Source organism: Lampris incognitus, chromosome 2, assembly GCF_029633865.1.
Source record: "Lampris incognitus isolate fLamInc1 chromosome 2, fLamInc1.hap2, whole genome shotgun sequence".
NCBI classification, from domain to species: Eukaryota; Metazoa; Chordata; class Actinopteri; order Lampriformes; family Lampridae; genus Lampris; species Lampris incognitus.
In genome coordinates, this window is record NC_079212.1 from 17852410 (window position 1) to 17924498 (window position 72089).

A 72089-nucleotide genomic window follows, 5' to 3' on the forward strand; every position below is an offset into this window, starting at 1 on the left:
TAATGGGCTAATGATTTTGATTTCCATTGATCATTCTTAGGTTATTTTGCTCTAAACACATTCCTCTGTCTAATAAATAAAGATTTTCAGCTGAAATATTTCATTCATCAAGGTCTATATTGTGTTTTTAGGTGTTCCCTTTATTTTTTTGAGCAGTGTACTATGAAGTTCTAACATTCCAATAGGTGGTAGTAATGCAACATTTCGGATGTCAATCGCCAATAAAAACCAAAAAGAAGATGATCATTCAGGGATGATGTCCTGCTCCTCCTCACTTGATAAAAGAAAAAGAGATTTGGGGTACATTCCATTTTAAAAAGGTAGAGGAAAAGAAAAAGAGTTCCACTACCTCCAAAAGTAAACTACATAAGCTATACACGATCGCTTCCGGCGTGGGAAGATGGCAGCCCGAATTCACGTTCGCAGCAGCCTCACCCAGTACTGGTGTCAGAAGACGGTGGTGCGAACTCACATTTGCAGCAGCCTCACCCCGTACCATCAATAGTGTTTTTGTCCACGTCTAAGTTTTTGTCTTCGTTTGTTGGCTGGGAGAGCTGGTGCTGGATCAGCTGTGAGAGCTTGGTCTGCTGCACTGTGGGCCCAGGGACCCGCAGCCTTGCCCAGAGCTGCACTCGAGGAGGTAACACAGGACATGAAAGCGGGACAGGCTAAGCTAACTGCTAGCCAATGCACACCGGCAGTTCTGATAACACCAAAGGGGGTCTGGTGGCGGCCTCACCTGGTGTTGACTGTGGCGTTTGTGACGTTGTCGTGTGGAGAGGTGTGTCAAGGGTGTCTGGCTGGGAGAGCTGGCGCTGGATCAGCTGGGAAGGCTTGGTCTGCTTCGTACAGTTGCCACAGGGACCACGGCCCCTACCTGGAGCTGCACCCAAGAAGGAAACACGGGGCAGGCTAGGCTAACTGCTAGCTCATGCAGACCGGCAGTTCCAGGACAGTGACTCTTTTTTTTTGGATATATCTGTTAGATTGAATATGTGTGTTCTTGTAGTTCTCGAATGTGTTTTTGTCTGTATGTTGCACTGCTTTGGGCTGGAGGAAACGGCATTCCATTTCATGTGCACAAGTACATGAGGTAAAATGACAAAGTGTTCCTGATCTATCCTGATAGCCTTTGTTCAGTGATGCTCCTCCACACGTTGTCCTTGAGTTCATTGTCTTTATAGTGTTTGTATCCTTTGTGATAAAAAACACAAACAATCATAAGGTCCATCATTGTCATTAGGAGTTGTGACATGATGCCCATTCTATACAACGTGATTGGTTGAGGCTACAGTCACACATGCGCGAATGACCACCACCTGCCAAGGAGAAATTCATATTTTGTCACGTTGAATGTGGGCACTGCAGGATGTGACGCACATGGAAATCAGTTTGCCGGTTTATAGTCCGTTAGAGTAACTGTGGTTGTTGTTCACACGACTGGTAGTTGGTTTTGCAACAGGAAAATGTACACTGAAGTCGAAAGAAAGATAAATAAATGTTTGTACTTAATTGTCTCACTTGTACATGTTATCAAAGTTTTTGGATAAATACGGAGGAAGAACATTGGTGTAAAAGTTATATTTGTATAACGCAAAATACGAACTGATGTTATTAATAAATTTTCCATTGATTTACGTCAAATACCCAACTCACTGCCAGCCAGGCAGCATTTCTCTTATGGGACAGTTTGTAATTTTCACAGGCTATGTCGTACAATACAGGCTGGTTAGCCACAGCAACAATTTAAGTCTCCTCTATCCTTTCTCACTCAGGAAACTAGTCAATTACAGCCAAGGGGGGTCAACCCCCAACCCCCACACTTCTTTGCTATAGGTTGAGGCTGCGGATTTGCCGGTCAAAGTTCACCACAGTTGAAGTCCATGTGAAGCAAAGATGCAAATTTCTTTCACCACTGGAAGCGAATGTTTTATTCGTCCCTTAGCTCATGTAGCTGAGTCAATATGTTGTGTTCATGTTATTTTATATTTTTTTCTCTTGGTGAAAATTCTCAGAACGGGTGTGTAATATTTTCTGTTATAGTCTGTATATCACCAACTTTATGTTTTATGAATTAATATGTAGTTCCAGTGAACCCGTTGTAGCAAGAGGGACTTCAATTAGCGATACACAAGAGACACAGGAGTGACGTGGCTGCGAATTCGCGGCAAAAGTTGAGCAACTCTTGTAAATGGGGGAGTGAGGGACAGCCTGCCACTGTGTGTGATTACTGACTTTGCCCTGTGCTACTTTATTTAGAATAAATGTGCAGATCCTGATTCCTGGTGTGACTGGTGTTCGTCAGTCGGTGAGCAACCATCTAACAGCTGCTACACTCGCATAGAAAAGAAGAGAATGGGAAGCTAATATTCGCCAACGTTAATTGAATGCAGGTAAATGACTATTACCTGCCCAGGCGAAATTCATATGTTGTAGTGCTGAATGTGGGCAGTGCAGGGTGTGACACACGGAAATCAGTGTTCTGGTTTGTGGTCCATTTCTGCGGTTATTGGTTTTGCGTCAGGAAACTGTACACTGAAGTCCAGAGAAAGATAAATACATCTTTTCACTTAAATGCCTTACTTGTACACGTTATTTCATAGTTTTATGGACAAAGGCGGAGGAAGAACACTGGTGTATAAGTTATATTTGTATACCGTGCAATATGAACGGATGTTATTAATAAATTTTCAGTGTATTTACGTTCAACGCCGGCATCTCTCTTGTGGGGCAGTTTGTATTTGCTGTTGGTTAGACGCAGCAACAATCACAAGTCTCCTCCATCCTTGTTCACTAAGAAAACTACAGCCAAGTGGGGGTCAACCACACACGCTTACTTGCTATTGGTTGGGGCTGCGAATTCGCCGGTTTAAGTTCACAAAATGTTTACTCCACGCGAAGTTAAGGCGTGCGTTTCTTTCGCCACTGGAAGCGAAAGTTTTATTCACCCCCTTCGCGCGCGAGGAATGGCGGGCGCACATTCGCAAATGTTAATTCCACAAATATGTTACCGTAGCCCGGTGCCTCTATTAGCGGCGCGAAAGCTCAGAAAAATCGACCAAGTTCCGGAAAGAAAGAAAGAATGCGTTGCTTTATCGCCGCAAAACAGTCGCGTTCTGTGTGAAAGTACTCATGACAAAAACAACGGTAAAAAAATAAATAAATGAATAAATACTGACGTGCGAATTAATCCGCACGAAAAAGAAAACGTCCCCGGTGTGTAAAGGCCTGACCCGAACATGCACGCAACACAGGCTTGAGCGTGTGTGATGTTTTGCATAAAACAATTTAGGCCAAGCCTCATAACCGAAGTCTCTTGTCTCGCGTTACAAAAGCGGCCCTGCATAAAGCCAACACGCAGCATCTCCTAAGTTTAGTGCACCTAAGTCAATATTACATGACATGAACGAGGCGGACCACTTAACATAACTACACGCTTAGCAAAGCACGAACGAAACAGGGAGCCTGCTTCTCCTCCTGCTACGACTTATGTAGACAACTGCTGACCCACATTTCTGGGTGATAGGTTGTTAAGTGTGCAGCCAGGCTCGGTAATACCTTGATGATGTCCATGCATCGCTCCTTGTTACTTTAATGGAGTCTTAAGCAGACGACATTGTTCTCTGCAGCCAAGTTAGCTGTGAACCTTCGGAGAGCAATGGGCTGTTTCGACCGGAGCCTTCCTTAGCTGGCACAAACTCCGCACGTTTAATGGATGCTATTACAATATTTTAACCAGAACACGTTAATAAAATGTAAACCATACCTTGGATACTAACGTTAGGTTAACTTTCCAATAACGAACCGATTCGTTGGACTAGCTAGTTCTGCCTCCTTCCATTTTCTCTGGCCAGTTTCACGGATAGTATCGCGGGAACGGGATGTGAGGCTGTGGTTCCTGTTCAGACTTTGACTGATCTACAATCTGTTTCCTTGCTTAAAATGTCCTCACTGCAAGCCATACATTTTCTTAGGATGGCGAAATCATGGCCCACCCTACTCGGCTCTTGATTGGCTTAGCCCGATCTCATTCCTCGTACTAGCCAATCGGAGGCAGAGTAGGATGGGTCATGGCTTTGCCAGTCTCGGAGAAGGAATTTTGGCTCACTCCCAAAAGGACCAAAAACGAGACGTTCTATTGACCCAATGACGCCGTTTTAGATTTCGATTTCTCATTAACATCTGGCATTTGAATTAATTAGGGTTGAATTTGTGATATCAAAATAATAATTACCAGTATTAACAAGAGAATTTCTGATAGCCACAAGTGGTATTTTAACAAGTCAAACTTTCCCTGAAACGAATGAGAAAGTCCTAATTTTCACTAGTAATTTTTTTATATCAATATTTAAATTTCTATCAACAAATAGCCTTTTCATTAGTTAAACCTTGATTTCCAATACCAACAATAAGAAATATAGCTAGTTAAAAGGGAATTATAACTAGTTGTAATTTAGTTTCTGACATCATAAATTGATATTTTAACTGGTGAAAATTATATTTGTACTTCATGGTCGAGCAACATAAGATTCATGTCAGGATATATGGCAGTGTGATGAGCAACGTGACCGGATCAGTTTTATTTTTTCTTCACCAATCCATTTACTCTATGTACAATATGTAAACAAGAATATGACAAAAAATAAAACATGCTCACAGGAAATATACAGTCAACATCAGTTTTCATTCACCCCCCATTTATAGTCTGACTTCTTTAACAATAGTTTTGAATAACCGGCTGAATAAAGACTTTGTTCACTGCTGACATTCATGTGAAGTAATCATTTTCAGTTAATTTTTATACCCCCAAAATTTGTTTTCAGACACATAGAAATGTGATTTATGAAACATAATATAAAAAACATACAGCACTATAAATATTGTTCATGTATCTTCTTACAAAAAAGCTTTGTACAGTTTAAACTTTTAGTTTTATAAATCACAGATAATTAAAATTTATGTATACACTGTGGAACTACAATAGAAAACATTTATATGAGCCAGAAAATGCAGAGACATAGATGAAGACATGGAAATGGAACTGTTATTCAAAATGTCTGATGGCACTGCACAAATTGTATATACTCAAGAGTTGGCTGTTTAAAAACTGTTTTGGGGTAACAACTGACAAAATAAAACAACCATGAACGACCTCAGAGCAGCATCAAAGATGTTACATGGCAATGTTTGATGAATTGATACAATTTCCCTCACATCAGAAACAAGCTGGTAACCAAGCTACAAAATTCAGCTTCAGAATAATTATGGAAATAATGACTCACATTTTATATTTCAAGACAGACTACAATCACAAAGTGAACCCACAGGCTCATGGAAATTGAACATGAGAGATTATTCAAATGTCTAACTACCAGGTAGACGTACAGAAAATATGGGATGGGAAATCAAAATGTTTTTTCACTGAGGTGCAGGCCTTGAAGCTTAAGGCATGCCTGACATTTTGATGTCATAAGCCCATGCGCTGGCCTTGCAAGATGGTGGAAACTTTTGTTAGTGTAGTGGTTAGGTAACAGTGACACCAGTACTGTCCTTGGTCTTATCCACAAATGTTGGGGAGGAGTTTTTGTCTGGTATGGATCCTGTTCCAGAGGGGTGGGTCTGTGTGGCGGGAGAGTGGCCTGATTGTTTCGCTGAAGGTTCTGCACTGGGCTCTGTTTCTGGCTCTTGCTGTGAGGCTGTGGCTATGAAAGAAAAAAAAAACATAAAATGAGGACAGAGGAAAAGGCTGTAGTATGTGCATATTTCTGGATGTATATGTGCTTGGGGGATGGGTTACCTGATTGTGTACAGGATTTCATGTGTTCTGGCCAATGGGCTTGCTGACAGGGGTAGTCACAGTAACTGGTGTTCCAGCAGCAGTAGAAGATGGCCTCTTTCCTGCAATTGGCACACCACTGTTTCTTTTTAGTTTCATCTACCGCCTGCTGCTTCTCTGTCTCCATCTGTTTCTTCACCTCGGCCACCAATCGTTCCCTCTCCTGTTCCAGACTCTGTCTCATCTCTGCCATTGTCAGCTCTGCGAAAATACAATCAAAAACAAACGTCTTCAGAATCAGAATCAACTTTATTGGCCTGGTGTACTTATGCATACAAGGGATTTGACTCTGATTTACAGCAGCTTCTAGTACTTGCATATATCGCTCACACAAAAAAAAACAACTTTACTCCTACTACTACTACTTTTGGCTGCTCCCCCGTTAGGGGTCGCCACAGCGGATATCATTCATTTCCATTTCTTCCTGTCTTCTGCATCTTCCTCTGTCATGACAGCTACCTGCATGTCCTCCCTCACCACATCCATAAACCTCCTCTTTGGCCTTCCTCTTTCCCTCTTCCCTGGCAGCTCCATATTCAGCATCCTTCTCCCAATATACCCAGTATCTCTCCTCCACACATGTCCAAGACATCTCAATCTTGCCTCTCTTGCTTTGAAAAAAATCTTTACAATGTTTGCAAAAATTCTCATAAAATGTGATTTCTAATGGTTACTTTCGTTTTCATGACAGCTGAAGGAACACAAAATTCCAGAGTTCTGTCCTTTAGAAGCAGCAAACCTACCCAGGTTGTGTTTCATCTCTGATAACTCTTGCTGATGCAACCACTGGAGCTTCTCAATCTCTATCCGTAACCGTCGAATCTATAGCACAACAACAAAATGTTTATAACCAAGTATAAATTGTATAAAGTTTTTACAGAACATTAATATGCAAATTAAGTGTGGCAGAATACCTACCTCTGCAATGGTATTTCCAGATGTGCTTTTGGAAAGGTCATTGTAGATTTCTGTCATTGTCCCTTTTATCGTGTCCATTATCTGAAAAGGTTAACCCAGAGCATGCAATATAAGACTCGAGGTCCATAGTTATAATAATCAACTTTAATTTGTCAAGAACAAGGGTGCTACTGGGATACACTAAAAATTCAATTTGGTCATTTTGGTTTTAGGATACCTGAATCTGTCTTTAAATGTACACTTACAATCTGTCATCAAAAAAATTAATTATTGACTGTTCTCATCTGGGAATAAGTTATGGATGTTTTCTCATCATAGAGCACTGTTTCTCGACAGACCTCCAGTTTCTAACTTACTTTGTTTGTATACTTGGCAATATCTGCAGCCACATCAGCTGATACTGTGGGGATCTGCAGATCTCCTGTCATGAAAGAAGAGGAACTGCCAGAGCTGATTGATGTAACTGGTGAGGATGTACTCTGCGGTGAATCTTTGTGCTGTACTGCTGGAGATGGTAAAAGAGAAAAAAAATTACCCGAATGTAAATCTGTTTTTTTTATTCAAATTAAGAAGATTAATATTAATGCTGGCATACATATACCTTTGGCTGCTTGTCTGGTCTGGTAGCGTGTACTTGAGGAGGAATTTTGCTGTTGGGATTGCACTTGCTGAGGGCTGCGTGTCTGCACTTGCACCTGTGCCTGGGCCTGGGTCTGTACAGCTGGCTGGTCTCCATGTTGCGGCCTCTGAACCTTCTGCATTTGCCACTTCTGAGAGGACGCCTGAAACTTGTTGGTTGGATTCCAAACTACTGCCTGTTGCACTGCCTGAGCTGTCTCCTTAGGCAGTAGAGGGCGCTGTTTCTTCACAGCTGTTGGTGCTGAGGCTGCCGTAGAGGTGCAACTGGAGACGGAGGAAGGGGCAGAAACACTGCTAGTTTGAGCTGTACTAGTCTGTCCAGCAGTCGAACCGGAAATCAAGTTGAGAGCAGCTGGCACGGGGGGTGTCAAGGGGTCTTTGTTGGAAGTGGAGGTGGCTTCCCGTGCTGGCGAGGCTGCTATGGCAGATGAAGGGAATTTATGTATCGGTGGATGCAAGTACAATGTGAGATGATATTACATCCACCAATGTCAATGTCATTATGGTACTGATTCAACCCAAACACAACCAAGAGAAGCAAAGCTACATGTAAATATATCAAAGGTCTTACCTTCCAGCTTGGTAGAAGTAGACTCTTTGAAAGTTTTGCCAGCAGTAGCTCCTGGCTCTCTTCTGGGTCTTTTACGATCGCGGCTTCCATGCTCATCCCCCAGGTCAATCACCAGCTCTCTTTCAGAATCAGAGTCTTGTTCAGCAAAGGCTGAAGGGGCAGTTGCTCTCCCTTCCTCTTGGGCTTTGGGCTTGTCTGTAGGGGCCTGAGAGGGCGGTGTCTTGGGCTTGTCCTGAAGTTCTCTATCCGGGCCATTGCTGCCCTGCTTTTCTTTGAGCAGGGGTTCAGGGGTTGCTTTATCCCCTGTCTCTGTAACTCCTTCCTTATTCTCTCCTTGCAGGGTTGCTTTGGGCCTCTTCCTCTCAGCTTTGTCCTTGTCATCATGGGTAGAGCTCTTTGGCCTGTGCTCTTCATCACTCAGATCATCACTGTCACTTGAGTCAGATTTCTCAGAATCTTCAGAGTCACTGTGTTCAACACCCCTGTACACATCCTCAGAAATCTCATCTATTCCTGTAAAGAGAAACATAAATAATATTCCCCACTTAGGTCAAGATTTAGCATTTTTGTTGGGGTGAATAAAAATAAAGACTTTGGCCTTCTGGTCTATAGAGAAGGGTACCGAAAACCGGTATTAAATGGGCACCGATGCTAAATTATTAAAGACCGCAATATTGATAAACTCCAATGTTAATGGTTCTGCTATAAGTATTGGAGAAATGAAGAAAATAAATGTCCTATTTATTCAGGCTACATACATGTTATCTTGCACCTTTTATCTCACCAACTCCATTTCTAATTTGCAGTAAGATTAAGACGTTCATCTAGGAAGATGCATTTTCACTATTCCCAATCCAGAAGAGAGATCTCTCTCTCAGAGCCTGTCCTATGCACGAGCCAAGGGTCGGGACAAGCTCTCTCTCCTTCTCTCTCTCCCTCACACACACACACACACACACACCCTGCTCTTAGTGACGATAGCAGAGAGAACTCAGTGGTCAAAAGTCTGGTTATACTTCACTAGAGTCGATGCTGACAAGCTCATTGACACAAGTGCAACAAGTCTTTTTGCATGTAAGGACAGAAACATAAGCAATCTTTTGAAACATATAACGAAAGTGCATCAAATACAAGTGGAGAAATGCGCAGTTTTCGACTGCCTAGCTCGTAGTTCATCTCTCATTGCCCCATCCACCTCAGGTATGTTATGTGTGCTAGCAGACTGGAGCCCACATTATACCAACATGGGTTAGTGATTGAAGGTAACACTCTGTCCAAACATGAGAAAATAAAGCAAAATTAATTAATTCTGTTCTTAATTCGTTTCATTTTTTCCCTTAAAAAAATAACATAAAGAGCTGATAAGAGTACCGTTAAAGTACTGGATCGACAAGCAGTATGTCTTTATGCATGTTCAATAATCCAGGTAAGAAAACGGCGATAAGCAGTATGGGTAGGAGTAGCAGCACTGTTAAAATCTTAATGATATCCATCCCTACTGGTCTGCCCACTTTCAATAATCAATAACACTTAGCCACCACTGATGCCGAAGTCACAGCATTCATACAGACAACTGTTACACTGTTCATCATTATTTAACATAATAAATTGCTGTAGATTATTTTAGCGTGAAAAAAATTGTCATGGTGACATCCATTGTTTAACCATGTTAGTGCCTAATTGCAATTAACAGTGATGCCAATTAAGAATTCTGATTTTCAGACTACTCTCAGACCAAATAAACCACTGAAGATCACAAAATGGAGTTATCACTTGATTCAGATGAGCATTTTTATACCTATTTTGCATCAGTGGACAAAAATGTCATATACATGATATAATGTAATTAAAATGGCATGTCATGAGATGTGTGCCAAAGTATAATCTGATTGCACAGAACATGTGTTTTCATTAATGGTGTACATACCAAGTTGGGCCTTGCAGCTTTCGATAGTCTTGTCCAGACTCCTGATAGTTCTCTTTGGGGTAGGGGGGACAGGTGTTCCTTGTTGCTGTTGTTGCTGTTGCTGTTGCACTGTCTCACTCAACTCCTTCAGATCCATCTCAGCCTTCACCCGATCTAAGAGAGTTACCGTGCAACTTCAATACATCACATCTTGCACATAAATGTCAACCATTTGTGACAATATGAACACAGTAAAATCTACACTGAAATGAGATGAAACAGACCCAAATTGAGATTAAGGATGCTTCCTGTCCCAGCTGCCCTCTCCTGCTTAGGCAGCAGTCCGGGGTTAAAGGGCTTGGGGCTGCCTGTCATGCTGCCTGCAGGACCCATCTTCATAGAAGCAGGAGATGCTGTAGCCAAACAACACAATTTAAAGTTATTTACAGTATATTGGTTTCCACATACAGCTGAAATGTTTAAAAAGGAAAATAAAATATTGTTGCCCTCATGCCAACACACCCAGGGTGATATAAAACGTAAGCACTTATTTACCACTATACTCCATAGACTCCTCTCCAGTGCTGTAGTGAAAGGGTGGATTCCTGGGGGGCTTTTCCAACCCATCCTGCTCCACATCTGACCCTGTGTGAACAGAGGAGTTGGTACTCATGGGAGACCGAGGCATGTCCGTCATAGAGATCCTCCGACTCATTCCACTTGGCACGGAATTCTTGCTAAGCAGCATCTTGGGTGATGCAGTAATATCAAAGTTAAAGCGAAGTTTTTCAGGTTTCTCCGTTTTCACTGTCCCAGCACTGGGGTTGGATGGGTCCAGTAGCATCTGCAGCTGGTTGTTGGGTGTGTAGGGGGTACGGAAAGGTGCATAGTTGAAGATCCCAAATTTCTTGCGAATGTTCTCCACATAGACCTCCATCTCTTGCATGGCACTGTTGAAAATGCTCTTGGTCTTCTTCACAGAGAAGGGGATTTCTTTGGACATGAGGTAGCAGTTATTAATGGGAACCCAGGCCCTGGGGGAATGAAAAAGGAAAAACAAAAATAGTCAGTTCACGTAACAATCCTGAAGATTTGCCATTTGCTTAACTTACTTGCATCTACAGTACATGACAATTACAAAGGTGTTTGAGGATTTCAAAACCCAATGTTGTTATGTCAGCACTTTCCCCACTTCCCAACAAAAAATATATGGCTGAACTTGGGTTTTAGCTATTGAGGTTGTAGTATCTGTTGGTAAAAGTGTTTTTATGAGCTTGTTATACCATATGTGCTTGCTAGCCACAACAACTTAGCTTTATTATTGAACTCACCACCATCTGCCTTCATCTGCATTTGGCTGGATATGCTTAAGACAAAACATTATGCATCATGCATTTGGACTGTGGGAGGAAACCTGAGCACCCGGAGGAAACCCACGCAGACACCGGGAGAATATGCAAACTCCATACAGAGGACAACCCCCAAGGTTGGACTAACCTGGGGTTCGAACCCAGGACCTTCTTGCTGTAAGGTGACCGCGCTAACCACTTCCTCCACCGTGTCCCCCCCCATTTAGTTTGTACCAATTTGTCATACTTCCATTTGGGCAGTACAGGGCCCCAACCACACTGTAACATCTCATGGACCAAGTGTTTCACCCTCATTGCAAGTTTGCAGTTGCTTACCTGGATGATGTCATCATCCACAGTGAATGCTGGAAGCAGCAAATGAGGCAGGTGGGGGCTGTGCGCAGGTGGGGGCTGTGCTTAAAACCCTGTGACAGGGCTCATGGCCAATCCAAAGCTTGACAGAGGGAGGTACAGTATCGGGGGTACCACTTCAGCAGCAGGCAGTTACATCCACAAGTAGCTAACACAGCAGTAATTGCGACCTGCCAAAGGCCCCTAGCAAAAGAGGGGGCTGACAGGGGGCTGGCCCGATACTGCCAGTTTGTTTCAACCATCTCTGACTTCACCAGAAAGGGTGCCATAGATCCAGTCCAGCAGATCAAGCAGTTTTTGCAAGTGTTTAAAAATGTGAAATAGGTTTTTCATGTGCAGCCACAGCTGTTCACTCCAAACCTTTCTCTCAAGACTGAAGCATTGAACAAAGGTCTGGCTGCCACTTTGGTCTCAGCAGAAAACTCTCCAAGTGTGTGGCCAAGTAGAGTATAGTGGAGAAGGAGAGCCTGGCCAGCTGCTGGGCAGTCTACAACTTCTGCTATTTCCTCCTGGGGCATCCATTCATCCTCTGTTTTGGACCACGATCCACTCTAATGTGTGGACAGAGCCACTGGAATGTGTGGATCATCTATTGCTATCTGGCTTTGCAGTCATATAAAATTAAGGTGATCCAAAGGCCAGGGGTGCAAATGGAGATGGCAGAATTCCTGCCCCCTTGGAAGGGGAGGAGGTGGGGGTAGACTATCAGCCGCATGGTTACTTGGCCTAAGTAAGCAGAGTATGTGGATAGGGAGTGTGGTTTGCGAGTCTGCTCGAGATAGTGAGCCTGGAGTGGCTTTTTTTGCGTCAACAACACACGTTCAAGGGGTTGGTAAACAGTCACATCTGTGGTACATCTGTCATTAACCTATGTATGTTTTTCCTTGCACTCGGACTGGGACAAGAACGGCAAGTACACATGAGGGCATGAAGAGCTAACTGGAAAGTCAAGCAGCAGAACAATTTTTGAATGACAATAGAAGAAAAAAGTGTTCAGTGAAGTATATGTTTCTGTTTAGTAACAAAACTGGTACATTCTTGTCATTCCCATGTGTGCACCTATCTATCACACAAACAAAATTGTTAAAAGAAATATTTGGCATTTAAATGAAAAAACTACATATCCATTATCCAAGCCGCTTTTCCTAATTGGGGTCGCGGGATGCTGGAGCTTATCCCAGCAGTAATTCGGCAGCAGGTGGTGAGACACCCTAGACAGGCCGCCAGACCATCACAGGGCCAACACATTCACACCTAGGGACAATTTAGTACGGCCGATTCACCTGACCTACATGTCTTTGGACTGTGGGAGGAAACCAGAGCACCCGGAGGAAACCCATGCAGACACGAGGAGAACATGCAGAGAACATCTTTAAGAACTACTATCCTGTTATTTGTTCTTAGCTCTTATTGTATTCACTCATTAAAAAAAAAATCTTTCTTGCACTTTTACTTTAGCACTGGTTTTGCTCTTAGATGCTTGTTTAGATGCACTTATGACCTCTGATGACTAGTAGTTCTCCTGATTTCCTACGTTAAATGCACTTATTGTAAGTCGCTTTGGATAAAAGCGTCGGCTAAATGACTGTAATGTAATGTAATGCAATGCAAACTCCACACAGAGGACGACCCGGGATGACCCCCAAGGCTGGACAGCCCCGGGGCTCGAGCCCAGGACCTTCCCGCTGTGAGGTGACCACGCTAACCACTACGCCACCGCGCCGCCCCTAAAGGGCCCGAGCCAGATTCGAACCCAGGCCGCTGCAGTCGGGACTCAGCCTTATGTGGTACGTGCTCTACCAGGTGAGTCACCTGGTAAAACTACATAACTAGTCTTAATACTGGTGAACATATCAACATGTAAAGAGCAATTCTTTGCTAATACACTCGAAATCTAGGCTCACCTGTCATGTTGTCCAAAGAAGCGCGCATCTACCTGTCCATCTTTCTCCCGTAGAGCTTTGGCTGGCCAGAAGGGAAAGCCCTTTAGTTTAGCCCAGACCAGTGGGTGGGGTTGACTCTATTGGAACCAAAATCAATTGATGCCATTTCTGCATGTTCCAAAGTTTTACAATGGAATTTGATAAAAAGATGTTCTTTGTTAAGTAAGGAGATCAAGGAGCAATTATGTCAAGAAACTTTTACAATAAGGAGAGACCTTGAGTCCATGACAAATGATAATGAAGAAACTTACGCATGGCTCACAAAACCAGTTGTCCCTTTTTTGGCATGAAGACAGGTAGCACTCTGGACATACCTCAATCTCATTCATCTGAAACAAATATCAAATGAAATTAAGATTCTCACAATACGATGAGGTAAAACCATTCCCCACTGTCCAGTTTAAAAGGCCACCTTACCTCATGCTCACAAATCTTGACAATGACTTTTGCTGTTGCTGTTAGTTTGTGATTACCTAGAGCAAAGCCACAAGAAATGTTAAACATTTACATTTTTTCTTGTACAGAGTAGAATGATATTTGATATATGTATAATAATAATCTGATGTATATGGAGATTTGTTCCCTGAGTTTGATGTGTGGATTTGTTGATCACTTCAGATTATTGGCAGTGGATTATCTGTATGTTATATCCTGCTTGTTTACATTCATTCATTCATTATCCAAACCGCTTATCCTTACTCTGGGTCACGGGGATGCTGGAGCCTATCCCAACAGTCACTGGGTGGCCGGCAGGCGGGGAGACACCCTGGACAGGCCCCCAGACAATCACAGCGCCAACACACACACACTCACACCTAGGGACAATTTAGTACGGCCGATTCACCTGACCTATGTCTTTGGACAATGGGAGGAAGCCGGAGCACCCGGAGAAAACTGACGCAGACACGGGGAGAACATGCAAACTCCACATAGAGGACAACCTGGGACAACCCCCAAGGTTGGCCTACTCCGGGGCGTGAACCCAGGAACTTCTTGCTACATGTTTGTTTACATGTTCGAAATAAATCATCATTCATTCATTCATTCATGTATGAGTGGCCTACCTCCATTATAAATGATACAGTTGTGCAAGATCCATTTCATATCAGCAAGAAAGGCTTCAGTGCAGCCATACATTTTCTTTTTGATATTCTGTTAGGAAGACGGAAAAATAAAATGACATAAGGTACATTAATGCGATATCCATCAACTTCCCAGTATTTAAGTTATCATACCATGTATTATACCTTTTCTAGAGTGCACAGGTCCATGGGGTGGAAGATATACTCAGCATAATCAGGATGCTGTTCCAAAGAAACAGGCTTCTGAAAAGGCTCTGTCTACTCGGTTTAAAAACAAACAGAGGTATTAGCAAAAATCCATGTATATTTACCAGGCAATTGCTTTGATTTTTGCTTTCACAAGTACCCGACATACCCTCATATGACTTACCCCAGGCTGTTTCATCTTCTGGAGGGCAAACTTCAGCAGGTAGGAGAGCTGGTCTATTGTTAACATTGTCATGGCCTTGCTCTGGGTTTCTATGCACTCTGCTACAGTAATTTTCTACAAGACATTCAAAGACAGTGACATTAATTTTGGCGAAGTATTACTGAAACAGTACTAACAAGATGTGTACTTTATATTAGTGAATGTATATTATTGCAGCTAAAACTATTATAGCTTGCGTCAATTTATGTTTCACAATTATGCCATTTGAAAGAGCTTGTAACAGTCAGATCAAGACAATTCTCTATTACCTATCAACTTCACAGTTTAAACTAGCAAACAGGCTTGTTGTGAACAAACTAAGAAGACAGCGGTGAGTCTTAAAACTCATACAACAGTGTGCATATCATTTGTGTACAACCACACACAGACACACACACATCTTTAGTGAGATACCTCACACTCTGGACAGAACCAGTCGCCCTCGGGCTCGGCTGGCAGTTTGAGGCACTTGGCATGGTACACCCTTGGGCAGAGCTCACAGCAGAGCACCTGGCCCTCGCGGTGGCACAGCCAGCAGTAGAAGTCATTCCTGCCATCCTGCGGTACAACATCAACAGGGTCTGTGGTGAGTGCTGGCTGCTTCACATAGTAAAAGGGACCATGTCTTAGCTCTGACTGAAATGCAGGCAAGAGAAACAGGGGGCAGGTTTCAAAAACACGCAGAAACAAACACAAAAAGGTGCACTGCAACAGAAACACGGTGGCGGTTAAGGCAGGGAAAGCAGCATGTAGGATAAAAAAGCTGGGACACCCAACACAGGACTGTTTTGACTAGTCTGGAGAATCAAAACCATGGTGAAATGCCACTGCCCTTTGAAACAGCTTTTTCCATTGGTCTTGTAACAAGAAAACTATAATTTCACGTGTGGACCAACAACAAGTGATATGCATGATGTCAGACCAAACACATCAACAAACTGTCTTTGTGCACACTCAATAATCCAGGTAAGGAAATCGCAGAAAGTTGAATCAGTTCATCTGGATACAACATTTAAAGACAGATAACATTTCATCACTCGTCTAAGTGACTTCTTCAGTCTAAACTGACTGCAGGTATCTCCACCCTTATAAACAATACAGTTGCATAACAACTGAAACCAATGACCGGTTTCATATGCAAATATGGGTGTGACCATTAACTACAGTTACGATGGCCATGTGTGCTATTCACAGAGGATTTTGGAATGTTTGCAATCACAGCAATGTAAGTAATTGTATCTATAAAGAGGGAACGACCATCCCTGAACCGAGGGGCAGGGCCTAAGAGTACATCTGTCACCATCTTAAAATGCTGTGATGAAACTGGTCATTGGTTTCGGTCGTTATGCCACTGTATTGTTTATAAGGGTGGGGATACCTGCAGTCAGTTTAGACCGAAGAGGTCACTTAGATGAGCGATCAAACATTACTCTCAAACATTGTGTCCAGAGGAACCGATTCAACCTTCTTTTGTTGCCATCACAGCATTGTCCGATGGCGGCAGATGTACCCCTCGGTTCAGGGATGGTCGTTCCCGCTTTACATAGATGGCCTTTTTGACTCCCCATTCAAACTATTATTCCTCCCCATCAAGGATGAGCTACACCTAGTCTGTATGGTTTACCTAAGATACATAAACAGGATGTACCATTACGGCCTGTTGCTTGTATGATTAACTCAGTGGCATCTAGTCTTCATCCATTGGTAGGCAGTGATGAACATCACATTCAGAATGTGATTTTGTGGATAAAGTGAGGGACATCATTATGGAGAGGGATGAAACAATGGTCTCTTATGATGTTAAGTCTCTCTTCACGTGCGTTCCTGTTGATTAACCAGTGGAGGTAGTCCGTATGAAAATACAAAATGACCCCAACCTTAGCAATAGGACCACCCTTACCACTGACCAAATGTGTCTGTTCCTAAAGCTGTCTTCAGTCTACCTACTTCATTTTCAGGGACAAGTACTACAGGCAGAGGCATGGGTGTGCTATGTATTCCCCAATTTCACCTATAGTGGCCAACTTGTATATGGGGGAAGTGGAAAAGAAGGCTCTGATGTCCTATCCAGGGTCACCACCTAGCCATCGGTTCTGATTTGTGGATGATATCTGGGTTAAAATTAAATCACAGGATGTACCACATTTCACTGACCACATTAATGCTGTGCACAACCACATCAAGTTCACCAGGAAGGATGTGAAAAATGACAGGTTAGCCTTCTTAGACTGTGAAACTGCAATTGGTGATGGGGGACATTATCCTAACTGGGTGTCTGTCAAAACCAGGAAGACACCCAAAAAGTGCACCAGCCAATCATAGAGAGGAGAAGATCCGTTGCCTACCAACACGGGATCGCCGGGTCAAATCCCTGTGTTACCTTCGGCTTGGTTGGGCGTCCCTACAGACACAATTGGCCATGTCTGCAGGTGGGAAGTTGGATGTGGGTATTTGTCCTGGTTGCTGCACTAGTGCCTCCTCTGGTTGGTCAGGGTGCCCCCCGGATCAGCAGAGAGGGGGCGCAGCAGCGACCGGGACAGCTCAAAAAAAAAAAAAAAGCAGCGGGGTAATTGGCCAGATACAATTGGGGAGAAAATTGAAGGAAAAAAAGAGGAGAAGGACCACAACTGCCTAAGCATAAACCAGTGGTGATTCCGTATGTGGCGGGAGTGTCGGAAAAGTTGAGACGCGTATGTTTCAAACACCGCGTCTCAGTTGCTTTCAAACCCCAAAACATGCTGCATCAGAAATTGGTCCACCCCAAGGATTGGGTCCCCCGGCACAAACAGAGCAAGTGTACGCTGTTAAGTGCCAGGAGGATTGCTGTGATTTGTACATTGGGGAAACCAAACAGGGCTACGAGCATGGCACAACACAGGAGAGCTAACACATCAGGTCAGGACTCCACCGCAGTCTACACCCATCTACAGGCCAGTGGCCACTCTTTCAAGCATGAGGATGTGCACATCCTTGAAAGGGAGGAACGCTGGTTTGAATGGGGCGTCAAAGAGGCCATATATGTGAAGAGGGAACGACCATCCCTGAACTGGGGGGGGAGACTAAGAGTACATTTGTCACCATCTTACAATCCTGTGATTGCAACAATTCCCCAATCCTCTATGAAAAGTACACATGGCCATTGTAACTCTAGTTAATGGTCACACCAATTTGCATATGAAGCCAATTGTTGTTTTCAGTCTCAAAGAAGGTTGAATCAGTTCATCTGGACACAACATTTATTGACAGATACGTTTCATCACTCATCTAAGTGAACTCTTCACTCTAAACTGACTGAAGGTATCCCCACCCCTTGTAAACAATACAGTGGCATAATGACTGAAACCAACTACCAGTTTCATATGCAATTATGGGCACGACATTAACTATAGTGTCAATGGCCATGTGTACTATTCACTATTCATTGAAACTGTATTGTTTATATGGGTGGGGATACCTGCTGTCAGTTGAGACTGAAGAGGTCACTTACAGTTAAGGTCAAAATTATTAGCCCCCTTTATGAAATCAAACAAAACCCTTAACTTTTCCACGGAAATTACCATAACCAAAAGTGTTTATAGTTTAATTGGTTCCAAAAAGAACAAAGACAAAATCTCCACTAAGCTTGATTAAGATATTTTACTGATGCACTGAATTGAAACAAGAAAAAACAAAAATGACAAGGCCAACATTATTAGCCCTCTGACAATTAATGGTCAATAGTGTAACCTTTCTGACAACAACCTCTTATGGTAGTTCCTAACTAGGTTGGCACATGTCTCTTGAGGGATCTTAGCCCATTCTTCCATGGCAAATTGTTCCAGCTCATCCAAATTGTGTGGTTTTCGAGCATGGACATTAACCTTGAGCTCCCGCCACAGATTCTCAATAGGATTGAGATCTGGGCTCCGTGAGGGCCACTCCAGGACCTTGATTTTGATGTCCTTCAAAAAGTTTTGGACCAACTTGGATGTATGCTTCAGGTCCCTGTCTTGCTGGAAGAACCAGCAGCATCCCAAAGCTAGACTGGCAACAGATTTCTTTACATTATCCTTCAAAATGTCAACATAACCTTCTTTCTTCATGATCCGATGCACCCAAACAAGGTTCCCTGTGCCTGAAGCAGCAAAACAGCCCTACAGCATTATGCTCCCACCACCATGTTTAACTGTGGCAACTGTGTTGTTAGGGTTGAAGGCCTCTCCTTTCCTTCGCCAAACAAAAGCAACATCCATGTACCCAAACAGCTCAAGTTTGGTCTCATCAGACCAAAGGACAGACTTCCAAAACTCATGCCCATGTTTCAAATGTTCACGGGCAAACTTCAGTCTGGCTTTGATGTGCCACTCTGTGAGCAATGGAGTTTTTCTTGGATGATGACCTCAAAGCCCACCACGATGAAGAGCCCTCACAACAGTCTTCCTTGAAACATCAAGTCCAGAAGAGGCCAGTTCAGCAAAAATCATCTTGGCAGAGATCCGGGGATTGTTGCTGACATCTCTGACTATTTTCCTCTCCAACGTTTTTGAAATCTTGCACTTTCGACCACGCCCAGGTTTGTTTCTAACAGAATTTGTCTCCTTGTGCTTTGCAATGATGCAATGTACAGCTGTTCTAGACACTGTGAAATGCTTGGAAATGGCAGTATAGTCTTCCCCCTTAAGATGAGCATCCACTATCTTCTTTCTGAGTTCCAGACTGATTGCTTTACTTTTGGGCATGATGAAATTACTTCTTACCAAGAATTTAAGAGTAGTCCCTCTTAATCAAGCATTCAAGTGCCACTAGCCCTGTTCACTGGAGTCCCTTAAGTAAAGTTCAATGCTGATTGATTGGTCAGGTGTGGTTTGAAAGCTGAGTGATTGCTCAGGTGTGTTTTGAAAGCAAAAAAATCACATGGGGACTAATAATTTTGACCACCTCAATTTTCACTACATTTGGTATAAAGCAAACCTGAAAATTTATTTTACATTCCAAAATGTACCAAATAGGGGCCTTCACATTGATGAATGTTTTACTATGTAAAGTTTTATGAATGATGCAAACATTGGGCAGAATTTTAGGGAAATTTTCCATAGTTCCACGGGGGCTAATAATTTTGGCCTTAACTGGAGCGGAGTGATGAAACGTTTCTCTCAATAAACATGTCCAGATGAACTGATTCAACTTTCTGTGACATCAGCAAACTGGCTGACATGTCACAATATGGATCATAATATGTGAATGCTATGATCATGTGACTTATTAACCATGTTGAATTGAAAGGAATTGGGTGTAGACCAAAGGATAATTCTTTTTCTCTTCTTTTTCTCTTTGAGCAATAATTGAAGGGTTATTTTACCTGAGTTGTCACGCTGCATGATATGCTTCTCTGGTATTGGCTCTACAATCTTTAGTCCAGTTTAGTTACTGCTTGTACTCATTTTAAGCTTAATGAGAAACTATTGGAACATGTTTTATAGTTCAACCAAATTTTCATAAATGAACAATATTTGGGCTTACACTAAGGATATTTTTTACAGTGACTGCTATTCATTTAGCATTCGCTAAATTGTGCTCCTTCATGTAACCATTACCAGAGAACCATGTCATGAATCCAATTTTTAAAAAAACACCTTGAACTCCACTCAGGTCAAAACACTTGCATAGCATCACATAAAAAATGCTAGAATTAACCTTTAATCATGCACATAAAACAAAGGGAATCACTCAGCAGCTCACTGGGCAAGCAGGTAATATTAGCATATCCATCACTGTCTGATCATCTTACAAGGCATTCATTTTAATCAAAGACAGCAGCACATCATGGTGACCACAAGTGCCCAATTTCACATCCCAGTAGACTTTAAAATGCAAATGAGTGTAAAAATGTATCACAAGTAATATTACATACACATCCATAAACACAACCTCCGTACTTCCACACACCCACTTCTCCCTTCTTACAGAAAGCCACACCCATACAGGTCTGTCCACTCTTACCTGGTCTTTGTTGTTGCAGTTGACAGCCCCAGGTTTCTTCTTCTTCTTAAGCGGGCTGGGAGAGGTGTCTGTGGGAGAGTGTCCGTTGGAAGAATGGGTGGGACTAGGCATCCTTCTTTTCTGTGGTACCAATACCCGCTCTGCCGAACCCGGAGGGTCAGGTACTGGACACAGAATGGAAAAAATATCAGGTCACAGCAGACAGACTGGAATCGTTCTTTGCACTCTTGAGTCTACTACAGTATACAAGCTTAACAGGGTTTAATAGAAAGGCTACAACTGACTGGCATAGCATAACAGTGATTTAGCTACCACTGGAGTAGATAGAGAGGATGAATCAGACAGCCTAATCTGTCCTCTTAATCTCAGTTCTTTGAGGAGGCAGTGAGAGGGGAAAAAAAATCAAGCATTTCTTTTACACATGAGCATGCTGAGAGACAGAGACGGTCAACGATGTTTAACCCTTTTCGTAATCATGACAATGCCAACTGCAAAATAATGACAGCGATCACACTTGATCTAGATAGGCGCTCTGGCAACATTAACCAAACAGTAAAATCAGCAAGTGTCATTGTCATGGTTAACATGTGCTATTGGGCACCTTCTCAACTGCTGTGCAGTAGCATAGACTGCTGACAGACAGCATGTTGATAGTTGACACAAATTATACACTGGAAGACAGTCAAGCATGATGGATTATCAGTGCATTCCTTGGAGCGCTACAAAATGCATTAGTCAGCCCATGAAACTTAAATAAGAGCTTCATTTTCTGAATTTAGCCTGTTAAGATGTCGAACTGTTAATGCAGGCCTACTTCAGTTGACCTTGGAAGACTTACCTTTGGAACGAATGGACACATCCATCCCCTCTACCACTTCAGACTCTGTCTTTATCTCCTCCTCAGCCAGACTGCAGAGCATGGAATGGAAGCATGCAGACACGGGGAGAGAAGAAAAGACAAAGTCTCACACCGTGTTCACAAAACACATCAGCGTCACAGTAAACAAGTGGAACACCACCTAAGGCACCCAGGTCCCAGAAGATATGTTACTAGAGGTTCGCTGTGCTGAATGGATACATCTTGCTGCCATCCTAATTTTTTTTTAATATTCAATTTCAACACATCTATGACCTGCATAACGAATCTCAACTCTGATACCGAAATATCCACTACCCAACATTATTTCTATTTTGTCATTGGCAAACCAGTCACACTGTATTCTTCATGTTCCAGAGAGACAGTATTAAGAATCTCCATGGCAACACTGTTTTGCCCTAGGCACAACAGTCATATCCACAACAAGTTGGGCCATCCTACTGAGATCAACCTGCATATTCGGCCTTCAGAAGATGACCCAGGTATGATATTGTAGTCCAAATAGTTGCTTGTCTTTTCATCTTACTTTACTCATAGATGACGGATAAACAGTCTCACCAGAGAAAGGAAACCATTGGTACTGGCTCATAACGACAGGACCAATGTCTCACAGTGTTTAACAGACGATGTCTCTGTTGCCTCTCAAGCCCCTAGTCTAATAACAGAAGTCCCCATGGCTCTTAAACCTATTCCCGGAGATTGAAAGCATCAGACCCCATAAATAAGCTCTAAGAATTCAAGCATGGGTCTCAGTGAAGGTTTGGGATCTAAACCTGTGACAAAGCCTTGGTTGAAGAAGCTCTTAACAAATGCAATAGCATTATTTTTTGATGGTCCCTAACAAAAATCATATCTATATCAGCATCAGTCCATGTTCTGGTTCTTTAAATCTCCAAAAAGTGGAGATAAAACCTCTCCAACACACAAATCCAGCACCAATTAAAAGCCTAATTTTCAGAGTCTCTGGTTCTGATCTCATCTCATTTCCTCTGAGGAGAAAATGAGGAGAGTAGGGGGGGGGGAGACTTGGTGATGAATGGAGCTCTTTGAGAGTTCAGCTCCTCTTTTGTCAGAGTCAAAGAGGGCCTCGTTCCAAGGATGTAGCCTCATTCACTAGCCCCTTAGAGGAAACCTTCCCAGGGACCCCTGGCAGGTCACACACTTGACCAGTTCCTAGCCCTGGGTTTTACTCTGGTTTCCAGGTAGAGCACTCTATATACAGCCAAGTGACACAAATGTCAACCATACCTGCAAGAAGAAACAGTGGGTGACACTGTTGCCTTTTCTCCAATCATTTAAGAGACATTCCTCACAAAGCTGATTAAAAAGTATCCACGTAAACATTGGCTTACTGGTTACAAGGGGTATTGACACAGACGTATATCTAACAAAATCAAACTACAGTACTGTCTAGATGCATCTGAGCTCATAAACACAAATGTGAAAGATTGTTAGGTTTGATCTCGTCAACCAAACAATAAACACAGAGTAAACAGTTTTGCTCATTTCAACAACTCGGGAGTATAAAAATGGCAAGGCCTTATCATTATTACAAACATAAAGCCCCAAAAATGCTGTTACAAAGCCTATAAAGAAAGACGCCTCCAATCCCTAAACTGTCAAACAAATCCAGACACAATCAAATTATTATTCACACACATGCGAAACTGGCCATCGTTGACAGCTCTTCACATCGAAGCTTGGAGAAATCGTCAATGAAAGTGTGTCATCTGAGTAAGAATAAAGGAGAGTCAACAAGATAAAAAATAGAATCCAGCATATGGGTGTCTAGTTTCAACCTGCTAACAGCCTCACGCAGACGCATGCACACAAATAACCTAACCCCTTCGGGGCCTTCCTGTTCCGGACTGAGTGAAAAAAAGAAGGCCCACATGAAAAAGAGAAATCGTTAGCCAGCTCCCTCTACAACGTACACTCAAGCACTGAAAAGACAACACTTGCCATTGCTAGTCAGCCCACAGCTGCTGAACCAAGTGCCATAACCTTATATTCACTGAAAGAAAATTTAAAAATCAATGGCGAGAACCATCAAACAGTAATCTTCTCATCCCTCAACTTTCAGGACAAAAAAGAAAAAGAAAAAAGAGGTAAGATGAATAGATGCAGAAAAAGAGTAGGCTCATCCAAAGGGCTTTCTCAGACCAGGAGCTGTGTTCCATAAACCTGCCAGAATTAATCCTCAGCAGGCTCTGGGAAGATTCCAGAAGGACCAGGCTCAGGAAAATATTGACAACATTGCCCTCAGCAAAAGGAGTACCTGATGGACAAAAAAACCAACACTGACTCTGTGCCTTGAGATTCCACTCCTGTGAGAGACGAGCAGGGTTTCCTCGTCACAGAAAATGGAGGCCACAGCTTGATCCCCTCCCCCCTCTCCCCCATCCCCCACACCGAGGCTCAGTCTCAAGCACTGGCACATCCATGCAGGAGGACCAGAGATCTGTGGAGATTACAGTTCCACATTAAAACACGGCTATGACGGACCAACAAAACTGCTGGCTTACAGAGAACACAGAGATGAAGGAGAGACAGAAAGGGAGACCAGCGCAAGGAAGCCGGCAGGCAACGTGTGGAGCATTTGCTTCATCTTTGTTTTCAGATTATTTTTTTTACCCCCCTTTGTGTCTTTGCCTTCTCACCTTCACTGTGAACAAACAACATGGTCAAAGAATAATTAGGTTAGGTTGAAGAGAATGGAAAAGCACGAGAATTGAGTCAGATCCTGGCAAAAGCCATCTATCCTCCGATCCCTGAAGCAGGAGGTCTGCTGTGTTTCCACTTCAGTGGCAAAATATCTGTGTTGAACATCCAAAGTGTAGAAGAGCTCCGTTAACACTGGAGAGGTATGAAATGCACACATGATCTTGTCATTTTGTGCATTTTGACTGCCCTTGAAAACACTTGTGACTAAAACTGCTGACTGGAATATAACCAGTCCCCCTGAAAACCCTGAGCTCCAAAAAGATTACTTGATTCATATAATAAAAGCTTTTACGATTTGAGGAAAATGACAAGAGACACATTCAGCCTTGAAAGAGACACATTCCTGGTGCAGATACACATAGAAATACATACCATCAGCTCCAGCTTTTTTTGTCTGATATCATCAAGTAAACAAAAAATATCCTTGGGCAAAACGTGCAAGTTCAAGGTCACGTCATTACCTGCATGTTCGTAAACCAATGAATGTATTCTCATGTTAAGTAATCATAGTAAAAACCTGGTTTTAACATGAGTCAATCATAAAATCTACCAAGTACAATGTCCCAACAGAAAACTAACACATCAAGTAGACCGTTGCTATGCAAAAAACAGCTTGAATAAGAGAATCTTTCAACCTGCATTTTACATAAGGCAGTAAAGGGTGAATCAAAGATGGCTGTGGAATTTTCCAGAAGGCCCTTGCTCTCCCTGCTGCTCTCCCTCCGATTGTCAATCTTTAACCTCAACTTCAGCTGCAATTGGCTGGAGGGCCAACAGGGTGGAATACTATTGGTCGGTTGTGCTATGCCACACGGATCAGTGTGCAAGCTTCCCTCTTCCTCTTGAATAGCATTTTTTTGCTGCAATGCAGAGATTTCCCCCGCATCAGACAGTTTATTTTCCTTCAGTTTAGCTTGCCCGTATTGGACACAACAAGTATGAACCAGGGGTAACTAGGAAAAGTTTCTTGTAGATAATATTAGTAGGTTGTGACGAGTAAGTGAAATGGCTCTGCAATTCAACCTCTGGTGTCCTGTTTACAGACGGCATTGCCTCAGAAAGTCCCAGACGATTTGCTCCCTCACCACCCAACATTACACATTACTGACATTACTGAGCACGAGTATAACATTCTTTTCACAGGCTCATTTAAAAGGTTATGAGGTTTCGATAATGCTCCTGGCAATTTTGTGGCTAGGGTTTACTTTTGGTTTTGGTATTACACATAAAGGAAGTCAAAGTTGAATCAGTTCATCTGGATACAACATTTAAATGTCGCACCCAGATGAACCGATTCAACTTTCTTTATTTTCTTACCTGGATTATTGCGTATGCATAAAGACACTTAAAGGAAGGATAGCAAGAAGGAATAAAAGAGAATGTATATATTTTCACATAGCTTGTGACCATTAAAACATTGCTACATGAAATCTTCATATCAAAGATAAGGCCTATATCTTTGTTCATCATTAAATTAACAAAGTATATATGTAAATGTATATGTAGTTTTATATATAAACACACACATACCATACATACACATATGTGTGTGTATAAAACTTGTTTTTTTAAACATTTATATATATATATATATATAAAACATGTTTTTAAAGAACAAGTATATTGGTGTTCTTGTGTTTTTGTCTAAACGTACTTAAAATAGGAGGGGCACACAGCACTCAGTAGCACACAGAAAGAGAGAAAACAGGACACATGACAGTGACGTTAAAGTGAGACACAGTGACATCTTTTCATATTTTCAAAGCACTGTAATGCATAGTAAAACGGCAAAGAAGTTGTGAGTAGTTTTTCTCTGCAGCTATCAGATCTATGAGGGGACGACCAGAGTTCTCCCCGAGGAACTCTCTTTGCACACAAAATGGCCACTGTTTGAGGGTTAGAGAGTAGAGGAAGCACTTTTACGATGAATGGTGCTGTGGAGTCAATGTAGTGGCTTGCTGTAAACCCGGGGCCTTGGGCTGAAATTGGAGAACCTACTTGTTTGGTGCCTCAACCTTACTCTTTGCAAGGTGACATAACATCAAGAAAACATAAAAACTCAAATTCAGGGACTGCCTCCTTTGCAGCTCTTTGTTTAAGCTGGGTCAGTTCATTGACTAATAGAATTATGGGGACAAATAAAAAATATAGAACCTGGGCACACATTTAACCAATCAGACACAGCTATTTTCAGTAGTTTGGGGGGTGGGAATCAAACATTTATATCTTTAAAAATTGTCGTGTCTTTATTGTGTATATAGTTGTCCCTCCATTATGACCCCCCCCCAAAGAAAAATTTGTATTTATCCATGGCCATTACCCTTAACTAGAGGTCCCCCACCAAACCCAGAAGGACTCCTGAGGACCCTGGGGGAGGAGTGCCCCCCCCGTCTGTTCCCCTTCCCGATATGACATACAAGAAAACAACAACAGACAATCTACTTACATGGGCCACATAGCATGCCCCCACCCTCCTCCACTACCCATCCCCCACATTTTCTCTGCCATCTTATAGAACCAGAGTACCACAGATAAAAGTAATTAGAATCAGAATGTTTATTGGCCATGTAAGTTTGCACAGATGGAATTTGACTGCGGTTTCATGCCTCTTAGTGTACTTAACATAGAATAACAACACAACAACCTTCAGATATATACACAAGGATTGACTATATACAGGCGAAATAAGAGGCAATGTGAGGGCCCTTTTTAAATCAAACTCTCTTTTGCTTATACAAGCAAGTAAAGGGGATTTGCAATGGTACACTCTGCCTCCTACATGGCAGTTTGGTTGTCTGGGGCACCCATGTGACCCTGGTAGACAAGAGAGAGCAAGGGTGAGAATCCTAACCCAACCCCTCCCCCCCTCACGTACACAGACACACATACACACCCATTCTTCCACACACACAGTACTGTGGAACAGAGGCCTTGCGAGGCCTTCACCCCACCCCACCCCCTCCTTATCTGGGACACCAAACTCTGATTTCAAGGTGTTTCAGCAGAAACATAACAGTCACTACAGCAACAAGAAGGAGGCCATGTTATTAGAGTTGAGATAAAAAGACAGGGCTTACCTCTGTGGATGCATGGCTGCCTGATACACTGTTATGTCAACACTTATAAAACATGGAGGATACTCTCAGCCCTCAGCCGGGGAAGGCTCCGCTCTTCGGGCAAGGCGATCAGGCCCGAGTGATGTTAGCCGGATCCTGACTGGTTCCTTTCCTCACAGGCACGATGCAAGGCCGCGTCTGATTGGACAAAATGTTTCCTGAGTAATTATCTTTGTTCAGCGCAGGCAGGGGCAGCTCTGCGAGTGTGAGAGACAGGGGAAGAAAAATGAGCAGAGCAAGGCCTAAACCATAAAATAACATGTTTAACGGCATTTCTTTAACATACAGACCACATATAACATCATTTAGAAGCATTCCAGTGTTGCATCTGGTGGTAGTTTTCTCACTTGATCGCTTTAAAGGTAGAAACGGCAGCATGTAGAATGTGAAAAGCAGGACACCATGGCTTCTCTGTTAAAGCCTCCATTTTTTTTCTGGAGAGGGCTTTTGTCTAAACTCCTCCCTCATTCTCAACCGCCTTCAGGGAAAAGAGATAGTACAGCTCTTCACCAAAAAATGAATGCAACGTGGGTCAAAAATCCAAAACTGCAAATAATGAAATGCCAATCCTAATTAGTTTCTGAAATTTAATCAGCTCTCAACTGAGAAATATTACTTGCAAAACATTTCTATGGTAAAATATCTGCAAAGCATTTATAGCAACGCAAACTAGGCCTTGTGTAGTAATAGTACGTTGTGTGCTAAATATTACTGTGGTTACAGTAGTGAATATCAGAATCAGAATCATGTTTATTGGCTATGTAGGTTGGCAATACATAACAACACTACAACACAACCATCTCCGGATATATACACAAGGACTGACTTATACGGGCGAAATAAAAGGTGATAAAATGCAATGGTGCAGAGAATATATTAGAGACACTGAAATAGACGTTAGTAGGTTACTTACATACATACCTGAGGTAGCTGTACATGACAGCGCATTTTATATATATATATATATATATATATGTGTGTGTGTGTGTGTGTGTGTATTAAAATCTTTTTTTCCTGTATCCGTGTTGATATTCCACTCCTCATTAATTGAGCAATCACAACACCATTGACGGTTTCAAAAAAAACCCACTATGCACTGATCAAACAGACGAGGTACATGGGCAAGTTCATGTTCAACAACCTATCACAAATATAATAAATTAAAATTACTGTGTCTAAAAAGTAACAGTTCTTGAATCAATGAGATGTCTTTGCAGAAACATTGTTGCTTATTTAGCAATGGGAATGTGCTGTAACAATTTTCATTGATAATTCAAAATAGTTTAGTAATCTAAATTTAACATTTGTATGCAAATAGAAAAAATTGATTGTCACCTCAAGCCCAATATTGGCAGGGACCTATTTGGTTTTGTTTTTTTTTAAAGTAGGTGCAAGAAGCATATCTGAAACATGACCTACATAATACTCTTGTAGAGGAAAACGTATGCGCCCAACGTGGGGCTCGAACCCACGACCCTGAGATTAAGAGTCTCATGCTCTACCGACTGAGCTAGCCGGGCTGTGCGAAGTACGCGTAAGTGCTCTAATTTAATATTCACAATTCCGGAATGACGTAACGTAAAATAATTCAAATCTTATTATACATAAATACACGGGTGGGAAATACCTACTATTTATTTAGGGTTTCAATATTGGTGTTAGGGCATGCGTTATCTCAGGGCGTTGGTCTTCTCTGTTCTATCTCTTGGTGACCTCTAGCGCTCAAAAAGAGAAACGGTGTAAACGCCTGACTGCGTGAGCGCTCTGCCTCTGGGACGGCTTGCATAGCATTAATTAAAAGTTACCAAAACATTCCGTTGTCAAGTAAAGTCAGTTTTATTTATATAGCCCAGTATACCAAATTCGCATAAATTGAAAGAATATAGTTCCCCCAGCAATGTAAAAAACATACCACTGTATTGGTCAAGATACATGAACCAGCATTTTTTTGCAGGATAAAATCTCGACGCTAATATTTGCTATAATTGGGTTACAAGATTGCAAATGTTCCAACAACGACACATTTATGAAGAAATCAATATCGCTTATAAATTACAATATCTTTGTCTTGTTGAATGAACAAGGCCGCCTCTGCTTAAAGGTTAAATTAACTCAAGGTTATGTTAAACTAGTTACAAATGGAATGTAGCCTAATCCAGACATCACTCTTGACTAAGGTATTTGCCAATACAACCAAACATAACATAGATATATAATACAAAAAAAGTAAAATTTCCCCAATTCCGACGGAGAGCTAGCATAGTACTGAGCATTTACTGTGTCCGGACCGTAAAGACTTCGGCGTCTTTTCTAACGTACGGCATCACGATTTGTGCTTAGCTGACAACTAGTTTAACCAGCGTTAGCTGCTTACTAACCACCATTCACCTACTCTGACTAAACTGCCGGGTTTGGTTTGTGCCAAAGGACGGAGGAATGCATGATGCGTCATCCTCAACAGCGTCTGTCCTCCCCTTAATCTCTCACAACAGCGGAAGTTTGTCCGCTTAGTTTTTTTGTGTTTTTTTCTTCTTCTGCGTCCTCTTCTTCTTCTTCTTGCATGTTAAACACAATTGGCATTACCGCCGACTGTTGTTCCGGAATATGGATAAAAAGTATTGTACTGCAGGCGCTAACTACCTACTACTACATGTCCAAAATGGGCAACATGATTCAGAAAGGGCCGGTGTGGGTGTAGGTCTTTGTTCCAACCAAGTCTACAAATCAAGGTCCTCAAGCAAGGACTTAACATTTTTTTATTGGTTGACTAATAGAATCAGGTGTGTTACTGCTTGGTTGGAACACGATTATTGGTTGACTAATAGAATCAGGTGCACTCAAAAAAAATGTTATCCATAAATTACCTCGGGAGAGGAATGGCTACAGGAGTAAACCCCTACAGAAAATCAACATCTACAGTGCTGCTGTTTTGTTTTTCTTGCCCTTTGATTACATAACTCCAATGTAAAATATTACATTTCAAGAAGAAAATTTTCATATTTTACATTGGATTTATCTGATCAAATTAGATGGAAAATTTACATGTAATTGAAATACATAAGCTTTAACTTATGGGCTTAATTGGAGCGAATACCTGCACCCACACCGACCCTTTCTGGATCATGTTGCCCACCCCTGATGGTTCGGCTATTTCAGGTACACCCATTGCTAACAGGTGCATAAAACCAAGCAGTGACGGCACAGTAGCCCAGTGGTTAGCGCTGTCGCCTCACAGCAAGAAGGCCCTGGGTTTGAACCCCGGGGTTGTCCAACCTTGGGGTCATCCCAGGTCGTCCTCTGTGTGGAGTTTGCATGTTCTCCCCGTGTCTGCAGTGGGTGTTCTCCGGGTACTCCGGTTTCCCCCACCATCAAAAACGCATGCATGTTAGGGTTAATACTCCTGTCTGTGTGTGCCCCTGACCAAGGCATGGCAAGACTTACTGGGGTTGGTCCCCAGGCACTGCACAGCGGCTTCCCACTGCTCATAGCTACACAGCTAGGATGGGTTAAGTGTAACCCCATGGGGATTAATAAAGTATCTCAAAATAAAAAAAAGACATCTGTGCAGTCTCTGTAGACAAACATTAGCAGTAGAATGGGTCGTACTGAAGAGCTCAGTGACATTCAAAGTGGCACTGCAATAGGATGCCACTTTTCCCACAGGTCAGTTGGTCAAATTCCTGCCCTGCTAGATCTCTCCCATTCAACTATTTGTATGTTACTGTGAATTGGAACCATCTTGGAAAAACAACAGCTAAGGCGTGAAGTGGCAGGCCACACAGCACCACAGAACAGGGCCGCCAAGTGATGATGCGTAGCGCGTAAAAATCATCTGTCCTCAGTTCAACACTCACTGCCGAGTTCCAAACTGACTCTGGAAGAAACTTCAGCACAAGAACTGTTCATTTGTTCACTGGGAACTTAATGAAATGGGTATACATGGCCGAGTAACCACATACAAGTCTAAGATGTGCACCATGTGTACTGCCAAGTGTTGGCTGGAGTGGTGTAAAACACACCGCTATTGGACTCCGGAGCAGTGGAAACGCGTTCTCTGGAGTGAGGACTCATGCTTCACTATCTGGCAGTCTGACAGACCAATCTGGGTTTGGCACATGCCAGGAGAATGATACCTGCCCGAAGTGCCAATTGTAAAGTTTGTTGGAGGAGGAATAACTGGTCGGGGGCTGTTTCCCATGGGTTTGGCTTGCACCGTTAGTTCCAGTGAAGGAATATCTTCATGCTACAGCATACTAGAGCATACCATTTTAGAGAACTGTGTGCTTCCAACTTTGTGGCAACAGTGTGGGGAAGGTCCTTTTCTGTTTCTGCATGACAATGCCCTCTTGCACAAAGTGAGGTCCATAGCGACATGGTTTACGAAGTTTGGTGTGGAAGAACTGGTCTCCACAGAGCGTTGACCTCAATCCCATCCAATACCTTTGGGATGAATTGGACCTCCGACTGTGAGCCAGGCCTTCTCACTACCATCAGTGCCCGACCTCATGAAGGCTCTTGTGGCTGAATGGGAGCGAATCCCCGCAACCACATTCCAAAATCTAGTGGGAAGCCTTCCCAGAAGAGTGGAGGCTGTTATGGCAGCAAAGGGGGCACCGGGTCCATGGTTTAGGAATGAGATGTTCAACAAGCACTTATGAGTGTGATGTTCAGGTGTCCACATACTTTTGGCCATGTAGTGTGGCTACGCTTTTCTCCTATTTTTTCTACCCTTTAGCTTTTTTTCTTTAAACTTTCCGCTGTGCACATTTTTACAATCATGAAACTAATAGCGTTCCAATGTCAGTATATCTCTCTGTTCTTGCATCACTCCTGTTCTTGGTGAATCTTCCCTTTGACTTTCTTCAGTGTAAGAACTCCTGCGCTTACGTCTTTTAAGTCAGTACAGCCTCTCATCAGACTGACAGCATGTAAACGAATATAATGAACTGACTTGCTCCATCTCTGTATGTTATCAGCTTTTATCATCCATCCATCCATTATCCAAACCGCTTATCCTGCTCTCAGGGTCGCGAGGATGCTGGCAGGCGGGGAGACACCATGAACAGGCCGCCAGGCCATCACAGGGCCAACACACATACATTCACACCTAGGGAAATGTAGTCCAAGACATGTAGGTCAGCTTTTATCATTAGTTCCCTAAACCGAGTCATCTAGTCTGCCCCCCTGTTTTCTTGTTAAGTACTGCAGAACAGGAGAACGACGGGGCAGCACATGTGCATTACTGGTACACACACACACACACACACACACACACACACACACACACACACACACACACACACACACACACACACATTCTGAAAGAATATTTGTTGCTAAATGGCTATATATATATATATATATATATATATATATATATATATATATATATATATATATATATATATATATATGAACGCGACCCTGAGAGCAGGATAAGCAGTTTGGATAATGGATGGCTGTAAGAAACAAAAGGATCAATTGTGCATAATTCCGCGCGTTTTAATAAACAAAAGGTGCAGAAAACGCATACAAAGCTGCAGATTCCGCGTTAGTCTCGCTGTACAATCTCAAACATAACGTGGGCAGTCCTGCCCCGGTTTCGTCAATGGCAATGGGCGTGTTCACGGATGGGGTTTCGGAGTGGGAGGGTACGTCAACGGACTCCTTGGGAAAAACAAGTGGGCGGTGTTGTGCTGAAACTGCGATGCATCTCTTCAACTGGCCTTAAACAAAATCGGCGGCTTATTTCTAAGTAGGCGGCCGTTGAGCGAAATAGCCCAAAGAGGACGTTATTTGAGAGGCGCAAAGCAAAAGCACCGCAGCAGGTCCAACCAGCGGGGCTCGGTCACCCTGACGGCGATAGCCCGGAGCCGGAGGAGGGATAGCGGTGTCGGTCAGCCATGGGTTTCCGCAAGAAGAACAAGAGCCCGCCGGTGCTAAGCCATGAGTTTGTTATCCAGAACCACGCCGATATGGTTTCGTGTTTGGCTATGATCATCCTGTTGGGCCTGATGTTCGAGGTACCTGTGTGACTGACTCCTAAAGCCAGGTTTTGCGGGTAGACCAGAAGCTAACGTTAGCTAGCTAAGTGTTGTCAGCCACATTCGGCTAAGCTAACGCTAGCCGATGTGGTACTAAACACATAGATAGTCAAACGAGAAACCAACGCTTTTGCTGTTTAAAATTCGATTTCGTTATTGTTTGTAAATTTGTTTAATTATGTAATAAAAACACAAAGCAAAGAGAAATTGTGTGTCCAGTGGTACAGCACCTTTTCGTACTCCTGTAGTTATCTTGATGTGCATACTTAACGTTGCATAAACTCACTGATGGCTTTTCTTTGCCTTTATTGTTTGCATTGCGATAACATGAATGGAACAATGGTATCATCTCTGCTACTGTGAGATCTGCAGATAAAGTGAAATTAATGACAAAAACTTACGTTTTAAGTGCGATGTTTGATTTGGTTTATAGCCGCAAAAGTCAGGAAATTCAACTGAGCAGTTTCAAAGCAAACCAGTCTGTACTATCATAGATTGCTTCAAACCTCTCAAAGAGACGATCCCTAGTGTGAGGGTAGGTGCTCTCACCAGTGTTAGTGAATTGTGTAACAAATGCTTTTCTGTTTTTCTATTAATCTCACCGCTAGACTAACAGGTATACTGGTAGACTTCTTTATGCTGTTATTACATTAGGCTATATACATTTATAACTCATTCCCTTCAACCATATAGATGCTCAAGCCACCCTGATAGTTATTCCTCATGTGAATTCTTATAAGATACTTTATATTTCTGCTTTATTTGGATATTAGGGGAGCGCGGCATGGATTAATAGTAGAAGGTGATGGGCAGGATGGGGAAAGGGGAGGGATGACAAATTTGCTACCATGAGGAATAGAACTGGTGAACTATTGTACTTATCAGCCCCACCCTTGGCTGGTAAGTAATTTTGGGTGGTGGTAATTGCTTAAGGCCAGGCTAAATGTCTAAGATACGCTATGCAAGTAACTTTGGGTGGTAGTCAAATGTCCAGTAAGAACTATTGAGTAACAATTTAAAACTCATATGTATTGTTTACATTAGGGGAGTGCGGCAGCGCTAATTATGGGTAATAATAGTGTCATCCTTAAAGTGCATATTGCAGGTTAATTTTTTTTTTATGAAATTTACCATGAAAATGACCATTTGAAAAGTTAATGAAGGATTTAATGTTTCACAAGACATAAGGGCCCAAATTAATTTGGTAGAAATTAGAGTTCAATTGTTGGATGTTAAATGCTAATTCTGTTAGCATTTTCTAATGGCTCAGTTTAAAGGTGTTCCATTGAAAATGAATGGGCCTGTCATTTTTAGAATTGTAGAGTACTATACTTTTATTTAAATTCAGACAAATCCTCAACCTTAGCGGGACAGATTGATATATTATTGCAGGGATCTGTGGTGTTGACCATGAGATAATGGCAGCTGATGGAAAAAGTCTGTGACATTGAATTGAAGCATCTCACTGTAAGAAAACAACTGAATGAATCCTTCACATTTTTGGTATATGGCAAGGTATTGGGCATATGAGTTGATCAATCAATCAAGTTGCATTTTATATAGCGCTTTTCTAGCTGCAACAGCCCCTCAAAGTGCTTTACAATTAATTCACACAAACAGACACACATCATACACCAATGGCATGTAAAGTATGCAAGGTAACAATTGCTCAGGTATTAAAGGTACAATTCAGTAGATATACCTCCCAAGTCCCCATCCTAGTCAATCGAACATATGGCCCAATCTGCAAATGCAAAAAATGTTTTGCTAGCCACCGCTAGAATTTGTTCTACTAAAGTTTGGATCTTATTATTCAAATATTTGTATAAAATAACAATATTTCCTAAATTTAGCTTGATGTTAAAGGGTTAATTTACAGCAGGATAGAAGACTCGAGGATTTTGTTATATCTTGTCAGAATCAGAATCAACTTTGTTGGCCAAGTGTGCATGCACACAAGGAATTTGACTCCAGTACACAGCAGCTTCTAGCACTTGCAGACATCCCTCACACAGAAAAATGAAGAAAAAATAACCAAAAGAAATAAATGAAATAACAGCAGGACATTGGAGGCAAATTATCTCACAGTTGTATTTGTATTTACAATTGTACATTTGTATTACACAAATATTTGTATTGCATATCTGGTTTAAAGAGGTAGTGCACATCGTAGATAGGTAGGTGAGACATCTTGACCAGAGGGGGTTATTTAAAAAGTGTCATATTTATATAATAAGTGTCTATTCCTGCACCATACTGTTAAGTGTTCATGAGAGAGATGGCCTGTGGGGGAAAAACTTCCTGTGTCTGGTGGTTTCGGTGCCTATTGCTCTGTAGTGCTTGCCAGAGGGTATGAGTTCAATCAGACTGTGTCCTGGGTGTGGGGAGTCTGCTGATTTTGCCCACCCATATCCGGGCTCAAGAGGTATACAAATCCTGCAGGGTGGGCAGGGGAGCGCCAATGATTTTTTTTTTCTGCTGTCCTTACTGTTCGCTGCAGTCTGTTCCTATCCTGTTTTGTTGCTGCTCCAAACCAGGCCGTGATGGATGTGCACAGGACAGATTCAATGACTATGTTGTAGAACTGGCTCAACAGCTCCTGTGGCAGACCAATATTTCTCAATTGCCACAGAAAGAAGATCCTCTGCTGGGCCTTTTTGAGGATGGAGTTGATGTTAGATTCGCACTTCAGATCTTTAGTAATGTTATTTCCCAGAAACTTGAAGGTCTCCATGGTTGACACAGGGCTATTGGATATTGTGAGGGGGAGCAGTTCTGACAGGTGTCCCCTAAAGTCAACTGTCATCTCCACATTCTTGAGCATGTTCAGCTCCAAGTTATTCTGACTACACCAGAGCTGCTCAACCTCCCGCTGATATGCAGACTCGTCGCCGTCCTGGATGAGTCAGATGATCGTAGTGTCATCTGCAAACTTCAGTAGTTTAACAGCTGGGTCCTTGGAGGTGCAGTCGTTTGTGTAGAGGGAGAAGAGCCGTGGGAAGTGGACACATCCCTGGGGAGCACCAGTGCTGACTGTCTGATAATAATTGCTTCCTCCCACCCTCACCTGCTGTTTCCTGCCTGTTGGGAAGCTGGTGATCCATTGACAAATGGCAAGGGACACAGTCAGCTGGGAGAGTTTGGAGGATAGCATTACTGGAATGATGGTGTTGAATGCTGAGCTGAAGTCCACGAACAGGATCCTTGCATATGTCGCTGGGCAGTCAAGGTGCTGCAGGATGTAGTGCAGTCCCATGTTGACTGTGTCATCCACTGACCTGTTTGTGCAGTAGACAAACTGCAGGGGCTCCAGCAGGTGTCCTGTGATTTTCTGCAGGTCGGCCAGCACCTGTCGTTCGAAAGCCTTCATGACCACAGATGTCAGAGCGACAGGCCTGTAGTCATTCAGTCCTGTGGTGGAGGGTTTCATTGGAACTGGGATGATGGTGGAGCATTTGAAGCAGGAGGAGACCTAACACAGCTCCAGGGATCTGTTGAAGATCTGCGTGAAGATTGGAGCCAGTTGGTCAGCAGAGGCTTTAAGACAGGATGGGGAGACACTGTCTGGACCCGGTGCTTTCCTGGTCTTCTGTCTCTGGAAAAGCTGGCTCACATCCTCTACATGTATCTTGAGTGCAGCCTGAGTATCAGAGGGCGTAGTGGGGTAACCAGAGGTGTAATGGGGGGGGGGGGGGTCTGTTGTCGTTAAGGTGGAGTGGGTGGGATGTGTGAATTTATCTCTCTGAAACTTGCAATAGAAGACATTCCTTTATCTGTATGTGACCCCCCCCCAAGGGGCAAGTTAGCATTTTGCCTTGTGTTTTGCTCAAAACCCCTCTACTGATGTGGCCACATGGGCGATCGAACCACAGGCCTCTTTTGTGGAATCGAGGTCGTTAGGCAATTCTGCCTTTCTGATTAGTTTGTGTTCTGTGTACTTTTCAAGAAAAGATACAGTCTAAAACAACTATTTTAGTTTAGTCATGGTTATTCACTGATGGTGTGGGAAAATCTCCAACCATCTACTACTCCCTGTTTATTTAGTGCTTGTTTATGAATACCATTTATTTCCGTATTTGTGACACACAAGACATAGAGCTATTCCATTTTAGTTAGTCAGTCCATTGTTTCCTGTTTTTGTGTAACAGATGACCGCTAAATTTGCCATTATGTTCATCACGGTCCAGTACAACGTAACACTGGTTCTGGGTAAGTTGAAGTTGGCAGGTCCAGCAATCATTTGAATATCTATAAACCATATTGCACTGGACTTAATTGGTCTTGTCATGTATGTTGAGCCATAATTTATGCAACTTTTTTTCTTTTTTGTTATGTTCAGATGAGAAGACTGAGCCTGTGAACCTTTACCAGTATGGCCCTAAAGACATTGCCACCATATTTTTCTACTTGCTCATAGCGGTCATACTCCATGCCTTGATACAGGAATATATTCTTGATGTGAGTATATTGACATCCAAGTTTATAAGCCCTAGTATGGGCTAATTTCTTCCATTCATGTCAGTTTTTTTTTATTGGCCATCTCTGTTTTTAAATAGTGTTGTGAACACCCCTGATGTTTTTGGTGTGTGTGGGGATGGTTATGTCACTGTGTGTGAGTGCATACGAGAAGAAGAAAGAAACAACTTTGAACATTTTTTCCTCCACCTTCGAGGCCTCTATACTGTAGGAAAGGATGCAAGCACTTTGTAATGGCTAAGTTGTACATTTTGTAAATGTGCCAAATGCACTATGTCCAACCTTGAGAAGTCTTTCACAGAAACATGTATCACAAGTTCAAAGAAGGTTGATCTGTTCATCTGAACACAACGTGCTCATCTCAGTGACCTCTTCCGTCTAAGAGCCCAGACACAACAAACCAACTAGCGGCGACAAAGACCGACTGTTGTATTGCCTCATGTCGCCTGCCATCTGGGCCAGAAAGTAGCACTTGAACACAAGCAAAGATTACAGCCAACGGCTAACTAGCATGTACATTCTGCACTGATTCTACAAGCTGAACAGCCAATCAGAGTGCTCTCTCTCACCGACGGCCTCCGCCGATTCAACATGCTGAACCGGCCGAGAAGCTGCCGACAGTGCGGGACACACCGCAAAAACTACGGTCTAAAACTGTGGTCACAGACACACCGACGGCCCGACATTGGCCGTTGGCTTGGTGTGTTAGTGCCCTAAACTGACTGCAGGTATCCCCACCCTTATACACAATGCAGTTGCATAATGACCGAAACCAACGATCACTTTCATATGATCGATCGTTGGTTTCGGTCATTATGCCGCTGTATTGTTTATAAGGGTGGGGATACCTGCAGTCAGTTTAGACTGAAGAGGTCACTTAGATGAGTGATGAAACATTTCTGTCTATAAACGTTGTGTCCAGATGAACTGATTCAACTTTCCTTGATTTTCTTACCTGGATTATTGAGCATGCATAAAGACAAAATCTGTCATAAATTGTACTATCATGTGTCCTGCTGGCCCTGTTCCTGGTCAGTGATGTTTTCTGAGAGCCTTTTGAAAGTAGAGCTAATTACCTGTTAGTGTCCAATGAGAAAACAAGGTAAATCTACATAATTGCACACTTTTCAACATTTTAAAAATACAATGGGAAAATATTGTATAACTTACTTACAAATTCATCTAGTAGATGTGATGACTGAATGGAAAAAAACACCTTTTGGTTGAAGATAAAATTTTCCTCAAGCCTAATCAACTGTGTGCAAAGTAATTTTTTTCTTTTTTTATAACTGTTTTTAAAAAAAATACCAAGACTTATCCATGCCTTGCATCACAAGGACCCTGAGAGCAGGATAAGGGGTTTGGATAATGGATGTATGGATGGATGGATGGATCACCAGGAAACCAAGAGTGCATCCATGTCATTAAAACTTGTGTTTCCAATTACATATGTTAACTTGTTTGCATCAGAATGATATATCACTCATACCACTCATACTTGTAATTCTTTTTTTTTTCTTGAAAAATGTAACTATTAAATTCAGTTCCAGTTAAAAGCTCATTGAAATGGTGAAAGTTGTCAGGAGTGAACTATCTTTCTCTTACAATTATGGATAAATTTGAAGTAGCCTTTTTATTTTTACAAAACGCTCGTATTGCATTAATGACATCTTTTACCTATAATATTTTACTGCCCACACCATGTACAGTTGTTGCCACTTAACATCTACATTGTTCCCTGATGTTCTGTTTTATTAATTGCAGAAAATGAACCGGAGGTTACACCTGTCAAAAACCAAACACAGCAAGTTCAATGAATCTGGGCAGCTTGCGGCCTTCTACTTATTCTCCTTCATCTGGGGCTGTTTAACAGCGGTAAGAGGGCCAACTAGAAATAGCTAGGAGCCAGATAGCACTCTGCCACCCTCCCTTGGTGTTCCAGCTCATGCAAATTATCTTTCTTTGGTAGGAGGAATTTGCAACAAATCCTACTTTCTTATGGGAGGGTTACCCACACACCCACATGGTGTAAGTAAGAATTCATAAGCTACATTTGGTTTTGTGCTCATACTACTTCATGCTGCATATTAATTCCAGAGGGAACAGTTCAGGAAAGACCAGTTAAAGCATTCTAAGGAACAAAATGTTTCTACTTGAGGCATACAAGCATCTTGGAGCACTTAATATGTTCCCAAGTGTTCAACCTCCAGATAGCAAGGCTTCAATTTCAGCCAAGTTTGTGGGGTTGTTAGTAGACTGACTTCCCAAGATGCACTGCAGCTTTAATAATGCCAAGTGTGGTAAGTTTTTAGCTAAAATATTGGGCTTCATCATGTCAAGTCTACAATCAAAGTTAAATGTCACGGATCAGTGAGAAGCCTGAAGCCATCCAGTGTTGATGTTTTTGTTTCCAAGCTAGGCTGTATTTCTGTTCGGCTGCCATTGTTGAAAATTCCCTCAGTCACCCATCAGTGTTGTGACTTGCTTTTTTAATGTGTTGGTGTATTTGGAATTTACATATTATAAATAATATAAATACCTATCAGATAATCTGTTTTGTGTTGTTATCTGTTATGATTGTCAAAGAACACCCGGGGCTCTTATCTGTGTGTTTACTGTGCTCTGTGAAGTTTCCAGGTCAAGTTCTTCTACATTTGCCAAATTGCCTATTGGCTCCATGCACTTCCTGAGCTGTACTTTCAAAAAGTGCGAAAGGTGAGGTTCTTTTAAAAATCGTGTATTTGAAAACGATACAAACCATTATTTTACACATTTTGTGTTTATACAGGTTACTATTGGTCTAACTCAATTTTTGTTTCCTGTAAATTTGAGAGTTTGCAACACATTGTTTGATCATTAATCTTGTAGTCCCATTACCTTGATGTGAAACTGCAAAAAGAACATGAAGTTACAGGAAAATAAATGTAAATTTTGAGATTGATTTAGATTTTTAAATCCATGACAGGTGAAGTGTTAAAGAATGACACCCCTTTCTGACATAATCCTGTTGTGATATTTAGCCGAAAATCTCTTAGCGTACTGGTGTCTGTTTGCCTGTAACCTTATACCATTGCATGCTTCATATCTTATTGTCAAATGTTCTGCCAGCTACTGTGGACACCTCAGGCATTTCAGTTTACACTGTAAATCATACAGATCGATTATGGAGCAACTGGTTGGCTAGACGACTGCAACTAACCAAGAGGCCAGGCAAGATTAAATCACCATGCATCTGAGAAATTACTAAAATAGGATGACAAAAGATATTTGTTCCCCCTCAACCTATAATTTTCAGTAACAAAATTAGAAGGGAAAAAATTGTAGTCAACTAGTTCCATCTTGACTATGCAATAGAGGAGTGTGTAATTGTAATTGCAACAATTGTAATTTCACAACTAGTGAAATGCTGATAGTACTAACTTAATTAGAGCCAAATATAGTTGGATGTTTGCTTCTCCGTGAAAATGTATTTCAGCTTCAAAGCTAGTGAGAGCAGCTGAAAATTTATCAAGTCAGGTTATTGGCTGGAGGCCTACAGCAAGTGATTTCGCATTTTAAATTTTCATTTCACACTACAAAACTTGCATCACTTTGTCACCGCTTAAGTATGGACTGGCTCAGCACGTGACAGAGCCCACACACAACAAGGGGCACATTCTGGACTTAATTATCCCCAAGGGTCTGAACATTTCTGAGGTTGTGGTGACTGATGTTGCTCTCGCCGATCATTCCTTTGTTTTCTTTGAGAGTGCTGTCTCCATGCACACAAATGTTCAGAGGTAATCACAAAACGGCATATCACTGAAAGCACCAGTGAAATATCTATTCAGGCTTTCTCTTCCACACCCGCCCTCTATTGGGTCTCAGTCAATAAGCTTGTAGATAATTTCAGTTCTAAAATTACAAATGTTTTTGATACCGTTGCACCCACTAAGGTGAAGGTGGTCTGGTAAGAAAAGATCTCCATGGAGATGTGCCACGCAGGTCATAATAGAAAAAAAGAGTGTCGTAAATCTCAACGCAGGTGGCGAAAAACAAATGTTACTGTTCATTATGACATCTATAAATAGAGACTGCGCATTTATAATTTGGAACTGAGAAATGCGAGGAGGTCCTACTTTTCTTGCATCGTTGCCAAAAACAACAATTATGCACGTGCCTTGTTAGCGATTGTCGACAGGCTAACACCCCCCTGTGGCAGTAGCCTCTGAATTTCTATCTATCAGTATTTATCTGTCTGTGAATTTGCCTCCTTCTTCAATGACAAAATTCAGAAAATTAGTCAGGCAGTCAGTGCCTCCATAGTAAGTACAGGACATGTGTTGTCCTTGTGTCCACCTAAAATCGATTCACATAGCATAACACAATTTGATCTCATCAACCATAAAAACTTGGAGAGCATTATACACCACCTGAAATCCTCCTCCTGCTGCCTTGATATTCTGCCAACAGGCTGTTTCCAAAATGTTTCTAATTGCATGGCCTCAGATCTTCTAAAAATTATCAACATGTCTCTTCTCTCAGGTTTCTTTCTACAGTCCCTGAAAACTGCAGTCATCAAGCCGCTCTTAAAAAAAGAATAATCTAGACACTTCCCTAATGAACAATTATAGGCCCACATCAAAACTTGCGTTTCTAAATAAAGTCGTTGAAAAAGCCATTTTGCAGCAGCCAAACAACTTCTTGCCATTAAACAATTGTTTTGATGTGTTCCAGTTGTGATTTTGACCACACGACAGCACAGAAACTGCTCTTGTTAAAGTCTTTACTGACATCCGCTTAAACGCAGACAGTGGCAAAATCTCAGCCCTGCTATTATTGGATCTCAGTGCTGTATTTGACATAGCCATAACATCATGTTACTAGACCAACTGGAAAACTGGTTGGGACTTTGTGGCACAGCACTAAACTAGTCTGAATCCCACTTAGAGGACAGGGACTACTTTGTGTCTATAGGTAATTACAAATCTGAGCATATAAAAATGACCTGTGAATTTCCCAAAGGCTTCATTCTGTGGCCTCCTCTGTTTAACATCTATATGCTTCCACTAGATCAGATTATGGAAAACAACAAAATATGTTACCATAATTATGCAGATGACGCACAGACTTGCATAGCCATATCACCAGGGGACTGTATAATCCCACACACGTTGAGTAAGTGCATTAAACATAGAAGTTTCTTCAATTAAACAAAGATAATACTGAAGTAATTGTCTATGGCACCAAGGAAGAACTATTAAAAGTCAGCGCTCAGCAACAATCGGTAATGTGAAAAATCACAAACCAAGCCAGAAATCTTGTTGTTGTCATCGACTCAGACCTGAATAGCCACATTAAGGTACCGTATTTCCCAGACTGTAAATCGCTGTTTTTTACTCGTCTGGTTGGGTCTGCGATTTATATTCCAAAGCAATTTATACAAATTCTGTCGGATGAATACACTGCATTTCAACTAAGGCCACTAGATGGCACTGTTTAATCTAGTGACTCAATTGAAAATAATGTACCGTCATATAAATGCTTTGCAACAGCTGTATGTGATTTATACTCCGGTGCGACTTGTAGTCCAGAAAATACGGTAATTACAAAGTCAGCCTACTGTCCCCCAAAGATTATGTCAAGAATTAAAGGATTTATATTTCAGAAGGATTTGGAAAAACTTGTCCATTTATCTTCAGTTGACTCGACTACTGTAACGGTGTCTTTGCAGGTCTTTCTAAAAAATCGATTAAACAGCTGCAGCTGATTCAGAACATCTGCTGCTCGAGTCCTTACTAAGACCAAAAAAGTGGATCACATCACTCCGGTTCTGAGGTCTTTACACTGGCTTCTTGTCCGTCAAGGAATTAATTTTAAATTTCTGCTCTAAGGCCAAAATACATTTCTGATCTTGTGCTATGGTATGCACCATCAAGACCTCTCAGATCGTCTGGGACAGGTCTGCTTTCTGTACCCAAAGTCAAAACTAAACATGGAGAGGCAGCTTTCAGTTTTTATGCACCACATATCTGGAAAAAACTCCCAGAAAACTGCAGGTCTGCTGCAACTCTCAGTTCTTTTAAATCAAGGCTTAAAACCTTCCTTTTTGCCGCTGCCTTATATTAAATAAAATTTGAAGCTTTTGGTTATCATCTTACACTGCACTGTAACTTCTACTCTCCTGTTTTATCTGTCTTTGCTTATTTTTTCTATCTTTTTATTTGTATTTTAATGTCTTATTCCCTTGTGCTGCTTTTACATTTTGTCTTAATGCCTTTTATGTTTTATGTAAAGCACTTTGAATTGCCTTGTTGCTGAATTGTGCCACACAAATAAATTTGCCTTGCCTAATTAATAAGAGAACACAGACCACACATACAAATTTGCTGCAGTTCATGTTTTGTGTTATTACACATAAATCCAATCAACTGTATGTGGTAATTGATGTTACTTCAACGTGGAATCTGCTGTTAGACACTGACACACAATCCCTTCTTCTTTTTTTCTGCAGGAGGACATTCCCCGCCAGCTCTATTACATTTGCCTTTATGTTGTCCACATCACTGGTGCCTATATCTTGAAGTGAGTAACTGTCTGTCTGATTGTCTGTTTAGTACCACAGTCAAGGAGAGAAGTGGTAATTGCCATGTTTATAGTATTCACTAACCCTCTGTAGAGACTGCATGTGGTGAGGACCTTAATCTCTGTAACACATCTAGCTGTTGTCAGATTTAAACCAGACCAAGTCTGTTAGTATTTTATCATATACCTTTGTTCAATGTTTATTTGCCCTACGTTATTATTCATTGCATAATTTTACCTCACACATTGCCATTTAGACTTGAAAGGTTAGCTCACACATTACCATTTAGACTTTAAAGGTTAGCCCACTGGAGGAAAGTATTTTGAGTACTTTTCTGTAATTGACTCCTTGACATTTAACCTGACACCCAGCTGAAACTATCTGAATTGTCTTGATACAGTAACTCCACCCATCAGGTACTCAAAGTAGGGTAAAACAAATGCTAATAGTGGCTTGGAAGTACCAAGTCTGCTTCGATTGCATTCCAATATGGCAACAAGTTCTGTTCAGGTATACAATATGGTCTTTGAAGGTGTGATTGTGAAGTGAAGGATTAAAGAGTTGCTTGCTTGCCAATCTTTGTCTGCCCATAATTTTACTTTTCACAGCCCAATAAAAATCCCCTTTCAAATTCACATTAGCCTTTCGCCATAGAAATTTGAAGCCTAGCTGTATCATATTCTGACCACCTGTAAAACCTGACCCCATAGTATTAAATTTCTGCTTCTCAAGACTATTGATCTGAAAATAAACGTCCTGAACTGTAATAAAGTCATAAGGAGAAATAATGTCTGTTTTTCCTGGTCCATGGACATGTTTGGTAGCCTCTAAGTGAGATTTGTGACACTTATGTTTTAGGGGGTATTGGTGTTAAGGGGGGTGGCATGGTGGCGCAGTGGTTGGCGTGGTTACCTCACAGCAAGAAGGTCCTGGGTTTGAGCCCCGGGGTAGTCCAACCTTGGGGGTCATCCCGCGTCATCCTCTGTGTGGAGTTTGCATGTTCTCCCCGTGTCTGCGTGGGTTTCCTCTGGGTCCTCCGGTTTCCTCCCACAGTCCAGAGACATGTAGGTCAGGTGAATCGGCCATACTAAATTGTCCCTAGGTATGAATGTGTCAGCTCTGTGATGGACTGATGGCCTGTCCAGGGTGTCTCCCCGCCTGCCATCCAATGACTGCTGGGATAGGCTCCAGCATCCCCGTGACCCTAAGTAGGATAAGCGGTTTGGATAATGGATGGATGGATGGTGTTAAGGGATATCTCTAAACTGTAATAAACACTCTTTCCATTCTCTCTATCTTCAGTTGACCCATTCTTAAACTGTGTGCTCCCATGTTAACTGTATTCTGTCCCATTTTCTGTCTCCTGTGTCTTCAGCCTCCACCGACTGGGTCTAGTGCTGCTGGTCCCTCACTACCTGGTGGAACTGCTGTTTCATGCCTCGCGCCTCTTTTACTTCAGTGATGAGAACAAGCAGAAGGGGTATGTGACAAGTCTACGTATTCATTCATCTCCATGCCAGACAGTGGATGCAAGTAGGGTGTTGTTCTGTCGCTCACTGTTTATTGCCATTTGGACACTATGTACCGTCCCAGTCTGACTGCACTGATGGGATGTCTCTGATGTTTTCTTGGTAACCAGCTCTACGTCTTTCCTCTTTTTCAGTTTTACTCTGTGGGCTTTACTTTTTGTCATTGCTCGTCTTCTCACCCTCACACTCTCCGTTCTGACTTTTGGATTTGGGCTGCCCCGTACAGAAAACCAAGGGTTTTCTCTGGCAGAAGGCAACTTCAATGTGCTCACCATCAGGCAAGTCCAAGTGGAACTTTAACTACAGACAGCTGGCTTACTTCATCCTCTAGCTTTGTAATCTATCCATGGCTTTGAACTACAGTGTGACCAGGCAAACAAACCACTGTATCCCTCCTTGCATGACAGACCCTGCATGGTTTCCTATCATGTTTTTGATTTTTTTTAAACTCGGTTCCTCCCACCCGTTAGGATGACCTGCCTGGCAGCTATCTGCTTGACGCAGGCCTGGATGATGTGGAAATTCATTAACTTCCAGCTGAAAAAGTGGAGGGAGCATAGCCAGAACCATGCCTCAAAGAAAAAGGCAGTCAGCCCAAAGAGTAAGCCCCACAAGAGGGAGCCGGCCAGGGGTGAGTTATCCGATCTGCAGCCTCCCGTCTGTCATCCACTGGCACATGTTTTATTTACTGTTTGCACATTTTGTTATCTGCACTTTGCACCTTCTAATTGGTACACAAAAGTTTTGGTATGAATTTTCATTCTTTTTGGCACCTGGTTATCAGTTGCTGATAGAATATTGCTAAACGCACTGTTTTGTTTGTACAGATGTAAAAATCTGCATGGGGTCATTTTTTTCCCACTTTAGAGTTTTGTTTTGTTTTTGTTTTTTGTTTTGTTTTTGTTTTGTTTTTTTTTGTCTTTGTCAGGAGGTTCTGCCAATGGCATTGTGAAGCCCGAGGACAAGACGTCACCAAGGGCAAGAAAAACCAAAGCTTCGTAAAGATGGAGGAAGAGGAAAACCAGGATGAGGGGGGATATTTGTCAGTGCGACGCTATCTAATCACAGATATAAGTTCAGTCTGCTGTTATCCAACACAACCACTTAAGCGCACTATGAAACCTTACATTACTTTCCCTTTGGGGATGAAACTCTGGTTTGAAAAATTCTCTGCGTTACTGTCTATTTAAAAGGATTCTTCAGTTGAGTTCCTTCCAGATGGGATGTCGGAAGGGCTGGTCGGTAATTAGTTGGTTTTGATGCTTTAATTGGATAGATGTAGTTCTTCAAAGTGTCCTTTAGTGTATAATAGTCATTACTCTTGACGGTACTTAAAATGGAGCTGCTTTACTGCAGTATTGACTCAACATCAGAATATTATAAGCAAGGCTCAGCAATTTCAGTTTTTACCGATTTTCACCGAAAAATACCCAGATTTTCAAACTGATTTTCACCTGGATTTTATGTTTCCACGGATCCAAAAGTTGTTCATGTGCGCGTGAGGTTATGTAACAGTGTCCTCTTGTGGTGAAATTTGGCATGCTGGGTGGCTTTGAAAAATAAAAACCGAAAGCGCTGAGCCTTGATTGTAAGATAGAAGTCTGATATTAGGAACCAAACTAATAACAGAATTTTAATTTCAGGTTGACTTGATGTAAAGCCTTGGTGTACAGAAAAACTGTACCAATTGTCTTCATGTCAAGATGGGGGCTTTATACAGCCCTTTTGATAAACTGGCCACAGGCTCACATCCAAAAATGTATCCCGTCTTGCACCGCAAGATGGCGCTTTCATGTTCCGCTGTTGTCAGGAAAACTTGGTGAAACGATACAAACTTAATCGCTCTGGAAGAATACTCACTAGTTAGGTATTTGGAATAGCTGTCATCAGATAACGGAATAAGGCCCTTGGCATTTAATCTCTTGGTCATTTACTGCCATTACCTGACTCGCCGCTGCCATATGAAATCTGGTGTATTACAGGATTGAGGGCACTTTTACTTGTCGCTTTGTTTAGTAATTAGCTTCACCCCAGATGAAGGGGAATTATCCAGGTTTGGGGTATTTACCAAGAGAAGCTATACTGTTAACCTAAGATGCTGTGTACAGTATGCATACAGTCAAATCTATACTGGCATGATAGCAGATATAAGCAAGAGAAACTGACTGAATGGGGATGAAAGTCAGTCTTGTATATGATAATGTTGATGCATGATGGTTAAGACTAAAGGCTATGGCTTGTTTTGAACTACTGTTGAGTTTGCATCTCTCTCTCACTCTTTCTCTCACATACACACAAATCGTTCAGTGGCCTTTTTACAACTGCTGCAAGAAGTATTGAGTTATTTATTTTTGTCATTTACTACAGATGGGTCTTATTTTATATGCTTTGGAAAGCTATAACCAGCAAAGACAGTGGTACATAGCAACTGCTTTCAGTTATCCAAACAATACAATCCTCCTTCAAGTGTCCTTACGATGTTGGCAGTCCACGTCACGAGTTCTGCTTTTCTTTAGTTTCATTGGCCTTCTCTGCCTTTTTTTTTTTAAATTTTTTTTATTCTTGGTTATCAGGGGACAAACTATTCACCACTTTATCATAAATTCCATCCCATGCTAAAATGGGGGTTGTGTTTGTGAGGAGTCGTCTGCGTACGTGCGTGTTATGCCTATTGTGTGTTTGTGGAATTAATTTTGCTTGAAAGATGATAATGAATATTAATATTGCTTGTCTCGTTAAACGCTGTTGCCTGTGTGCATAGCATGAAATGTGACAATCTGATGTCAACTCTCACGCTGTCGTGCAAATTTTATAATCCGAATCCCAACCTCTTTTTACTTGGTTTGGATTTGTCTCGGTTCTCGACATGCCTCTGTAAGTAAAACACCGAGTTGTGGATAGGTATTTGTTCTCTAGGTTGTTGGTTTCTAAATGCTTATGTGTTAATTGTTTCTGACCCTCACACTCCCCCAGCTCCAACCCTGAGTGAGCGATTCTGTGACTTTTTTTTTTTTTTTTGCCAAATCTGGGATTGTTTGGGCCTTCCTGCTTCACCTTGCCAGTGATCCTGACATTGCTATGAAACACACATGTTGTACTGGTGCCCCCCCCCCCGTTTCCTCTTTATGGGTCAAGTTCTGCATAACCACTGTGCATGCAAGCCCCTGCATTGGAAGTACGGTACAATTTGTCTGCTGACAGACAGACAGAATTTGAAGTAAGGTCTGATCCATTTCCGACCAGGGAGTAAAATAAGATGCCATTCGTTTCTCACTCCCTTTAGCGCTCCTTTTTGGGAGTCCGGTGGTCTTTTAGGCACTGTGTTTCTATATGGCAGTGTCATAGGAGGGAAGGAGGAGCAGATGACTTTTTTTTTTAAATCAGCCTGTTATTGAATTGTCTCAGATGTAAAAGAAAAAAAAATTATGACTCAGCCCTACACTGTATTAAAATATGTGTCAGATTTAAAAGCTATTTTTATAAAGGGGAAAACTGTTAGATTTCACTGTTGTTAAGTACACAAGTGTGAATACTTGTGCGTCCATATTGATATGAGTTTTTCTATAAGAATGAAGCTTGCTGACTTGTTAGTGTGGGTACATATTGTTGTATGAGTGTAAAAAAAACACAAAAAAGAAAAAAAAACTTTCGCCCAGTGATTGATTTTATCTTCATGGCCTTATTAGCACAAAGGAAACTCAGTCGTATGACAAGGTTCTGTTGACACTACACTGCGGGTGTATACTGCAGTAAACAGAATTACATGACAGGAAAACACGCTAGCGTAATTACGCTTGTCATCCACCCATTTCATTCATTATGGTCCAATCTGCAAAGTTTCCCTATAGTGCTTAATTGCTCAAGGGTGACTTCCGCAGGCATTTTAGTGTCGTTGAACACCGACAGCCCCACTTGTGCTTGCAGGTGAAAAGCCAGACAGATGGGAAGCCAGGATGGAGCGCTTGGTAGACTTTTCCATTTCATCAAGTGTCATACCATGGTCAGTGGAAGATCAGCTTCCAGAACGTGAGCCACAGTGTAGTACATGACCTGCTCGCTGTGAGATACAGTAGCCTATAAAATCCCACTAGAATGCACTTTTTGTATTATATGCATTGAGTCAGAGCACCATAACACTTCTCACCTTGGGTTGTTTCTGCATCGATTCTCTTGTAATTATCAATTGGCCTTGTTAGATAGCGATGTATGCATTTTATTTCACTTTGTAATTGATAAATATTTATAGAAAAAAACAAAAACCAATGATTCAACCTTTTCAACGACCTCTAGGTGGCAACAATCAATGCCATTGACAGCGAGATCCATATGAAAAAGAAAACTGTACTGCAGGTACACAAATCTTATTGATTAGCATATTCTGATATTTCATCATGCACTGTCCTTGTTTGTTGTTATTTTGCTGCTTGTTTATAGATGTTGCGATATATTCCTTTTCAACGATGTTGTCTGAAATGCTCTGATGGTATATATTTATGCAAATTCTGGTGAGTTATGTTCTTTTTCGTTGTCTCTATTTTTTTATTTCATGTTTGAATAAAGCCTTTGACGATTATACAAGCGGCACACAAACAGCTTTTTCATGCACTTCCCTTCAGGTGGAACAGTTGCATTCTCTCCCCACCAAGAAATGATGAAAAAGACACAGGAACGTGGCACTTTTAAGGTGCACTCTGCACATTATAAAAGGTCACTTGAACAACCATGCCAGCTATTTTTGAAACCTAAGTGGAAGATTTCTGCTGTACTTCCAGGACATTTCTCCTGGGTTTTGCCGTTTCTCTGCAAAAGGCTCACTGCATCCTAGGCTAACCACTATTTCACACCATAAGTTTGTTTATGTACCTTATTTGACTATGTCTTTCTTGGGTTGAACGATATGTCGGTCAACTTATCGGTATCGGCCAATTATTACAAGATAATGAGTTATCAGATATCAAAATTGTACCCGATATGTCACACTGGTATGATGACGCATTAATTGTGGGCTGCTGATGGACAGACAGGCCGCGCTGTAGCCCACAAAGAAACGTATGCCCTTTCGATATTTACACAAAATTATTCTCACTCAAGGCAACAGTGTGACAGCCAGCATGCCCCAGGGGAGCTTTAAAGAATAACCTGTTGTAGAACAAATACACAAGAGCAAAGATATTGAAAATATGCCAAAGTAAATGTTACTTGTTCATTTAAGTTGAAGTAATTTGTGCTCATCTCCTTCAGTGAGTGCAGACCCTTGGAAATGGTAGTGTTCGGTACTAAACAAGGACACATACTGATAAAACAACGTTGGACGTCTGCATCTTCACCAAGCATCCCAGTTGCAGTATAGTAACATGTAGACCGCACTGATGGAAGCTAAGACACGTGGCGGTGTTGCAGTGAAATGAAGAAAATATTGGTATTTGCCTAAATGACCATGTAAATTATCAGTTATCGGCATAAACGTTAATAGCATGATGCATCCTTACATTTTTCAGGAAGTAGGACAAAGAATCCGTCGTGGCAAGCCGTGACCACCAGGGGGCAGCGACGAGCTGTCGCCTGGGGGACAGAGGCGGAGGGGGCGCAGGCAGAGCTGCATTAATAAATCACCTCTCAGAGCCGAAAGACCGACCGACGTATACACGTTAGTGTGCCACCTATTAAGCCATCTAGCGCCGATAAACACTGTTCACAATGCAGCCAAGCAACAGCACTCTCAATGTGCCATTTGCAAAACGTCCTTTGAGAGTGAGAGTGATTGAAGGCGAGAGATGCGCAATCCTGTTGCGCCGTTTGTCGCGCAAACTTGACTGATCGGGCAGGTGGTAACCACGACGTCTGTATCCACAGAGGATAAAGGATGAGAAGAAAAGAGACACCTGCAGCTCATCGCTAATGTGCAATGTTGTTTCAGAGTAATGGCTTTTCTCTGGGCGGTCAGACGGCATGATGGATCAGGGAGAGGCGAGAGAGCACGCTGCAGCTCTGCAGGGTCACCGCAAGGACAGGAGTTCACACACGCGCGCGCGCACACACACACAGTCTTGACCCTATACGTCACCCCAAGGGTGAATCCTAATTCCCAAGCCGCCTGCGCTCGTCCTTTCGTGTTTCCAAGGTAAATTTAAAGAACGGACGCTGTGACCGAAGGAGAAAATCACTCCCATTTTTCCCTTTAATTCCTCCCCTTCATCCAGCGAGGATAAATCTCCCGCAGAATTGTCAGTATTATGTGTAATTTCCATATAAATTAGGTTCATTAAAAGGGGAGTACTTTCTTATTTAACGAAGCTCATTTGAAATTCTGTATTTAATAAGACATGTAATCCCAGACTCGCCGACTAATGGCCAACAATTAGCTGTACTGGAGCATGCGTGTGCGTCTTTGTGCATCGGAGCACGTGTGTGTGTGTGTGTGTGTGTGTGTGTGTGTGTGTGTAATCTCCTGGAAGTATTGCCATCCTTCAGTGTTATTTTCATTGATTGTCTCAAATGAGCAAATCGGGTTGCAGCTGCTCTCGGCAAGGTTTGGTTGCTCGGTGCTTGCCTCGCAGTGGTCCGTAATGCACCACAGAAATCTGAAAAGGCGCTCATGATCTCCAGGCTTATTACAGTGAACAGTAGAGAGGTGTGAGACGAGCTGTAGAGCAGGTGCGGAACGACGAAGGACAAAGTGCAGAGGGGGCAACAACATCTGGAGAGACAAGAGACAGTGGGATGGAAACCAGCTGGTGTACCAAAAACAAAACAAAGGACCAGGAAAGTGGGGGGGGGGGGCAGACAACAGGGAGAAGTACAAGGGGGGGGGGGGCATCAGTGCAAATGGGAGAGATGGAATGTGGTTTTGCAGTATTGTGCCTTGTCATTCTTGCTATGGTCTGCAAACATCCACAAACAACTGTACCCTCAGCTTCAACTGTAGATGCTGTAGATGAAGATTAAGTACACATCAGGCTGTTGCACGCGTGTGGATGCACGTGCATGTGTGTGTGTTTGAGTATTTTATGGGATGCAACAGGGTCCCCATATTGTATATGTGTACACGCGAGCACTAGTCCACGAGCACTCCCAATTGTGTGCATGTTATAATGCACACACACGCATGCCTGCTGTGGGGGTGGATGGGATGTTGTGTAGCTGACAGCACCAGTAAGTTGCCGTGTCTTTGTTAGCCTCGTCACTCCCTCATCTCAACGATCTCTGCAAAACATGGACGTTTGCACCACGACAGTAATAGTGAACAGAAATCTGGGGGTTTCTGTTTCTAGACATCGACTGCTTCCTCCCTCGGGGCTCTTCAGCCAATGACTGCACAGCTACCAATGTTTTGCCTTATCTCTCCGATCATGCCGTATTGATTATTGGCTGATGTTTAGGGAGGGTTTCACCAACAGAGGCTGACAGTTGACTTGGGCCTGAGAGTGTGCAGCTCTATGAGAGCGTGACGAAGTCATTTTTTTTGTTTTCGGTACCATTATCTCGAGACTTCCTGTTGATCTGTGTCCTTCCTCCCCGCTGTGTTTTCCTCCAGCAGCCAATCTGCCTGTTACCACTGTTGTTTTTGCATTTTTTTTCTAAATACTACTCGCATCTACCAGTCAGTAGAGCCCTCCAGGTCGCTCCCACGTCGTTTCTTGTTTTATCTCTCCTATAAAAGCCTCCTCATTTTATCTCACTCCCTCACGAATGTCCCTGGGTCAGATGCGTTTACGCAATGTCCTCCCGGGCCGGCCACCCCACGCTGTATTTCATACCCAGCACCTCCCTCACCTCATCCCCTTTGCCCAGACTGGGCACGGCTGCTGACACTGGGCACTTGCAATGTGAGTTGAGTGGGGGAAAAAATAACCATCAAACCTGTTGGCAACCTGGAGGTAGGGTATTTTTTTGTTTTTGGCTTGGCTGTATCACCTCCTTACACCTCCCCTACACACATATGTACATAAATCCCCAACTGTTTTACAGGAATATCTGCATGTTAACCCGCCCCAGGTCCCCACATCTGTCTGCAACATGTGTCTCACACCTGTATGTATGCACGCATGTATGTTTGTGTATATGTCTGTGGGTGCACGTGCGTGCCCGTGCACGTGTGTGTGTGCCCGTGCACGTGCACGCATGCCGGCGACTGCTCCGCTGCTTTCCTGAAGCCTCCTCCCTACCTGTGTGGAATGCTAAGCAGCTTCCCCTGTTCCTCTCACCCTCCCAACGCTTTCCGCAGTCCCCTAAATGTTGAAAGGTTCCCTCTCAGCAACGTCATATGGAAAACAAGCGTGACAATCCCCTGGCTGCCACCCATCCACTTGCGGCGAATCAATTAGTGCGTCTTATTTTACCTTTTTTTTTCCATGACCGGGAAGTCGAAACAGGGGGGTGAAGCACTCGGGTGCTAAGAATGGTAACCAGATGTGGTGCTATTGGGCGCATGTGTGGGTCGGGCTGCAAGTCGAGGCCATGTGGACCCAGAATCGAGATTTCTCCCGGATTAACATCAATGGACGGCGCAGACTAACTCCATGGGTCTCTGCGGAGGAAATGCATCAGTCTGTCTGCGTCTTCCACATACAACTGATTTCAGACCTTGATTTGTCCAGGATGAGACAAGCGGCGGCTATGTCATGCTTTATTTTATTTTATTTTGAAGGTCAAGGGTTCGAGGGTGTCGTGTGCTGTGTTTCTGTAGCGAGCCTTTTTTCACTGTGTAAACTACTAATAAGACACGTTAGTCCCCAGCGAATGGGTCTGACCCTTCAGCCGAGCGGTTAGTGATGTCGCCTTGTGGTGCAGTCCACCCCATATCGAATCCCGCACCGGGCAAGAAAATAACCGGTTACAACTGTTTGAATGAAAAGCAATCTGAGACTGTCGCTGTGATTTGGAGCCATACAACTAGACTCGAGTGGACTTGTACAAGCTATGAAAGCTGTATTAGCAATGTGTATGATGATGGAGCATAACAGCAGATATTAGTTGTGCCATGATGTGCTTCGCTTTTATGCCAGCAATTATTTTGAGAAAGTGCACATATGGTTTTTGTTTTGCTTGCCCTGAGCAGAGTACAGAAAACAGCGAGACGTCAGCAAAATTGTGTTTCAGGGGGCATCTGGGTGGCGTGGTGGTCTATTCCGTTACCTACCAACACAGAGATCTCCGGTTCGAATCCCTGCGTTACCTCCAGCTTGGTCGGGCGTCCCTTCATACACAATTGGCCGTGTCTGCGGGTGGGAAACCGGATGTGAGTATGTGTCCTGGTCACTGAACGGCGCCCTCTCTGGACGGTCGGGGTGCCTGTTCAGGAGGGGAGGGGGAACTGGGGGGGGATTAGCGTGATCCTCCCACGTGCTACATCCCCCCAGGCGAAACTCCTCACTGTCAGGTGAAAAGAAGCAGCTGGCGACTCCACATGTATCGGAGGAGTCATATGGTAGTCTGCAGCCCTCCCTGGATCGGCAGAGGAGATGGAGCAATGACAGGGGCGGCTCGGAAGAGTGGGTGGATTGCCAAGAGTAAATTGGGGAGAAATAGGGGGGGAAATCCACCTCCCCCCCTCCAAAAAAAAAAATCGTGTTTCAGATTATACGAATAATTATCATCAGTCATGGGAAATTCATACGCTTTTATACCATCCTTTCAGAAGAGGACGGTTTCAAATGACACCTACATGAGATAATAGTGCACCTAATACGTTGCTTTATTGATCCCCTGTAGGGAAATTCCTCTTTTCCCTTGACCTCTTGACCCCTTCTCCATTGGGAGGTCAAAGTGCAGGGTCATCCACACAATATTCCCCCTGCAGCGGCTGATATTCAGTCTCTGACTTCATGGACGGTCTAATGAGATGGCTGCTGCGTGGACACCGACTTGAACCCGTCCTCTGGTTGAAGGACGGCCTCTCTGCTCCCTTCGTCAACCTCAGTGCCCATCATTGGCATAAAGCCAAATGAGGAGGAATGATGAAAAGGTGGGAGAGGAGGAAACCTTGGCTTGGCTAAGGGCCTTCACCTGTGTGTGAACTCCTCTGATAGCGGGGCGTGCTTCTTGGTGGTTATGATGGCAATAAACAAAAAATAAAATAAATAATAACAATAATAATAAAAATGCCATTACGCTTAACCTTACATTTCATCCTCTAGTTCTTTATAAGGTAACCATGCTAAAGTCCACCTGGTCCTGTCTCTTCCGTTTCACCCGCTTGTCTTTCAGCACCTGCTGACGATGCATGTTAATGGGCGAGGACAGACGAAGCCAAGCTAGCGTCGAGCCCGTCTGTGCTGCGTAGGATTTGGGCGTAGGCGAGGAAAACTGAAGCCAAACCCATCCTTCACCAGGAGACGCATATAACTGTGGGAAGTAAGAACACAAGGCAATGACCCAAAACCCCAAAATGTCATGTAAATTATTTATTAGGGTTATGATGTTCACAGCCACCGTCCCTTCTCCTTCCTGAAAAAGTTGCACGGGTGCTGCGCTCGATCCATTCTCGCAACATGATCAAAAATGCAAGAAGAAAAGAAAAGTGCAAGAATCAATGGGACATTTCTAATGCTTTTCACAATCTCCTGCGATTTCTGTCTTCATGGAGTATTCCCATTTGTGGATCTCTCATTTGGTATCTCATTGAGCTATTTTTTTCAATATGTCTACTGCTCCTTTGTGATGTGAATTATATCCAAGCTATGACTGCCAATCACTCCAGCTCCTCTTCAATACTCATTTCTTTACTTTCTTGCGCTCCTTTTCTCTCCTAAATGGACCCCCCTGGTTCCCATAACCTTTCCCTATACAAGCCAACTCATAGATTTAGCTTACTGTTTTGTTTCTGTGAGCCAAAACACTTTATCACTCCCTCCTCACTCACAGTTTTCCCCTTTTTTTCCGTCTTCCTTCAATCTGGCTCTCTAACACTTAACCCTTTTCTCAATTACTGTTCTTACCTGTCACTGAAAGGCATCAAGCGTTATCTGTTGTTATCTGTGATCTTTTGTCTTTTTCCACTTCAATTTCCTTCTAAATGAAACTTCATCTTTTTCTCGTTCCCGCCTTCACCACTGGCGTGTGTGTGTGTGTGTGTGTGTGTGTGTGTGTGTGTGTGTGTGTGTGTGTGTGTGTGTGTGTGTGTGTGTTTGTGTGTGTCTGTGTGTGTGTCTGTGTGCATGCATGACTAGGTTGAATTTGTCTCTGTGTGCACTTCCCTAGCCGGTATCACCATGGTGAGGGGTTTTGGTGCCATCGCTGTCTGCTGAATATATCTTGGCAGGGGTCAGGGTGCTGTGCCAATGTGCCCCAGTTCATAGGCCACCTGGCTCTGACGTCACTGCTGTACGCTGTCCCTGCCAACTCACATATGGAGCCCACATATGGGCCTCATCCATAAGAGATGGGTAGCCCGAAGGAGCCGGTGTCCCACCAGTTACACACACCCCGTCCATAGAATCTCCTTCTGCAGTGGCAATTGTCAGTGAACTGGTCATATTTCTGCAAAAAAAAAAAAAGATCTACACTTCAGTGTTCGTTTAAAATCCAACAGTATTTTAAAGCTGCAGTCCTGAAGATCTTCCTTTTTGTTTGAAGGAAAAGTAAACAGATGGTAAAAAATATAGTAAGGAAAAATATTATGAAATAAACTTAACAATTCATGTCAATGGTTGAAAATAATAATAATAAATAACAATAATAATAATAATAACAATAATAATAATAATAATAATAATGATAATAATAATAATAATAATGCGGCACGGTGGCGCAATGGTTAGCACGGTCGCCCCACAGTAAGAAGGTCCTGGGTTCGAGCCCCGGGGTAGTCCAACCTTTGGGTTGTTCCGGGTTGTCCTCTGTGTGGCATTTGCATGTTCTCCCCGTGTTTGTGTGGGTTTCCTCCGGGTGCTCTGGTTTCCTCCCACAGTCCAAAGACATAGGTCAGGTGAATCGGCCATATTAAATTGTCCCTAGGCGTGAATGTGTGTGTCGGCCCTGTGATGGTCTGGCAGCCTGTCCAGGGTGTCTCCGCGCCTGCCCCCTAATGACTGCTGGGATAATGGGCTCCAGCATCCCCGCAACGCTGAGAACAGGATAAGCGGTTTGGATAATGGATGGATGGGTTGAAAATAACTAAGATAGCCATATCTGTAAGTCAGTTTTTAAGCAGAATTGACAATTTAATTGATGACTTTATGAAACTACTCTAACCACTCAGAGAATTTCCCTGGATGTGTTGTGTAAATGCTCTGACGTCAAAGCCTGCTTAGCTCACGGCAAGCAAGACGCACCAGGACGGCAGGTCATCAAATCGATTGCTTTTTACACCATTTTCCTCCATTAAGGGACATTGTTACTCACTGCCTTCCCAGTCACTTTCCACCATCTTGCCTGCGGAAGTTGATTTCGGCTGATGTGTTTTGTCTCTTCTGTGTTGAAGAGTGACACCGGGGAAGTTTCTCAGCATTGAGTCTACGTGACGTCATGCATCGCTCTCCCAGCAGACTGCATGGCGTCTTCCTAGTGGCATTACAACAGACATACAAAGACATTCACCACTTTCTCATGAACGGTCAAACATCTCTGAAACCTTTCTTACTATTACAAGCTACCAACCCATACATGTATTTATGGTATATTTCTTACATCTTTAAACCATGGCCGTAATTTTGACGGTTTTGGCTTTTCAAAGTTTAATAACTTTTTTGGGGGGGGGGGATGATCCAGACCTGCCGCTCCGTGAATGCACCTAAAATCACATATATTTGCATTAAAATAAGTTTTAGACCAATTGAACACAAAAAAGTTATGATAAGATCTACCTAAAACGACTATGAGCGGTCAAAATGACGGCGCGTATTTTGCACGTCATCGTGCGCGTCGTCACTATTTACGACGTGTGTCGGTCGCATCAGTTTCCTTCGCGAAGTTCATTGCTCTGTCCTAGAAACACATTAGCGTTCTCCAGTGCAGAGTAATAGTCTAAACTTGATTTTTGATTACAACATGTCTGGTTACAGATGCCGTTTCCGACGCATCATGACTACCACCGAGGCGTTGCAGTATTCACTGGCGTTGGACAGAGGCCATTTTAAATTGTTTGAAAAATAATATTAAAGTTGTTAAATTTTTAATTTTGGAGTCAGTTAGTTTCTTAACAGACATACTTGTTCAGTGTTGTTATTTGATGGCGCCCTTACTCGTTGTATTACGGTAGATTCCGATGTGACGTCGCTACGTTCTCAGTGTGCGACAGTGTGTGTTGTAAGTGTGTTGTAAGAGTCGGTAGTAGAGAGCTAAGACCTGCTGTATTTGCCTAAATAAATATGCCTACCGTTAAAGGCTAAAGAGAAAACCGAGTCAAGCTTTGCTTATCCTCCATACCCAAGAAGAAGATTGCGCACCCCAGCTCAACAGGCTGTTGGCCCAGGCAGAGTTGGACACAAGCTAGCGTTCCAGAAGAAGTTTAACGCGAAGCATTACACGGAACTTCTACAGGCTGTGTGGACCAGCTTTGAGATAAGTGAGCGTTTATATCACAGAGTTTCTTAATCTTTGTTTATATTCTCGGAAGAAGTTTTACGCGACGTATTATGCGTTAGCCAATGAAGCTAACAAGCTAGCTTAGCAAAGAAAAAGTATAGCAAGCTTGTAGGCCACGGTAAAATTAGCGCGTTAGCAAAATGGCAAGCAGAGCAACAGGAGTCTTGGCACCGCAGCTTTTGTTCGACGGATCCGAAGATAAGTATGACCTTTGGGAAACAAGATTCCTAGGCTGTTTACATACTCTGAAGCTAAAAGAGACTATTTTACGTGAGCCCTCCGGCGCTAGCGAAGAACAGGTAGCTGAAGATAGGAGGAAGAATGCTGATTGCTATGCTGAGCTAAAAAGACTGATAGATGGTAAAAGCCTATCGCTGATAAGACATGAAGCCGCTGATGATGGCAGGAAGGCTCTGAGAATACTGAAAGAACATTACAATAATAAATTTGTACACGTCGTTGACCAAGCTACACATGGCAAATAGCGAGAACCTCATTACGACTCAGACATGCAGGCGAGACCATGAGTAATGGACTGACCGTAGCCATGATACTAGGCGGGCTAACAGACTCTTAAGCCGCTAGCCGTCCAGTTAACACAAAACGAAGATAACGTTATGTTCGCAGACTTTAAAAGAAGACTACGGGTCTATGAAGAGGCGGAGAAAATGAACACGGCAAGATCTACGGATAATGTGATGAAGACATGTGCAAGGCAAGGCCGAGGCCCCACCAAGACGCACACTAGCAACAGAAAAGATGAAGATGCCATCATGACGTGTTACAAGTGTGGAATAAAAGGGCACAAGGCAAGAACATTTTTTCGAAAAGTGTGGTGCAGTTACTGCAAAAATAATACACACCAAGAATCCCTGTGCAAGAAAAAGGGGGAACAAGATGGTGTCAGAAAAGTCGCGGAGGAACAAAATAGCGACCAAGACCATCTCTTCAAGGCCAAGCACACAAGGAACGAGAGACCACCAGACAACATGAAGATGAAAGGCATCATGGTGGATGCAGGAGCAACATCCCACATCGTGAACGACATCAGAAAGTTTAAAAGTTTCGACAACTCATTCCAGCTGGAGACCCATTCAGTGGAGTTAGCCGATGGCACCAAGTGCAGTGGAATAGCACAACGAAGAGGAACGGTGATGATATGTCTACTAGACAGCGCCGGGCGACAGCACAGAGCACAGCTACGGGATACACTGTACATGCCTTCATACCCACATGACATCTTTTCGGTGGCAAGAGCAACAAACGGAGGGGCGACAATCACTTTCAAGAAAGAGGACAGTCGCATGGTTACCAAGGACGGTAGCAGGTTTGACATCCACAAGAGTGGAAATTTGTATTACTTGCCAACTGTTGAGGAGAGTGTTGACCAATGTAAAGGGTGTCACGACATGCAAACTTGGCATGAAATTTTGGGTCATTGTAACTACAAAGATGTACAAAAATTACAAAGTGTAGTGAAAGGCATGGAGATAAAAGGAAGTGCAGTCAGACCATATCAGTTATGTGAAGTGTGTACACAGGGCAAATTCACCCAGACAAGAAATAGGGAGCCGGACAGAAAGGCTAAGAAACCCTTAGAACTAGTCCACACTGACTTAGCCGGTCCCACGCCAACACCAAGCATAGAAGGGTACAGATATGCACATTTTTTTACAGACGACTACTCAGGTACCGTGTTGGTGTATTTTCTAAGGTCCAAGAGTGATACAGTGCAAGCCACAGAAAGGTTCTTAGCAGACATAGCACCTTACGGAGAAGTCAAGTGTATCCGTTCATATAACGGCACTGAGTTTACAAGCCGAGACTTCCAGGCACTGTTAACCAAGAATAGGATTAGACACGAGACGTCTGCACCCTATTCGCCCCACCAAAATGGCACAGCAGAGAGAGGTTGGCGAACTCTCTATGATATGAGCAGATGCCTACTGATAGAAAGCGAGTTACCAGATAAGCTATGGAACTACGCTATGCAGAAAGCAGCTAATGTGAGGAACAGGTGCTACAGCAGGCGCACAAAGAAAGCGCCATACGAGCTGTTCACAGGCAAGAAACCAAACATATCCAAACTGCAGAAATTTGGATCAATGTGTTTTGCTTACAAGCAAGAGAAAGGGAAGATAGACTCTAGGTGCGAGCAAGGTGTTTTCATTGGCTATGATAAAAACAGCCCAGCTTATCTAGTGTACTATCCAGACACAGAGAGGGTCCAAAAGCACAGGTTGGTGAAATTCACAACCAAGACAGCCAAAGAAAAGGGAATCCAAACACCTGAGGCATACATAGAATATGGTGATAGGAATGTACATCCCAGGGTAAATGACAGCGAAGAAAATGTTGATGAAAATATGGAAAATGTACCAGGTCAGGATGTTCAGAGTGGAGTTTCTGGGACTTTCCCTGAACAGACTGAATGCACACAGCCAGGCAAAGTCGCCCAGATTGTAATCAGCAGGAACCCACCGCGAACCAAGAGGAAACCAGCTTACCAACAGGAATTCAAGACTGAGGATACAGAGGACAAATTGTGAACATGCATGGACTCTTGAGAGCAGTATGCGACATTCCTCAAACCTACCAGGACGCCATAGCGTCAACCAAATCAAGGCAGTGGAAAAACGCCATGAACGAGGAGATGCGATCACTGGAGGAGAACGAGACCTTCAGCCTCACCCAGTTGCCACCAGGTAAACAGGCAGTGGGGGGGTAGATGGGTCTACACACTCAAGTGTGACATTGATTGATCTGATAAGTACAAGGTGAGATTCGTAGCAAAAGGCTACAGTCAGAAACCAGGAACTGACTACGAGGAGACATTTTCACCCACAGCTGATATGACAAATGTAAGAGTGGTCATGCAGAAGGCAGCGCAGGAGAACCTAGTCTTACACCAGATGGACGTTAAGACAGCCTATTTGCATGCACCAATTGACTGTGAAATCTATATAGAGCAACCAGAAGGTTATGAGAAAAAGTCAGAAACGTGTGAAAAGGTAGTATGCGAGTTGCATAAGTCTCTCTATGGTCTAAAGCAATCAGGCAGAAACTGAAATGCTATGTTACATACATGTTTGTGTGAAAATGGTTTTGTACAGAATCCCGCTGTTCACTGTGTGTATACAAGAGAAAAACATAATGGAAAGGTAATCTTCGAATACTGTCCTACTGAGCAAATGATCGCTGATGTAATGACAAAGCCAGCCACCAAGCTAAAGCTAAAGAGGCTTGCTCAAGACATGTTTGGCACTTAGAAGTGCAGTGTGTTCTCGTTGTCAAGGTAAAGAAGAAGCCTTATTTTTGTTGTGTTGTTTCCCAGGTAATCCAATGAGCTAAGAGCGAGTGGGGGTGTTAAGTGTTGTTATTTGATGGCGCCCTTACTCATTGTATTACGGTAGATTCAGATGCGACGTCGCCACGTTCTCAGTGTGCGACAGTGTGTTGTAAGAGTCGGTAGTAAAGCGCTAAGACCTGCTGTATTTGCCTAAATAAATATGCCTACCGTTAAAGGCTAAAGAGAAAACCGAATCAAGCTTTGCTTATCCTCCATACGCAAGAAGATTGCGCACCCCAGCTCAACAATACTAACTACTACTAACATATGTAATGCATTAATATCTCAATTGGGTATTTATTTTCACAAAATATACAGTTTAAAAACCGTGGCGGTCAAAATGACCGTGCACGGTCGTTCTAGTTGTTTTTAAGTTCCGGTCATTGTTTGGGACTGTTTCAATATATATTTTCAGTTCTTTTTTTACATTTCACTTTTCATAAGCCTGGTTACGTTTGTTAGATTAGCAATATGCGTTTTTTGTTATGTTTTTCAGGTAATATTTTCACTTTCTGTTTTGCTATTCAAGTTCGACCATGTCTCTCTGGAGTTTAAATTGTTTAAAAATAGTATTATAGTTGTTAAAATGTTAATTTTGGTGTCAGTCATTTCCTAACAGACATACTAACATTTGCAATGCATTAATATTTCAATTGGGTATTTTTCTTGATAGAATATAAAGTTAAAAAAACGGTTGTCATTTTGACGGCCCATGGCCGTTTTAGGTAGGAGTGAAATCCAGGTCGTTTTAGTTTAACTTACTGACACCTTTGGTGATCCAGGTAATTCATTGCTGTTTGTCAATTCTAAATTCAAGAGATCTATGTGAAACGAAACAGTCTCATGTGTGGTTGACCTTTCCAACCGCCAAACAAATGAACAAATTAAGTTAACTTGTTAACTAAGGTTCGGGAGCAGGGCCATGCCACAACCACTCCTCTTCTCACCTGGCAAGCCTGCGTGCACCTGGTCAACCCATCCAGCACCATTTGTCGCCATTCTCTCGATGACCGACTGTGCTTTGTGCCTGCACTCATCGCATTAATTCAAAATAGCAAATCCTGAACAGCAAATCAATCCATACGATTCAGCCGACGATCTACTCGACAGCGATTCTTTTCCAATCATGTCAATTCTCACAGCAGACCAAAGGGGCCTGCCTCACAACCAACTCCCAATATCCCTCCTTGGCGCACTCGAGGTACGCCTTCATCGCATTGGCCATCTCCACTTCCACATCCCTAAACAAACATCAGGACCGTCGTTCGCCTTCAAAGTGCCCTAGAGAGGAAATTAATTCCCTTCAGTCGCTCCGACAATAAAACTAGGTTGTTTCAGCTTTGCTTGGCATCCACCAACACTCCAGCCACAGCAAACTCTGAGCCTCCAGCGCTTGCGGTATCCCCACCTGAGCTACCCATCTCCGGGATCATCAGTCTTGAAGTCATGGTGCTTCCTCCTCCTGGGCCACAGCCAGCATCATCAGCCTCCCCTAGAGGGGGCCAGGTCATATTTCCCCCTGTGCCTGCTTCCTCCATGTCTGATTTCTCTCAGCTCACCACATCTTTCTTTTCATCCCTGTTTGCAGGCTTCACAAAATCGCCATGCGCATACATCCTTCTATCCCATCATCCAGTCCTCTACCCTTTCTTTAGCCATACACAGCAACACGACTCCTACTACTTCTAATATTTCCCTAACAGCCAACACGGCAATCCAACAGCCTCACCCAGTGACATGTCAGATGAACCAAACTGAATCATTTCAGCCTCCTCCTCCATTTCCTAATGGTCTATCATTTTTCCCTTCCCTCCCCAACACCCAAATGTTTTTCTACATGTAACAATCTTTTCACCCTAGCCACAGCAACGCCACCCCTGTAACCAGCTTCGTCATTCAATCACCCTTCTCCTGTTCCTCCAGCTTTACACCAGCAAATCCTCTCCAGTAACTATATAGATCTAACACAGCTCCTCAGCCGTCCCTCACCAATATCAGCCAGCCAAGGGAACTGCAGACTAGCCAAGGCTTAATGCAGTTTAGTCATTCGGTTCATTCCCGGTCAAAAGACATCACTCCCACCGAATTCACTCTAGCATTTTCATTATACTGAGACATAATCTGCTCAGCGTATCCAGACCGAAGGTCTGAGCTTGACGACTACCTCTCAGTCATTCTTGATATGGCCTTAAGCTTTGGAGGGACGGTCTTTTACAGCTATAATGTTCTTTTTGTTACACAGGCAGCATGGAGTTTACAGTTTAACCAGCGGACTTACTGGGGCGTCTTAGATTCAGAAATATACTGCCGCATTTTTGCAGCTCGCATATCACTCTCCTGCCACTTATGTGGAGCCCCCTCACATCCGGCTACAACATGCAGGGTCATCATCCCCCTTCCTTCACGCCACTTTTCCTCGCGCAGTACCCCAGTATTTAGCCGCTTGTCTCCCGCAGTACTGCCACCTCCCATCATCCCTAAGCCCATCGACATACCCCACGGTTAATGTTCCCACCCCCAAGGGCATTGACAAATGGGGGACAGCCAGTCCTCTATCAGGGAGGCAGGATGCAGTGCAATAACTTAAAACGATCTAGGCTGCTCCCTTTCCAACAGTAGACAACTCTTGCACACCTGCTCCTTCTGTGGCAGTGCCCATGCAAGAAATAGCTGTCCCCACAATCCAACCACATCAGCAGTCTAACTAGCAAAGCACCTTGGTACACTTATCAAGTCACCCCTCCATCCTCACCTCCATACCTTGGACTTTCTACTTTTACCAAAACTTTCTCGGAACTCGGTGTCCCACTTTCCAAAGAGGGAACTTCAGGGCCTTGCACTTCCATAGACTGGACTCTATCTCCTTCCAGGCATCTCTGCCCCTCAAGATGCAGTGCGTCACACTGCTTCTGTCGAATTATCTGCCAGCAGGCACATGCACAAAGCAGCAACTGCTAGCTTTCTCGGCCACCTCAATTATACTATATGCATAATTCCCCAAGGGAAACCATTCCTATCCAACTTTCTAACAAAGCAGCAGCCATCTCTCCATGACAGAGTCACACTAGACGACACATGCAAACTGGAAATGCAACTCTGGTAACAATTCTTGTCTTCCTGGAATGGCGTTTCTTTTTTCTACATCGACTACATTGACTACATTCGACTTTATTCCGATTCAGCTCCTACCATAAGCTTCAGGGGTTACTATTGCAGGAGATGGTTTGCTTCCAAATGGCCCCCAGATTTCAGTTCTCTTGACCTACAGTCCGTTTTCCCCTCGTCAACACTCCATGAGCTGTACCCCATCATAATAGCCGCCATTTTGGGGGCATGAATAGTCTAGGAAGTCTATACTCATCCACTCAGACAGCACAGCAGTAGTAGAGATCACAAACAAGGTTGATCTCATTCTCCAGTAGTTCCTACGCAGACTCACATTAATCTCTGCATAACATCTGTTCCTCCTCCGCACAGCACATGTCCCCGGGCACCACAACTGCATTGCTGATTCATTCTCAATTCTCATTTCAGAAATTTAGATGTACACTCTCAGCCTACCTAACTGGCTGGAACTGTTTCAAGGCATATCTTGGCACCTACCAACTGTCCTTTTCCTCAATAGATGTTATGTCTATATGCAACTTTATCACCCATGCTCATTCCACTCAAAAATCTGCTCCTCCACCATCCAGACTTACGTGTCAGGAATCAACTTTTTCTTCAAACTGGTCACTGGCAATCACTGTCCCTCTGCTCCTATACCTACATCTCCATGCTTCTGAAAGGCTTTTGAAAACAAGAACCCTCTCTGCAAAGCGCTTGCCACTCACATCCGATATTCTCAGCCTCTGCATCCTTTCGCTACGATCAGGCTACTCATCTCCCTCAGTCAACCTAACCTTAGAACCCATGTTCTTGCTGGCCTTTTTCGGCTTCTTACAGTGCTCTGAATTCGCTCCAACTTCTTCTACCCATAAGCCATCTATTCATCTCAGTCTGTTAGACAACACTATTCACACCCCTGACTCTCATATTTCCATTCGGGAGAAGTTAAACTGACCAGTTAGGAGCTTCACTTCCCATATACATCTTCCGTCTAGACACCTCAGGCCATATAAGCAACTGTCTAAATATATCTGCCCAGGTATGCTGAAAACACCTCATCTCAAGACCCGTTCTTTCTTATTGAAACCAGGAAAATGGCCACCAGATTCTGGTTTAACAAGCATTTCCAACAAATTCTTTGCATCCACAGCATATCTCCAGAACACTATTCTGTCCATTCCTTCTGCATCGGAGCAGCTTCCACGGCAGCCAGACTGGATATCTCAGATCAAATAATTCAAGTACTCGGTTGCTGGTCATCTCAGGCATATCATTCTTACATTCCCAATAATCTCAATGACCTCCATCAAGCCTATGCTCACCTCAGCTCCATCTAATCCGACTTTTTGGGGGTCCATAGTCGGCTCGGGAAAACCATCACCAGAGATGGAACTCCCACTCAAAGGTGTAAAATCCAGATCCAGAAAGTTAAAATCCAAACCATGTATTTGCTCTACTCATGCACTACACCAGCAGATTCTAGTCAACACCACTCCTCAACTAGGTAGGGAAAACTAGTTAATGAAATCAGCTGGTTTAGTAACATGGTTGGAGCAAATACACAGTTTGGACATTTACTTTCTGGACCTGGTTTTTACACCTCTGCTCCCACTCCAAGCCTCCTTCTCCCCAGCCACTGTATGTCAAGATCTCCCAGACCAGCCCAATCAGACGACCTCCACATCCATTCTCACCCTCACTTCCATTATTCATCCCGATCATCCAATACTTCCTCTCCTCATTAAACCTGTAAACTCACATTGTTGTGGCGTGGTCCTTGCTGATGAAACAAAATAAAAACCCAATACAAACATGGTTAAACTCGAGAATCAACTATTAATGATGTATTTACTATCTGTAGGTAAAGGGCTTCTCCAAGCTTGGTCTGCCATAGCAGATTGCCTTTACTTCTCCAACTTGCTGCTATACCAGCCTCCTTCTTCGGAATTTGGCTTAAGTTAGATGTAAAAAGATGTAATTTTTCCTTGCAAAAGCCCAGCAGTCAGTAGCCATTAAAACGAGCAACTACAAAAGTATTAATGACATGTATATTTATGGATTGGCTGTTGTTTTAAATATGGCAGTGATAGAAAATATCAAAAAGCACATCTGTTTGCATGTAAATCTTCAGGACCGCAAGCTTCTTCTTTAAATGTACCTTAAATGAGGGGGGAACCTGTCAACCTGTCAACAGTATGCAGTCGCAACACTTAAAGTAATTTTTGATTTTTGATTTTCTTGGTTTTGATTTTGAGATACTTTATTGATCCCCGTGGGGAAATTACGTTCTGCATTTAACCCATCCTAGCTGTGAGGCTAGGAGCTGTGGGCAGCTGCCGTGCAGCACCCGGGGACCAGCTCTAGTTTGTCTTGCCATGCCTCGGTCAAGGGCACAGACAGCAGTATTAACCCTAACATGCATGTCTTTTTGATCGTGGGGGAAACCGGAGCACCCGGAGAAAACCCACCACAGACACGGGGAGAACATGCAAACTCCACACAGAGGACGACCTGGGATGACCCCCCAAAGTTAGACAATTGTAGGGTTCGAACCCAGGACCTTCTTGCTGTGAGGCGACAGCGCTAACCACTGTGCCACCATGCTGCAATTCAAGTTAGAAATATGATTCCTAGTTTAAAAACATATTGTCATACGTACATAAACACATGCATGCAAACACACATACATATATAGATAGGAGAACAGAATAGGTACAGGTAAAAAGAATTATAAAACTGAAACTACTAGATACATATGTTCTAACAAGTGAGACCACTCACTGCTAACAAACATACTTACATACAAACATAGAAATGAAAGACACTCATTACTTGGCAAAACTAAGTCAATATTCTCCCTGAAGTGGACGGATTTTAGCACACGAAAATGAATGACAGTCTTCTTTTGCTGACTTTTTATTTCCAAGAATCTTATCTGGTACCTTAATTACCTTAATGGCCAATCAATTTGACACGCTAATCCATCTGACAGAAACCAAATACCAACTACCGGCCCCGGGATTACCGAAGAGCACCCCTGTGACACATTGCATATTACATATTGAAAGAAAAACACTCAGTGATACCTATTCGACCTCTCTGTGAAAGTCATCAGCTATTCCTTATTTGACCAAAACTTGTATGGAACTTCAGTGAACATGTTTAAAATGCTATTTGAGAGATAGCTTTAAGTCGTTCTCAACTTAACAGATATTTTCAATGTATTTGGCTGCCCCATAATGTCACATCTGAAGCCTCTGTGGGATAATTAGAACATTACGTCCACTTTATTAATTATTAGGTGAACGGAAGTTCATTATTTAAAAAAATGTTCAATTCACAACAAGTTGCACATTGCCTTCACCCTTTCAAATGAAAAGCAGGCAGTCCACCCTCTTTTTTACAGTGTAAGGAGGTTATGATGTGTCTTCACCAACGAAAATTTAGATGCAACAACAATTGACATGTGCATGCATGCATACATGCATCTCTACATACATGCATGTGTAGGTAATAAATATCGCAAAATTGAGGCACCTTGTGTTTAAGTGTATACCTTTTCCAAGAGCAAAATTGCAATTCTATTCTTCTGGCTGCCAAAAAAAACAACAACAAAAAAACAAAAAACGGAAAAACTGCCATATAAACACAAACAATACTGTCAGTTTGTTTCATGTTGTATATTTTGTTTTTTGCTGAGTTTAATTTCAATCTTTGTGTTGTTTTGAGCCCCATGGTTATGTAAGAGTTGTATAACATTATCGTACTATGCCCACCAAGAAATGTTCATTATGCTCATTTAAGTCGGGGGCCCTAGTGTCTACAAGTTATTTACATGCTTGAAGTTTATCTGCTTGCTTTGCTGTATCTACTGTTGTTGTAAAATATGAAAACCAATAAACACATTTTAAAAAAATACATATTTAATTCACATCTGCCATATTGCCCGAATTCGTATTTGTGGTCAATCTTACTTTGAGGTAATTACCGATCATCTCAAAGTTATCCCACACTAATATTTAATCAGATATTCCTGGTAAGTTTACAGTAATAACAGGAATAACTTGGCAGACGCTCATGTCCTTCTTCTTCTTTTTTAACTTTAGGCTGCCACCACATGCCATCTTCTTTTCTAAATACCTTATGATGATATATATATATATATATATATATATATAATTACAATAATATATAAATACCTTATGAAAAAGCGGTATCTTCATTTTATAGGGTATTACTATCGTAATTTGATAATTTAATGATTTCCCTATGCATGAGGGAATTTGGTTGTTACACCAGCAGGTAGGAAGGAAAAAAGAACAGGTACAGTGCTTAAAAGAATAAAGATTTCAAAGTAAGAGGTAAACCAAGATAAAACATGTACTAAAAATACTAGATATGTAAAATGAGACCATGAACTGCAACCAAATGTATACACACATACATACTACATGCATGCATGCATACATAAGGTGTGTGCATACATAAGTAAGGTGTGTATATACATACATACTACATACATACATACAAGGTGTATGCAGTATGTAGGTGTGCCCAATGTAGTATTATGCAAAATACACATGCAAATGGCATCAGACAGCTCAATATGCAAAACAATAATGTAAACGCAGTAAAAACAGTAATGGTAGCAGCAATATTAACATCTACGTGCGATACCGTCCATGTGCAGTTTGTGTACACTGTACAGTATTACTGCAGAAAGGTGATACACCCTTTTAGCCTGTAGGCCCTTGCAAAACAAGTCACTGTTTGCTTTTCAAAGCCCTCCTCAGGTTAACTAAAAATAAACACCGTGGCATCTTTCTACTCTAATATTGTCGCTGACATCCGTCTGCACGGCTGCAGACGGTGCCTGCGCCCCCCTCCCTCTCGCGGGGTGGTTGTAGTCTAACTGTAGTCCATATCCGGGAGGTGCGTCGTAGGCATGAGCGCAGCGACGTGAGCCCATTTACTACTTTACCCAGAAGCCCCATCGCTTTAACTTACAAGCTGGCTGCTTGCGCTCCGGGAGTGTTTCCCATTTAAACAAACAGTGCCGAAGATGGCGGAGAGTTAAAGGTGTAAAGAAGAAATAATTGATGCGGTAGAGAGAGACACACGTCTGCTTGGTAAGACCGTCCTTTGATTGCTCTCCGCCGTAATTGTAAGTGCTCAAGTTTGGCGTTGCATTGAGCGGAATTTGTCCTCGTTGGGTAGGGAGGCAAAACGCGCAGACTTGGGCTTTCCAGCGACAGCGCACACAATATTGGCACCGCCGGAACGAGGGGGCACCGTGCATGGTCATTTATTTATGTGACAGCTGAAGATACAGAAGAGCGTTCACCGTGTTGAAGAAGTTCAACATGTTGGTCTCCGGCTGGGGTATTTGAACGAATCGGTGTGGGCAGGATTGAACTTATCGGCACGCTGTAAGTCCACAAGGCGAGATCAGCGTTAACAGTGGACATCGCGAACTTTTAGAGAACGCATACATAGGACACACAACAGCGCGCGCGCGGCGCGCGCATACACACACGCACATTGTAGAGGACTTGACAACTATTCAAATGGTCGAAAGATATATTAGAGTTCATACGAATTGTATAAATATACGATATAGTCATATAGCCTCTCCAGCTGGCGTACGAAACTGCTGCTGTGGGTAGTGTAGACGGAGACGCTGTAGCGCACGCAGCTGAGCCCGGCGCCACTATCTTGTCGCAATATTAAAAATTTAGACGGAAAATTGTTGGGAGTTTTGTGGGAGGAGGAG

At 42.8% G+C, this 72089-nt stretch overlaps 3 protein-coding genes and 1 non-coding gene across 6 annotated transcripts in view; 2 read left to right on the forward strand and 2 right to left on the reverse strand.

The window, feature by feature from the left end:
* Nucleotides 1-4559: 4559 nt before the first annotated feature.
* Nucleotides 4560-28130, reverse strand: LOC130108431 (MYND-type zinc finger-containing chromatin reader ZMYND8-like). Its single transcript, XM_056275345.1, has 21 exons — nt 28069-28130; nt 27683-27918; nt 21843-21913; nt 21005-21168; nt 15440-15661; nt 14987-15100; nt 14782-14874; nt 14599-14686; nt 13952-14007; nt 13786-13863; nt 13496-13611; nt 10426-10904; nt 10155-10283; nt 9892-10044; nt 7965-8477; nt 7356-7811; nt 7111-7259; nt 6755-6835; nt 6580-6658; nt 5798-6037; nt 4560-5702 (listed from the first exon to the last, which is right to left on the reverse strand). Exons 2-21 carry the CDS (start codon nt 27694-27696, stop codon nt 5524-5526), a joined length of 3474 nt encoding a protein of 1157 aa, XP_056131320.1. The 5' UTR covers nt 27697-27918; nt 28069-28130; the 3' UTR covers nt 4560-5523.
* A 1038-nt stretch (nt 28131-29168) lies between these two features.
* On the reverse strand, nt 29169-29241 carry trnak-cuu (transfer RNA lysine (anticodon CUU)). The gene has a single exon. It is a non-coding gene; the product is annotated as a tRNA-Lys (tRNA).
* A 4160-nt stretch (nt 29242-33401) lies between these two features.
* zgc:113278 (Translocating chain-associated membrane protein 1-like 1-like) lies at nt 33402-50912 on the forward strand. Of its 3 annotated transcripts, none has more exons than XM_056302211.1 (11): nt 33402-33744; nt 37914-37974; nt 38105-38223; nt 40006-40116; nt 40211-40269; nt 40872-40956; nt 44735-44805; nt 46182-46286; nt 46470-46613; nt 46806-46966; nt 47203-50912. In XM_056302211.1, exons 1-11 carry the CDS (start codon nt 33625-33627, stop codon nt 47523-47525), a joined length of 1359 nt encoding a protein of 452 aa, XP_056158186.1. In that variant the 5' UTR covers nt 33402-33624; the 3' UTR covers nt 47526-50912. The 3 variants fall into 3 exon arrangements, with proteins under 3 accessions (XP_056158186.1, XP_056158188.1, XP_056158187.1); XM_056302213.1 differs by having other exon boundaries at nt 47264-47455; XM_056302212.1 differs by lacking the exon at nt 47203-50912 and having other exon boundaries at nt 46806-47129.
* A 20461-nt stretch (nt 50913-71373) lies between these two features.
* Nucleotides 71374-72089, forward strand: part of LOC130129017 (nuclear receptor coactivator 3-like) — a 63082-nt gene continuing 62366 nt past the window's right edge. Inside the window, 1 exon segment of the mRNA XM_056298815.1 lies at nt 71374-71445. The gene's annotated coding sequence lies outside the window, so the exon portion shown is untranslated.

Excerpts from the sequence above, each read along its gene's own strand:
- LOC130108431 (XM_056275345.1), bottom strand. Across the intron at positions 14,875-14,986 it reads AGAAGATGAAACAGCCTGGG|ACAGAGCCTTTTCAGAAGCC; the intron begins GTAAGTCATATG and ends TAAACCGAGTAG. Across the intron at positions 14,008-14,598 it reads CTGTATCATTTATAATGGAG|GTAATCACAAACTAACAGCA; the intron begins GTAGGCCACTCA and ends GCTTTGCTCTAG.
- zgc:113278 (XM_056302211.1), top strand. The coding sequence starts at position 33,625 with ATGGGTTTCCGCAAGAAGAACAAGAGCCCGCCGGTGCTAAGCCATGAG. Across the intron at positions 38,224-40,005 it reads TACAGGAATATATTCTTGAT|AAAATGAACCGGAGGTTACA; the intron begins GTGAGTATATTG and ends TATTAATTGCAG. Across the intron at positions 40,117-40,210 it reads TCTGGGGCTGTTTAACAGCG|GAGGAATTTGCAACAAATCC; the intron begins GTAAGAGGGCCA and ends TTTCTTTGGTAG.